The sequence below is a fragment of the Haliotis rubra genome, unplaced genomic scaffold, assembly GCF_003918875.1.
Source record: "Haliotis rubra isolate DU_JTF1 unplaced genomic scaffold, ASM391887v1 Scf1188, whole genome shotgun sequence".
Taxonomy (NCBI): domain Eukaryota; kingdom Metazoa; phylum Mollusca; class Gastropoda; order Lepetellida; family Haliotidae; genus Haliotis; species Haliotis rubra.
The window spans coordinates 22,533-91,157 of NW_025765101.1; the positions used below are offsets into that span (position 1 = coordinate 22,533).

A 68,625-nucleotide genomic window follows, 5' to 3' on the forward strand; every position below is an offset into this window, starting at 1 on the left:
TCCTGTATGAGGTAGTACTCAATTCCTACACGTTCATATTGTGTCAACAGTTATCTGTATGAGGTAGTACTAATTCCTACAGGTTCACATTGTGACACAGTGATGTGTATGAGGTGAGGTAGTACTAATTCCTACAGGTTCACATTGTGTCCACAGTGATCTGTAAGGAGGTAGGAATAATTCCTACAGGTACACATTGCACCCACTGTGATCTGTATGAGGTAGTACTAATTCCTACACGTTCATATTGTGTCCACAGTAATCTCGCAGCTTGAGGTCGTACTCATTCCTACATGTTCACATTGTGTCCACGGTAATCTACATGAGGTAGTACTAATTCCTACAGGTGCATATTGTGTCCACAGTGATCTGTATGAGGTTGTAATAATTTCTGCAAGTATATGTAAGTACGTACAGGTTTTCTACGTTTACATCTCTTAGTGAAAAATGCCCCAAACGTTCATTTTTTAAAAGAACGACATTTTCCAATAAACATCTTACCCACGTGTGTTGTCGTATAGTGTGATATATTAGGGATATATTTAATCATATGTGCTTGGAAGGACTTTGATAACGCCTTTTACCGAACTTAATCATACTCGGTGATTGACTCTGTTAATGAGAACACTAGTGAGTGTTTAAAGCCATGTTTACTTTACAGTGGTCAGGATAACCAAGAGCAACGCGCATCATGAGCTTTGTGGTGAAGCAAGTGTGTCCAGATTGTGGTGGGACTTTCAAGGACGTATCAAAACCAAAGGCCGGTGTGTCCTGATTGTGGTCGAGATTTTGTGAGCCTCGCAAATCACACAGTATGTCATGAAAGAGGGGGCCGGAAACAGGCAGACATCTTATTCACCGGAAGCAGTTCCTTTTGGCAACGTGTGCCGACACCGACCGACATTGACCATGTTCAGGGGAATGCTGATTCCACGCCCAGGCCACCTCGTGACACAGGACATGGTCAAACTGATCACCAGGATACACCACTCCCTACCCCACCTGTACAAAGTCTGACACCACCCCTACGCCCCTTCCACCAACATAGAGGCGAACACCTACCCAACAGTAAGTTTTATGTATAAACAAGCATCGCCTTCATGAGTTATTCTGGTCGGGTGTCGCAATAGCCTAAGACAAATAACCTGTCAGGGCTGCCTCCCTGATGGATTTCACCCAAATGGTAAAAAGATATGTTTTCAAACGGGACTCTGAAGATTTAATATCAAGAGGAAAACAGTTCCACTCATGTGCTGCTAGCAAAAGCAAAAGAGCGTTTATATGACGTTTATATGGGTTAACGACTTGGTTGTGTTGTAATATACGAAAACAGTTCTTGACAACCTTTTACATTTTTTTTTCTGACACATTCTAGCCAATACTTTAAAGTAAGCCAACCCAAAACTTGCAGAAATGAAATCGTATAAACACAACTTTCTAAATCTTCTGGTTAGCATGGATGTTCCAGTTGTCTACGGCGCCCCATTAGTTGTAAAGAGTTGCGTCCCTTTGGCACGCCAGGAACCAGTCATCTTGGCTTTGAATCGTGGGTCGCATCCATCATCTCAATACATTTGTCAGTGCTATACCCATGCTTGTGGTAAAATCGTGAAGCATGCATTACATTTAGCTTTTCTCCAACACTAAGCTTTAATACTGTTCAAGGCTGTGTAATACTCAATTCACTCACTTATTCAAGCTGTTACTTTTCGAACGATTTCAAAAGTTCTGTTTTTTAAGAATTATTGAAGAGTCTTTATAAAATTCAGTAATTCACAATAAGTGATGATGTCCTATATTTAATGACACCTCTTGGGGGAGGATGCTATTGAAAGTGATATTTGTGTTACGGAAGTTGGCGAGGTCGCAACAGTTAAACGGTAGTCTCAGTAATGAGGATGCTTTTGCTGTTGCTATTGCTGCAAATCTGAACCCAGAGGAGGCAGATCTTGGAAGGCCATTGAGGTCAGTGTATTCTCATCCACAGATACATTGTTTTGTTTGTTGTTTAACACCGCACTCAGCAATATTCCAGCTATAAATAATCGAGTCTGAACCAGACAATCCAGTGATCCACGGCATGGATCAGTTGGGATACGATGTGTCAACAAAGTCAGAGAGACAGACCACCCGATCCCTTTACTCACCCGTTAGTTGCTGAAGACCTTTTCTAACCCGGATCTTCACGAGGCAGAACATTGAACGACGTAGGGACCAGAACAGAATCCGTGCAAAGATAAAAGCGACTAATAATATAACTGGAGCTGACCTTTATTGAATTGCAACTTTAATAAGAGACACTTGCCTTCAAATATGAAACACTTGCCTTCAAATAGGAAACACTTGCCTTCAAATAGGAAACACTTGCCCTCAAATAGAAGACACTTGCCATCAAATGGGAGCCATTTGCTTTCCAATGAGAGACACGTGCCTTCAAATAGGGGACACTTACCTTCTAGAATAAGAGACACTTGCCTTCAAATAGGAGACACTTGAACTTCAAATAGGAGACACTTGCCAACTAATAAGATACACTTGCGATCAAATATGAGACACTTGCCTTCATCAAATATGAGACACTTGTCTTCAAATAGGAGACACTTGCCAACTAATAACAGACACTTGCCATCAAATATGAGACACTTGCCATCAAATAGGGGACACTTACCTTCAAAAAGGAGTCACTTGCCTTATCAATAAGAAACACCTGTTAATAAGCCATGTAAGCAGGACTATGAAGGGTGTCTGTATTTGTCCTGGTAGTTCTCTCTATTGACCTGTCCTTGAATATTATGTTGGGAGTTCCTTCAGCCATAACCACACCACACATGCCGGATCCAACACCCAAACTGGCATGAAGCCTCATTCTGACATGGGCTGGACGTTCATCTCGGCATCGTCAGATACGACGACGCCAACCTAGATAGTGCAGAGGGAATCGGAGAAACACGAAACCTGACCAACAATGGTGCCCCAGTTTCACCATATGTTGGCAATAACGATTTGTGGCACAACACGTGGCCTTCGAGCATGGAGATGAACTGTATGTAGACGATTTCAGATCGTCTGTCCGTAACTTGTACTCAAGTTGTGTAGTGTCACGTCAATATGTTTATATGGTGTAGCACATGATTACGGCTACCGAAGCTATCTATATAATCTATAAATAGTTGTCTCCTTTCTTTATAATTTTCAGTATTAGATGTGTAAACTGCAGGTGTCATTGTGCACAAAGTGCACGAGCCACGCTGCGACTTCCAATTTCATGTAAAGTCAGGGGCGTAGCTACCATTATAATAAACAGCCCAGGCTTGCACACGATGTTTGCTAAAGATCAGCATGAAATTTGTGCAAGCCCTCCGTACTATCAAAATATAAAGTTTGCAACCTATCGGGCCTACACGAAAAATTGGCTTGTTCGCGCCTGAAAGTGCTTGGCTACATGTTTATTTAGGGTCATTTTATAACTTTTCAAATAACTTATATTTAATGTAATTTTATGATGTACACAGTTACCTTTGTCCGTTTGTATAGTGGGCTCCTTTCTTGATAACAAGATATAAACCTTTTATTGCTAGAGATGAACCTACTGGTTCTACAACGCCTTGTCCGGGAGCATCTAAGTCGATGTATGGAGTTTCGAGTCAGTCGGTTCTGCGTCAACAGGAACAACATCTGGTCCAGCAGCATGGCCTTCTTCAAGGATGTTTGTGTATCAAACAGGGGCTAAAGAGTTAATGGTATGAACAGATCGATATTTTACATGTCCAAACGATGATTGTTGCAGTGAATGCTTTGAGAAATGATGCAGCAGAAAAAGGCTTCACAAATTTACCCATGAAAGGAATCGAACTCTGATGTTTGACATCATTTGAACAATCATGCTACCGTACAGACCCAGATATAACTGAAAACCCAATTCACAATTGTTTGTTCTTAAACGCTGCACCTAGTGATCAACGTCATGAGCATCAATCTACGCAACTGGAATAGGATGACATGTGACAACCAAGTCCGCGACCATGAACACCCTATCCCGTTAGTCTCCTTTTACGACAAGCATGGGTTGCTGAAGACCAATGCCAATCTTCACGGGCGACTTTGTCATTACTGTTGACGCTGTTGCTGGTGGAAATTAGGTGTAAAATAAACTCACTCACTCTGGTATTGACAACTTGTCTGTCTAAGTGAGTGTCCTCCAGTGACTCCGCAGTAATAAATAAAGAAATCACCTCACGCCGAAGACCTGGGTTTACAGAGTGTGAAGCTCATGTCTGCTGGTGTCCCCCGCCGTGATATTGCTGGAATATTTGGAATATACTCTCTGTCACTCTCTGTCTGTCTCTCTCTGACCCTGTCTGTCTCTGTCTCTCTCTCTCTCTCTCTCTCTCTCTCTCTCTCTCTCTCTCTCTCTCTCTCTCTCACACACACACACACACACACACACACACACACTTTAACCTGCAAAGTCACCCTTATTCTATTCCTCTAATGGTAGGTGACTTTCACTGATTCTGCTGGCAGACGTGAGGATGGCGTCGACACAGGGGGACCATGTTGAGAGTATCTACGTCTGCTGCTGGAGTCCATCGTCGCCGACAGCAGGCTGCTTCGCGGTCAGTACTCAGTATGATTTGGTTGGTTTGATGTTTAACGCAGCACTGAGCAGTATTTCAGCCATATTGCGGCGGCCTATAAACAATCCAACTATGGACCAGGCAATCGTCATAAGAAAGCCCGGATTCATCAGATGGGTATTACGTATGAAATACCTAAATCGTGACACTCGACGTCTAAATGCCGTCATATCAAAGAAAGCGGCGTAAAACTACTCTCACTCGTTCTCATATATTTTGTATATTCTAACAGGGGATGAAAACCAAGGATTTCTGATTCGACCCAACATATCTGCCTATTTAAAGAAGCACTTCCGGGTCATGGGGGTCATGCTGGCCACCATCATTGCTCAAGGTGGACAACCTCCCGCCATATTTGCTCCTCCTGTCGTTGATGCTATACTGGATAAAGATGAGATGCCGTCTGTGGATTATGTGCCCGACACACGGAAGAGAAAATCTTTAAAAAAGGTATATAATTACAGAAGTGTTACCATTGTCTTAGATTTCGATCGCTTTGACATTCACGCTGTCTATAAATACATCTATAGACATCGACAAAGAGAATTCAATAATTTGATGCCAATAAAAAAGAAATGATGGCAAATATAACACATAAAATGATTAGTATTTAGATCACCTAAGCCACATCCCATTACGGTTTCTTTAATAGAACAGGTCAACACTGACATGGAACAGGTCAACACTAACATAGAACAGGTCAACACTAGCATAAAACAAGTCAACACTAACATAGAACAGGTCAACACTAACATAGAACAGGTCAACACTGACATAGAACAAGTCAACACTAACATAGAACAAGTCAACACTAACATAGAACAAGTCAACACTAACACAGATCAGGTCAACACTAACACAGAACAGGTCAACACTAGCATAAAACAAGTCAACACTAACATAGAACAGGTCAACACTAACATAGAACAGGTCAACATTAACATAGAACAAGTCAACACTAACATGGAACAAGTCAAAACTAACATGGAACAAGTCAACACTAACATATAACAGGTCAACACTTACACAGAACAAGTCAACACTAACACAGAACAAGTCAACACTAACATGGAACAAGTCAACACTAACATAGAACAGGTCAACACTAACATAGAACAGGTCAACACTGACATAGAACAGGTCAACACTGACATAGAACCGGTCAACACTGACGTACAACAGGTCAACACTGACACAGAACAGGTCAAAACTGACATAGAACAGGTCAAAACTGACATAGAACAGGTCAACACTGACATGGAACAGGTCAACACTGACATGGAATAGGTCAACACTGACATAGTACAGGTCAACACTGACATGGAACAGGTCAACACTGACATAGAACAGGTCAAAACTGACATAGAACAGGTCAACACTGACATAGAACAGGTCAACACTGACACAGTACAGGTCAACACTAACATGGAACAGGTCAACACTAACATAGAACAGGTCAACACTGACATGGAACAGGTCAACACTGACATAGTACAGGTCAACACTGACATGGAACAGGTCAACACTGACATAGAACAGGTCAACACTGACATAGAACAGGTCAACACTGACACAGTACAGGTCAACACTAACATGGAACAGGTCAACCCTGACACAGTACAGGTCAACACTAACATAGAACAGGTCAACACTGACACAGTACAGGTCAACCCTAACATGGAACAGGTCAACACTGACACAGTACAGGTCAACACTAACATAGAACAGGTCAACACTGACACAGTACAGGTCAACACTAACATAGAACAGGTCAACACTGACACAGTACAGGTCAACACTAACATAGAACAGGTCAACACTGACACAATACAGGTCAACACTAACATGGAACAGGTCAACACTGACATAGAACAGGTCAACACTGACATAGAACAGGTCAAATCTAACATGGAACAGTTCAACACTAACATAGAACAAGTCAACACTAACATGGAACAGGTCAACACTAACATAGAACAGGTCAACACTGACATGGAACAGGTCAACACTGACATAGTACAGGTCAACACTGACATGGAACAGGTCAACACTGACATAGAACAGGTCAACACTGACATAGAACAGGTCAACACTGACACAGTACAGGTCAACACTAACATGGAACAGGTCAACCCTGACACAGTACAGGTCAACACTAACATAGAACAGGTCAACACTGACACAGTACAGGTCAACCCTAACATGGAACAGGTCAACACTGACACAGTACAGGTCAACACTAACATAGAACAGGTCAACACTGACACAGTACAGGTCAACACTAACATAGAACAGGTCAACACTGACACAGTACAGGTCAACACTAACATAGAACAGGTCAACACTGACACAATACAGGTCAACACTAACATGGAACAGGTCAACACTGACATAGAACAGGTCAACACTGACATAGAACAGGTCAAATCTAACATGGAACAGTTCAACACTAACATGGAACAGGTCAACACTGACATAGAACAGGTCAACACTGACATAGAACATGTTTTAAACCACCCATTGTTAAGGTCGTCCAGCATGTCCAGCCAACAACTTTAAAAATATTCGAGGCAGCTTATATTCATTTATTTTTTTCTGGAACAATTTGATTAACAAATTAATTCTTATACGCCTCAAGGACAAGTCCAGTAATAGTCCTACGAGTATTGCACTCTTGTGTTTGTCAGGGCGGTGGGGTAGCCTAGTGGTTAAAACGTTTACTCGTCACGCCGAAGACCTGGGTTCCATGCCCCACATGGGTACAATGTATGAAGCCCATTTATAATTTCCCCCGGCGTGATAACGCTAGATATAGCTAACAGCAGCGTTAAACTAAACTCATTCTTGTGTATGTCCCAGGTGTCGGAAGCTCGAGACGCGACCGAGCTACGGGAGGCTCTAGAGGAGTGTGACTGGAGATACGACCTGGACGGTATCCCCTCTTATGTTACCATGGCCAGTAGAGATGAGTTCCTCAAAGGATGTGTCCAGCATTTCGTCATACTGCAGAGCAAGCCAATGCTTGACCAGCTGATTGAAGGCTTGCGTCACTGCGGGGTGAGTATCTCTTTCTTCACAGGCATCAGAGTTTCAGAAAAGATTACATCACCCACAAGACAATATCCCACAACCACATGCTGCAGGTTAAGAGGCAGTAACTGGGTGGACCTCAGGTGATTGTAAGCAAACATGTGGTATTGTCATTCGTGACCAACTCGTGTTATTCCGGACAAGCCTTCTTGTTGGTCACGGGCAGAGGCAAGTAGTTACGAATTGTGGTATTGTCAATGGGACTATTTTCCCCGGAAGTTGTAATGTGGTGCGCGTAATTGCATGCGCAAAGTAGTGCAAAAGTCTCTCATCTTCTCAATGGGTCGTCAATGAGTTGTTTATGCCAGTTACCTCGAACAGCAGGGTTCGATTCCCATATTGGCACACCATTTATTCCAGAGCCTCAGACTGATATAGCTTGCTCTCGAAGTGCTCCCACTTAGGTGTCACTTGATCAAACATCATGGTAGATCTATATTTTACTTTCGGTTTCTAATATTGTCAGATTCTGGATCTCATCAGAAGTCACACGTTACGAGATTTGCTTGAGTATAAATCGGATGTTGAGGTCACGGCCGAAAGGGTTATGGATCTGCTGAGACCAGATGAGCCTTGCCATAGCGACGAACAACAGATCCTTGACAACCTAAGCAGATTCCTACAAGCAGCTGAAAGTAAGATTATAGAAGTCATAGACGGGTGCAAGAGAATCAATGCTTGGTTTACCTCTTGGCACAAACTGGTGAATCCTAAACTATTATGACAAATGAAATGGTGGTAGTTCACTAACTCTTCCTTGGTTAGGTGCGGGGCGGTGGGGTAGCCTGATAGTCAAGCGTCCTCTAGCCACCTGGGTCCGATTCCCCACATGGGTAAAATGTGTGAAACCCATTGTTGGAATATTGCCGTAAAACCATACTCACTCACTCGTTTGGTGCCTATTTCAGATGTCTTTTGCTTTAGATCAGCGATGTTATATGGATCACAATATTTAAGCAAGCAAACCATATCTCATTCGTACGAATATATATCTTGGATATCAGAAATCAAGACTATTCACGACTTCTGATATATATATATATATATATATATATATATATATATATATATATATATATATATATATATAATGGTTATAATAATTGTCTTCATCAGCCTCTTTGAAATGTGTGAATGCAAATTCTCAGACACTCCAGCAAGTCTGAAAATACACAAAGTTTATCTTCTTAATGTATAGATGTAACCATCATGAAGAACGTTAATGAAATCAGCATTCAAAGGGGCTTCTATTTAAATTGTTAACAAAATTACAGGATAATATCAACTGTCTGGAGGATTAACGACCAAGCTGATAAATTTGACAATTTCGTGAGTTCATACATTTCACAGCTACTGTTTCTTTTACGGGAAATATTAACTCACATCGCTTGTTTGATATTTAACGCCTCACTCAGCTATGTACCAGCTAGATGATGGCGGTCTGTAAATAATCAAGTCTGGACCGGACAATCCAGTGATAAACAGCATGAGCATAACAATCTACACAATCGGGATACCATGACATGTGTCACATCGTTTATCTTACCAAAGGCTAATTCTGAACGATTATTTCATACTGAAAACTAAAACTATGAGACAATGCAAACATAATGTCGTCAGCTTCTCAGAAAGGCGAATCATTTAAATAACAACGAAGACATACGAAAACTGTTATCGAGAGTTGCAGGGTTTGAGAAGTTCAAGGTACAGTGCTGAATTTCTTTATTGCGGTACAGTTCAGCAAAAATATCGCGGTAGATATGCGGAATTATGCTTGAATTTGCGGAAATAGTGGTAACTCTGCAGAATAATATAAGTTGTAAGTTATCGAAAATATTAAATGGGGTAAGTTTGAATTATGAATGTAATAAGTTTGTAGAATTATAAAAGTTGGAAGTTTGAGGAAATACCAATTGATAAGATAGAGGAATTAAAAAGCAGAAATATTGAATGGATAAGCTTGCTGAATTATACATGCGATAAGCGGAATTGTTAAAGTTGGAAGTTTGCAGAATTAGGAAATAGGTAAGTATCTTGAATTAGGAAATAGATAGGTGTGCGGAATTAGGAAATAGATACGTTTGTGGAATTAAGAAATAGGTAGGTGTGCAGAATTATGAATATGGTGAGTGCGGAATTAGGAAATTGGTAACTTTTAGTGTGATTCTGTCCATTACGAACATTGTGAAAATGCGGGTGTTGTCTAACTAACTGACATATTGTGTTCATCTTCCAGGTGGCAGCTTGTGTGGCGTGCTCAGGGAGAGCCAGCGTTTGACCCGAAGTCAGACCGAGTTTGCGCGGAGATTAACTCCAGGGAGACTGCTAGCGTTTGTTACCGGATGTAGTAGGGAACCAGCTGGCGGGTTCGTGCCCAAACCCAGCATTGTGTTTAACAGAGCCACCTGGCGGCTGCCATCGGCCTCTACATGCAGTAACCAGATCCTGATCACAGTGCACCAGAACTCGCTGGAGTTCCATAGCTTTTGTCAAGCGATGATGACGTCAATGATGAATGGCGAAAACTTTACAACCGCCTAGGTTTCTTGTTATCGTCTTTAGTTTTCTCATGTAAAACTGACTTAAAAGATTTGTTGTGGTAGATATTGCACAAATAGAGATTCCTACACGACTGACTCTCACATACGGTTTATCATTCGAGTTGTCTCAAAACGCGAACATCGTGTTGTAAGATAAATCATATCTTGAAGGCATGAAGTATTACGTTTCTCGTACACCCTTAACTCAAATGGACATATATGTTGTCTTTTCTTATTATTACAGTGGGACGTGTATACGTGGCACAACGTTCATTTCACTATCCTTCTTCTATGGTGGTTGTATGCCTCCGCGTGTTGTCGATAGGATCACTTTGTTGTATAAAAGTGGCTTGTCACTCGCCTCACTGTCACAGTTGTAGTAGCCAGTTTGGATACGGGCGTAATCCGTCGTAATTTGACCTTTGGTCATCACCATAGAGTAGCCAATCACAGACAGGCAACCCATCTCATACATATGCCTGATGCAAGTCATATTTCATAGGTTCTTCACTCACTCAGTTAGAGACCTTTCCCTACTTTGTATACTATTAGCCTCACTATCCCTTCTTTGTTCACCACTATCCCTTCTTTGTACTACACTGTCCCTTCTGTGTACACCACTATCCCTTCTTTGTACACTAGTTTTGGGATAAGCTATTTTTGAAGGAACTAAACTTTGACACAAAATTTGCTCCCAAGCTAACGTGTTTCTGTATGCTGATGAATATGTACCTTCCTTCACCTTCCTTAGGTGTCTGTGTTTGAAGCCATGTGTTCTTTCTACGAAGATTTCCATTCAAAAAGTGTTTTGTGGTTCTTGCTCAGATATCGGAAACGTTCAGTGGACTCTGCTTGTAACAGAAACGTCTCCCTGTGATAGAAACAGATTTATCGATTCTTAACATTTAAACTTCAATATTGTATATTGACATCTCATTATTTCTTGGACTGCAATCTCAACATGTGTTTGTTTTATTTGATAACGATACCAATTAATTCGTTTACATTTTTATCAAATTTTACCAGTAGCAATGCAACATTTACTCATCTTAGGGCTAATGGAGTTTTATGCACACGGCCTGTTGTACGGCGACCGCCGAAAACATTGTCACCAAAGAGTGAAACTTAACATAACTGTCCAACCAATTTCAGAGGTTCGATTCCTATTGTCTTAATATCCATTTCGATAAAAAGCTATTTAAGGACATTATTGAACCATTGCCTTTTTTATAATGTAATGAAATTGGGGATTCGTCTCGCTGAATCGTGCCATCGCCTTAGGCAGAGACTTATGATCAGGAATTGTTTGGTCTTTTTTATTACTTTGTTGAATGTTTATATCTTTGTTTTTAATATGTTTACCTTGTTTTGACAGTTATTCAATACTCAAACTGAATGTAGATACTGTATACATCTTATCGCCTGAAACTGCCAGAGAGAGGGAGCTGAAGTATATATCCTTGCTTCTCATTCTGATGATATATATTGTTCTGATGATTAGATTTTTGTCCCTTGAGACCGGCAACAACTTTTGTTATGCTATCCTTGATGTTATGATATTTTTCACTGCTAACTGTCCAAATGAGACACCGTGGCACTGTTGTTTTGTTAGTATACAAGTGTGATTAAAACCTTCATTGATCTTATTTGAATTTGTTCTGTGTGTGATTTTGGCATAATTTTTCTCTAAAAAAATTCAGAAATGATATATTTTCTCACATCTTTAAATATGGAAACTGAGTGAGTGAGTACGGTTGTACGCTGCTTTTAGCAATATTCCATAAATATGACGCCTGTAAAGAGACAATAATTGTCTTAAAAAGTCGACATTTTCAGTCGACCCAGACTTCAGTGGTTAAAGATGACATTAATAACACTGTCCTGTTTTTAACTTTCAATACTTATAAGTTTTCCATCTCAGTTACATTCCTTCACATCTGACAATCGAACAAAACCAATAACCATGATCCAAAACCAATAACCATGATCCAAAACCAATAACCATGATCCAAAACTAATAACCATGATCCAAATCCAATAACCATGATCCAAAACCAATAACCATGATCCATAACCAATAACCATGATCCAAAACCAATAACCATGATCAATAACCAATAACCATGATCCAAAACCAATAACCATGATCGAAAAACCAATAACCAAAACCAATAACCATGATCCAAAACCAATAACCATGACCCAAAATCAATAACCATGATCCAAAACAAATGACCATGATCCATAACCAATAAACATGATCCATAAGCAATAACCATGATCCAAAACCAATAACCATGATCCATAACCAATAACTATGATCCAAAACCAATAACCATGATCCAAAACCAATAACCAAAACCAATAACCATGATCCAAAACCAATAACCATGACATGATCCAAAACCAATAACCATGATCCAAAACCAATAACCATGATCCAAAACCAATAACCATGATTCAAAACCAATAACCATGATAAATAAAATGAAAATAGAAGATTGCAGAAATAATAATTGGTATATTTTCTTTCAAAAGTTATTTGAACAGTAGCAACAAAAAATTATGGAAAACTGATCCTTTACAAGGACTTATTCATCTTATCTTCATCTTTCAAGATTCCGGGATAGAAAGATTCCCAGAAATGATGCTGGACGTAAGATACGATGTAATGGGACGGTCAATCAAGGTTAATAATGGGTCTTCGTACTGAAGGGACGGTGATGTGAAATTGGGTTTAACGTCGTGCTTGAGAAAATTTCACTCATATGACGACGTGCAAGCGTGTGTATGTGTATGTGCGGCTGCTTGTACTAGCCCAGACTGAAGCTGGTTTTATAGTGCTAGCCCACTGAGATACCATGCCGCAGTGAAGCATGAATACCCTACTGAGACACATTATACTGACTCGAGCCGACCAGTCCTTGTTGTACCCATTAATGCCGAAAGTCAGGCAGGGATCAACAGGTACCATATTTTAACAGCTTTTGGTAAGACGCGGCCGGGGATCGAACCCGCGACCTTCCGCTCTCCGGGCGGACGCTCTAACCACTACACCACGGAGGCGGTTCGTACTGAAGGGACGGTAGGTATTCAGACGTCGCGGACTATCGTGACGGTTTGCATTGAATGTAATTTTGAAATGAGACAACTTAACCTACTCTATAACAACCAATAATGAGTAACTATTAATTAAATCAATATGTAGATGATACTGAAGTATTTCTTGGTGGGAGTGAACAAAGCTTAAAGGCTGCTATTGATGAAATAAACATTGCTTAAAATTAACGATAAGTCAAAAGCAATATGGATTGTCTCAAAGAGAAATGGTACTGATTTATCATGCAAAGACATTAAAATAGAATGGCAAAATACTGTGTTTGAAGCCTTGGGAATTAAATTCCACTTAGATCTTAACAATTTGTGAGGAATCAATACAAAAAAAGACTAGAGGAATTAAATAAACTGCTTGCACAATGGAGGAAAATACATTTGACTCTGATTGGTAAAATAACTGTAATGAAAACTTAGGCTCTGTAAAACCTGTTCATATATTCAATGCTATGCTTAATCCTCCAAAGGATTTCATTACTTTATAGCAAAATATCTTCTTCAAATTCTTAGGGAATTACAAACCTGATAAAATCAAAAGGAACAATTTGAAAAGGATATACAGAGATGGTGGATTAAGGATGGTTGACACTGCAACTTTTTGTGAAGCATTGAAACTTGCCAATCTGAGATCATATTGTAGAAAAACAACAATTAAAAATCCCTGTAATATTACTTTTGATGTCATTTTAAAATCTGGTATGATGTTGATCAAGTAATACATATTGATAACACTGATTGGAAGGATGCTTTGAAAGTATGGAACAAATATTGTAAAAAAGTCATGTGAATTCTGGAGATAATTATGAAATCCAAGCCCAACCACTATGGTTTAACCATAATTGGATCTATGTGACAAAACTGGTTTCTTATCCTTTGACAAGTTGAAGGCAATTTGTGGTACTAAAGGCATATATTTGGACTATTTGCATGTTTTGAATATACTACCTGATACTTGGAAATATACCATTAGACACTCTAGAAATATCCCAGTTTTTGTATTTACTCATAACTGAATGTCATTTGAATTTACTGGAATCATGCAAAGGCTCTCTGTTTTTTTAATATAATACCTTGATTAAGAGTTAGTGAAGTGTGTCTTAAATGGCAAGCATCTTTTGCTAATGATACTTTGGATTGGAATGGGATTTTTATGACTTACAGATACTTGATTACCAAAACAAGTCAGTACTTTGTATGAGCTACGTGAGAGTATTTGTCATGTTCATTGGGAATGTAGAGAAACACAAGCATTCTAGAATGAACTTGATGTTTGGATGAACAATCATATAGAAAACACAACTGAAATAACAAAATACATTGTTTTGTTTGGAACATAATACATTGATTTATTATTGGGTCATGTCGTCATATCTGCCCAAACTATAACCATTTGAATAGGATTAAACTTCAAAGGTTTTTGGTTGTTTTGAGAGAAATTTCCATTGTAGACAAAATCATTGCAATTAAAAATAATAGTCATCAGAATCATGACAATCTTTATTCCAAACTCAAGCAGAAACCTAGACTCACTTTTGGTATATATTCTTGAATTCTGTGTGCCACACTCCGACAATGCGAACTACCGTATATAACGTGTACTCTTTGGAACAATAAAACCTTTTTTTAAAAACACACAAAAAACATACAAGAAATAGAAAAAGAAACAAAACAAACAACTAGGCCTCAAGTCAGTTTATAAACAGCTGTCACCCATTTGTCAGATAAGCTGAGAGACGTGGGTGTGTCACCTTCTCTTCTCGCACTGATGCCCACAATGTGCATTAAAATTCATTTAAAATGAGTCTTTTCAAAAACACGTCAATACAACTTCTCGTACATATGAAGCGAAAGCTATTCTATACACTTCAATGTAATTTTCAGGTTCAGCGAAGACCACAACGCACGATCAGTATTTCTACGTTCTAAGAAAAGCCCTACTTTCGTTTTCTGTTCCTGGTACCCGCTTCATACAAACCTGACACTTATTGATTTACCGTGTGTTGCACCTGTAGACCTTAAACCTGCAGTCTGCGCGAGTTGACTAATGTTCATGAGTGGGCGGGGCTAATGTGATCACGTGACACCTGTTTCTGTGAAATATTGATGTTATATTCATGTAATATGTGATATGATTTCATATGATGTTGATGTTGCATTAAGTTGTATAACTGCATAATTTATATTCACTAAACGCCAAAAGAAACGCTACTCTCCTTCCTTAATGACGGAGGTACCTATCTTCAGCTGGCGTTGTGATGCGTGGACGTCCACTTCTTGGTCTGTCTACGGTGATTGACTGAATGAATGGTTTATTCTCATGAAGATCACACAACAGTGACATAGAGAAAAATACAAATGTACAGATTTGTTTCATTTGGAGCATACGTAGTCCGGTTTTCACATAGTTGATTATTTTGAACAATAGTGCTTTATGCGTACAAGACATGAGGGATATAAATTTATCTAATAGATAATTACAATAATAATTTGGTAGGAATGAATTTCTTACATTACTTAAACATGGACAATATGACATGAAGTGAAGTTCACCTCCTATTGTGATCTTGCTCAGTGTACATAATCTTTCTTCTTTAATAATATTATACCATCTACCTGTTTCTATTGAGAGTTTATTGTTACAAGTTCTAATATAGGTAAGCCAAATGCGTACATTTAATGGAAAGTGTAATAGATAACTTTCAAGGCATGGAGATATCTTAAACATATTATTATTGTGGTCTTTAGTAGATTTGATTTACATTCGTTCCAGTGCTGATAAAACTGGTTACATAATATAGACTCAAGGTTAATTTTAAGCCAAATCTTAATTGTACAGGTTTGAGATATCCATATATAGTTTAAGCCAGAAGATTCCAAAATTATTTAACAACATTGATAAGAGGTAAATTTATGTTTGGGTCATTCGTTTTCATTGTAAACATGATCCTATATAAAATGCTAGACAATGTGCCAGTTGATGAAATTAGCTTGCACCAATATGAGATGATTCTAACCTTTATAAGTATATCTGTTGGATATCTTTCCAATTCCCCATATATCATATAATCTGGTGTAGATTGCTTAACTTGACCCGTCTGTCGGACTCCCTGAATAAGTCTGATAACCGTGATACGATGGCATCCGAGGGCGTTGGCAAAAGCATTGTATGTCGACCCCATCTGCACCATCCCAATGGCTCTTTCTCGTTCTTCAGCTGTTAATCGTGGCATATTTCTCGTATTTATGTATCATATCACGCATTCTAGGCTCTCTTCATACCCTACAGAATCATTCTACATGTAAGATGGATGCAAATACTACTTGAATATTGCTGAGTTTGGGCGACTGATATTGCTATGTGTAAACAGAAAGTGGAAAAATGTTACTTTGCAAGCAAAAATGTCAACAAAGATAATTTTAAATGTTCCTTAACATTTGTTTCCCAATATCAAAGACACGTTTTACTTGTTTTCTCTAATGCAAATCGGCAGAAAATTTTTAAAAGACAGTTGTTTTTGTTTTAAATGTTGAAAAATGGTGACTTTAAATGGTTTATCTTTGTCTCAAACCTGTATTGTATTTCAACCTTTCTTTTGGACATCTAAATCAATGTTTTTGGTTTATTTCGGCATGGACGCAAATAGGACAATTTAACTCTTCTGAAAAAGATGCATTTCACCTAAATATGAATGCATTTGAGAATTTTGTTTCGTGATTTGCATAAAGCTGTGTTGTTAAACTTTCTTGTAAACTAATACCTTCCAACATATCTTTGATAGATTTAAGTAATTCATAAATGTAGGAGGGTAACGTTTCGTTTGGCGTTCAGAATAACTGGATAACTTGTATATTTTATCACATTGGGTCCCGGATACTGTTTCACAGGGAACAAAATAAAGGATTAATGGGGATTATCACGCCCCAGTGATTTCCTCTACTGAAACAAAAGGAGTTGGGTAAGTGGGAAGACCCTGTTTCTGTCGCACTGGAGGCCACGGAATGCGGAAGTGATCGCAGCATACAACTACGTATTGTACGTCACGCTACGTTGTTTAAACCTAATTGGCATTATCTACCCAGAGGGAGCTAACAAGGCTTGTGATCTATCTTCACAAAGAGAAACGGTGTATGGTTTGGTTTTTAGTTTTGTATATTTGCAGATATACGGCGGAGCAATATCAGTACAGGCGGGGATCGAGTTGAGGGTCCGGTCTTAGAACCTCTGACCCCGTCACACTCACTCATTGAGTCACTCACTCACTCACTCACTCACTCACTCACTCACTCACTCACTCACTCATTGAGTATCGACCATACAATCCGGTGCTTATTATCATGAGCCTCAATAATCACTCACTCACTCTGTTAATATGTTAATGTAAGAATCATGTATAGTATGAATGTGTGATTGAAAGGTTTCATTTTTTGAATGTGTAATAATGAAAACTCACAGGTCCATGTTATTTATTGTAATACTCACAGAAACATATTTTATCCATTTAACAAAGTTGTCCTAATGTCCATTTTAATCAATGCGTAACTTTATGTAAACCTACATACACTTACAATGTTATAGTAAACAGAAGCCTGAGGGTTTCTCTAATCAGACTTTTTTATGTTAAAAAGAAATATGGTAGAGTGCAAGGGTGAAGTTCGTATTTAGACCTCGAGGGGCATTTGATTCAAGTATCTGACCTACTCCTGAAGTGGCTTGCCTCCTCATGCAGAACACACGTCATTCCGCCCAGTCACTGAAACTACAACTGGACTCACAGGCGGATCCAAAGAGGGGAGTTGGGGTGGGTGGGTAGTACAGGGGTGCGCACCTCCCTTTGTCCTGAAAGTTTATTAAATGACCATTGAACCTCTCGTGAAAATGAAGTGTGCACCCCTATTTCTCAAGAGTGTTCACGCCCCCTTTCTCAACAAGCTGTTTCCGCCCCTGGACTGTCACGTATCACATTACAGAGCTGCATTGTGTGCACCACCAAGGCGTTTGTCCATTGTGTAATCCCCTGACATGAAAACCCTGAAAAGTTGCTAAATCATACTATCTCCATCTTCTCGGACCAATATTACATTGCATGTATATAGCCTCATGGTTAAAGCGTTCGCTCGTCACGCCGAAAGCTTAGGTTCGATTCCCAGATGAGTATAATGTGTAAAGCCTATATCTGGCGCCCGGACATGATATTGGTGGAAACTGAAAAACGGGTTTTTTCCCTTTTCACGTACTCGTTAATGTTTACTACTCCTCTAAACAGTTTACATCCACTTCGGAGATATCGAATCTATGTTTGAGACTGAAACTGAAAACTCATTTGGTTCACTTCCTTACTGAACAGGAGGCGGTGGGGTAGCCTAGTGGTTAAAGTGTTGGTTCGTCACGCCGAAGACCCGGGTTCGAATCCCCACATGGGTACAATGTGTGAAGCCCATTTCTGGTGTCCCCCGCCGTGATATTGCTGGAATATTGCTAAAAGCGGCGTTAAACCAAACTCAGTCAGTCAGCCTTACTGAACACATAATTTGTGTGAGATCATTAGGTCACTGCACATTATCTTATAATGTACCTAATGATTTAGCTGCTTATTCACTCACATTGTATTTCCCAAAGAGGAGCCTATTACCCATGCTGATGACGTCATTAATTTGCCCATCTGTATTGCAACAATTTATCAAAATAAGTGGGTTTAGCGGTATTCCAGTTATATCGCGGTGTGTCGGCCTAATGATCGAGAAAACCCATCAACATAATTAGGAGATAAACGTACTGTGTTGGGAAATTAGATGAATGTTAGGCAGAATTGATAGTCTCTAAATTTCATTTGGAACCGAACGCGTAGCGTGAGGTTTCAAATGTCGGATAACACACCTGAGATATTTACCAATTTGTTGAAACCCTCGAGCGCGGGTACGGCGCTGATAAACCCTGAAAAGTAATCGATAAATTTACAGTGTAAGTATTTTGCTTTCAGTGTACCGTAGTGAGTATCGACCAACATGAGTGAGATCTGTCCCCACTGTGGAATTGGGTTCAAGCGTCTAGCATCTCACGAGTGGAGGTGCAAGGAAAAGAAAACATCATCCAGCTTCAAGTCTGGTTCCTCATTCAGTTCCCGCACACCCTCATCATCAGTGGTTGGCAGTTCGGGAACTGGGCGACATAACACTCCACCAGCAGGTAACAGTTCAGGAACTGGGCAACATAACACACCATCAGCAGGTAACAGTTCGGGAACTGGGCGACATAACACACCATCAGCAGGTAACAGTTCAGGAGCTGGGCGACATAGCATTCCATCAGCAGGTAACATTACCGGTGCCTGGCGGCCTACCACACCATCGGCGGGTAAGAGTTCAGGCACCCGGGGACACCCCAAACCATCAGATACATTAGGGAAAAGTACAGCAGGGCGATCCAGTGTATCGGACAGTGGTAGAAGACACAGCGACCCCAAACCAGCTGAAATAGTGGTCAAGATATGTCCTGACTGTGGCGCCAACTACAGACACAAACATGAAGTCTGCCATTCTCGTGGGTCGGGGAAGCGGGAAGATAAAGCTGCCTATGACGTGAAGGAAGTGTGCCCTGACTGTGGCCGGTCGTATAAATACAGCCACACGGTGTGTCGAGGAAGACAGAAGTCAGATCCTGTCAGACATCACCGACTGATGATTCCAAATCGGCCAAGTGATCCAACCAATCAACAATCAACACGTCACAACTATACGTCAAGACTAGGACAGTAAGTAATTGTTTTGTGTTTGTTAATATACTTAAACCACAAGCAAGTATTGTGGTATGGCTGAATGTTTGAGACGTTTAACATATCCCAAACCTGAAAAATATATTCGTATGTACCCACGAGAAATGGCACTTCCTACATTTGGATGAAACAGTAAATATCGTACTAGTATTTATTACATCTTGGTAGATGTTCCTCATCTTTCTATATTCGATAATATTATTTCTGAATATAGAAAATAAGTAAATAATTTGGCAATTCAAAAAGGCAAATTACAGTTCATATAAACAATATCAATAGGATATTTTATTACAGCTTGCTTGGAAAGGAAATTGGAAATGTGCAAGACTCCATACACCATTTTACATAAATGCAAATTGAAAAGGTTTAACAAAGTTTAAATAATTGGAAATACTTTGACTTAATTGTTTAGTTTATACTCCGTTTGCCGTCTAGTTTAATGCGAAATGGATGTTATGTGTACAGCCAGGGAAAAGAGGCATATGGATATAAGGACTATCTGGATGAATCTGAAGGTCTTGCTGCTGCTTTTGAAACAAGTGTGAATGTGAAAGAGACACATGCAAGACGGTGAGTTTTATCCCCAAAACGCGCTTGTAAAAGTTATTCATTATGTATGTAATGATGTCAAAACGTGGCTTGTTGAAGCTATTCAGTATTTGAGTAATGATGTCAAAACGTGACTTGTTGAAGCTATTCAGTATTTGTGTAATGATGTCAAAACGTGGCTTGTTGAAGCTATTCAGTATTTGAGTAATGATGTCAAAACGTGACTTGTTGAAGCTATTCAGTATTTGAGTAATGATGTCAAAACGTGACTTGTTGAATCTATTCAGTATTTGTGTAATGCTGTCAAAACGTGGCTTGTTGAAGCTATTCAGTATTTGAGTAATGATGTCAAAACGTGACTTGTTGAATCTATTCAGTATTTGTGTAATGATGTTTAAACGTGACTTGTTGAAGCTATTGAGTATTTGAGTAATGATGTCTAAACGTGGCTCGTTGAAGCTATTGAGTATTTGTGTCATGCTGTCAAAACGTGGCTTGTTAAGAGCTACTAGATATTTGTGTATGATGTCACAGCTGACCTAAGCTTTACTTTGGTACATAGATAGCTATATTATCCAACACACAGTAGAAATGAACCAGAAACGTACGGTCTTTAAAAATATACAAGATCAGACACTTGTAAAATATGCAGGTATGTGATGGAAAATATTGTTTATGAAACCTTGATTTAACGTCCAAGATCACCTCCGTCCAACTCATAACTACCTAGGGAAAGAATGCATTTGTTCCCATTTAACAACGTTTTGTAGCCCAGCAGAGTGACGACTATTTCCCCATTTCTTGTTCAATTCCAGCCCCAGGAGGAACAATGCCTGCTACAATGGTGGTCTGAGTGATGGAGACGCCTTGGCTGCTGCCTTTAAAGCAAGTCTCAATCTGAAGGAGGAAGACCCGTGAGTACCACTGGTACTTCACTGCCTGGCATGTCGCCATGGCCTTCACAATTATATTCTGAAATATTAAGTTTCCCTCACAAAGTTATTAACATGAAGGTTGCCAAACAACAGTAGTATCGCAATACCCCGCATGTTTTCCGAGTATCAATGTGTTATCATTAACCATACCAAAGGGACTTATCCAAGCCTCAATTTAACTTACTATTTTGATAAACTGATCCACACAGAATAATTAAATGACAAATCTAAGAATGTAATACTGACGTCTATTCGTAGAAGAATCCATTTTGTTACGCTGAGAACTATTGATGTTAACAAGTGCGGTCATGTTCAATATTTTGGCGTACAATCCTCAGGAAATCACACATGTATCAATAACCGAATACCATGTCAATATCTGATGAAACATCCACCATCTGCAACAACAGCCCTGGCCCTTTACTCCCTGACTGTATCTGACTTTGAAGCACTGCTTTCCATTCTTGATTGAGGGCTTGTCCCAATACATCAAGATTTTGTACTGGTGTGTCTCTTTGACATCTTCTGGGGGTGGTGGAGTAGCCTGGTGGTTAAAGCGTTCGTTCGTAACGCCGAAGACTCGCGTTCGAATCTCCATATGGGTACAATGTGCCCATTTCTAGTGCCCCCTCCGTGATATTGCTGGAATATTGCTAAAAGCGGCGTAAAACTAAACTCACTCACTCTAGAGAGCTAGACTCAAGGCGGGCCAAGGTAGAATTGCTACCGCCTGTTGGTGTAGGAAGTCACCACAGGTCACCTAGCATTATCGTCTATGAAGACTGGCCTTGTGTTCAGAGGATGGTCATTGAAATGTGGTACAACAACAGTGTCTAGGATGTCAGTGATGTACCGTTGTCATCTGTGGCGCCAAACAATCATATTCAAACATAAATTACAGATCTAGTAGAGGATTCTAGTCATCTTCAAGTTTGCTTCGGATGGGTTGGTGACTAAAAATAAATATGATATTGGGTCGGTTTGGGGTCCTTCTAACAAATATTCATCTGAAACATGACAGTGGCATTGCCATTTATATAGTCAAAGTAATCCTTATGTTCGACGGATCGGCAAGACCAAATGTATTTACTTGTTGTAATTCTTAATTTTTGTGTTTTTAAGATGGTAGACTGACATGGGGCGATATCACCATGGAGGACCCGACATCAGGTCATATGAACTAAACTTTTACCGGAACTAGAATTGAAGATTGACATCCGTGTGCATCATGGTCAACACGGAGCTTGAACAACGACACCATTCTGCAACAGTAACAAGGACTTGCGGGAGCAAGAAATGTCTGATTCTTCATCCATTCTCTCCATGGGATTTCTCAGTACAACCACAGACACACAGACCTTCGCTAAAACCATGACTTTGTTGTTTAACAAACAAACAAAAAAAACAAACAACATTCCAGGCTATGGCGGCGGTCAGTAATTAACATCAGTGATCAACATCATGAGCATCGACCTACGCAACTGGGATACGATGACATTTCCTGCTAGAGGCATATGTTTATATTATTATTATTATAGGATATTTATATAGCGCTCATATCCACGCATTGCATGCTCAAGGCGCTGGTATTTTTCCCTCGATCATTGGATGTCAATCTCAACGGCACATCGGATTATCAATCTCAACTCCCTGGGGAGTATACAATTCTTGCTACCACTAGGCTCACCGAGTTATTGTGGCTTTCTCATCCTAACGAGGTACCCATTCACAGCTGGGTGGCCTGGGATACATAGTCACAGTACTTTGTCCATGTTCACTGCACGTTGCTGTACCCGCAACTAGGCGTTTGCACGTATTCATGTGGTCAAATACCAACGGATTCCTGGGTTCTTTTAAGTGCACAGGGTTGTGTACTGTACACTAGGGGTTGTGACAAAACTGAAAGAGTCTGCACACAAAGTTGACTCCATGGTCACAGGTGGGCTCGATCCCGACACCTCAACCCCGCTGGATCACTAGCCTTGCGCCTTAGCCAGCTCGCCCACCGCGCCCCGCACACCAAGCAACCACTGATGCAGTAGGCAACGTGTAACAGGACTATGTATATCAAACAAACAGCATGTGGGAATTTCCCCAAATTATACTGCTTTTACTACTTTAGTTTAGACCAAAAAAATCTTAAATGAAAATAAAAGTAAAGTTATTACAAACAACTTTCCTAAATTGTATGAGTCGTTACTACTTGAGAGATATTCAAACAGAAACGACAAATCTCTTTCCACATCTGTAAGAAATCTCTGCTAAAAGCAGAGTCGATTGTACAAATCTGACTATATTATCAGCATGTGTTCGAAATCAACAGTAAGAAAGGTATAATACTCTATGGATGGCAACTGCATTCAACGGTATTGCAGTATTAGCGTATTATGTGGTCTGTGAACAAATCGAGTCTGGGCCAGACAAACCAGTGACTGACACCATGAGATACGATGGCTGAGCATGTGTTTATGAGCACTGTCAAATACTGATGACACCAGGTGTTCGCGAAAAGGCGAGTGTATCCTGCCCCATCGGTGGCACACGTCATAAACACGTGCAAAGGCTAGTCAACGATCAACTGTTCAAGACACATGCTTACTAAGTCGGTATCGTACAAAACATTCTGCTTTTAGCAGAGGCTTTTGATAGTTATAGAAATTGTTTAATATGACATGAAGGATACCAAGAAATAACCCTGGCTGGTGCACGTAATAAGAGTGAGTGAGTGAGTTTAGTTTTACACCGCTTTTAGCAATATTCCAGGAATATCACGGTGGGGGACACCAGAAATGAGCTTCAAATGTTGTACCCAAGTGGGGAATCGAACCCTTTTTTCGGCATGACGAGCGAACGCTTTAACCACTAGGCTACCCCACCGCCCCTCACGATATCAGATGAAACTGGGACTGGTCAGCTCGGAGTCAACATTCTGTGTGTGAGTGGGGTATCAATGTAAAACTGTCAGAGTACAATAATGGACAATACCCCGGTTTACCCTAGCTGCCTGTAGGCCACAAGAAGGTTAACAGTCACGTGTCTTATCCATTCACTGCTGGGTGAACAGAGCAAGTTTGAACAAACTCACAGTTGCCTGAGGTGAGGCTACATGTGTCACGAGCGCATCGTTGTGGGGAAGGACTGAAGTCCTGGAAACTCTCAGGAGTCAAGGTCGTGACAAACACGGTTACAAACATACAAACATGGATGGATGGATGGATGTACAATGTCTTCCCGTACCAAGTTGACTGTCAACTGTTGACTGTTGCTGTCACAATATGTCCTCATTGAAGAGCAGTAAACAAAAGGTTCTCATCCACAAACTTGTATGTTTTCCTAAAGAAATGTGTTTGTTTAGTATCGCCGTATTCAGCAAAATTCCAGTTCGGTGACACAGCAAAAGAAGTGACGGCAAATATGTACAAAGCCCAAAATATCCTGACATACCCTTCCCGATCTATGACTTAATAAACTATGAAATGACGACAAATATGTTCATTACTCCAAGTCCCCTTTTTTATACCTGGGAGTGCATGACCCATGGCAGTTCATGGGCGGATCCAGGAATTCTCAAAGGGGGCATTCAGGTATTCGAACATTTTACTCTTCTTGCAGTCAGTGGAAGGCAAAGCCTTATTGTGATCAACACCAGGCGTAACATATCGCCACCCCACATATCTTTCCAGGAATTCTATTTTCTCTTTTGTTCATCTTTTCCTGGAACACGCTTCGGAACTGCCTCGTGGCTAAACTTAACCTATATCATATTGATCTCATGTCACTTTCTGTGGGCAGATTCTGTGTAACCGCCATTGTGTGATTTCACATTGGTCACACAATGGCGGATACTTGTGTCCAATTACTAGGTTATTAGAAACAGCATCTGTTATATGTTATACATATGTGTATGACAGCTTTATATGATAAATTACAATCTGAGTTAGAAAAGATAGAAATGATTCAGTCTGTCATCTTAGAATCTGGTAGAATTATTTAATGAGCATAGTGTTTAATTATCTAATTGAAATCTTGTTATATTATTATTTAACTGGTATTATTGAATTAACGTCTCAAGTTAGCAAATGTTTCAATATATAATCTGTAATATAATATTATATATATATATATATATATATATATATATATATATATATATGTCTGTGTTTGGTATTTCACGTTCATGTCTTTATGTTGGCGCAATGTTAAAATAAGCTTATTTGCAAATCTATTCCAGGTCGAAATGAATATATGTAAACTTACAACTGAATAGTGGTATGTGTTGTTTGGTTTTTTTGTTTATTGCCGCCCTCAGCAATATTCACGCTTCATATATGGCGAGGGTCTGTAAATAATCGAGTCTGGACCGGACAATCCAGTGATCAACAGCGTGAGCATCCATCTACGAAGTCAGATACGATGACATGTGTCAACCAAGACCACACGATGCCGTTAGTTGCCATGGGTTACTGAAAACCCATTCTATCCCGGACAATCACGGGTTCACGTGGTGTCATTTGAAATGAGCCATCAAAAGCATCGAAGACATGAAGCTTTGTGGCCTATCATCACACACTTACTGCAATTATCTAAATGTGAAAAATACCCAGTATTTTATCAGAAGTTAACTTAATGTTAGCTAAATGAGATGCAGTCGTGAGAACATGACGTTCTTCAAATATCTAGTGTATGTTATCTTCCTTTATTTATGGTTTTGTTTGGGAATCTCAAGGTGATTTAAAGATGGAATGATTCTAAGATGAATTCATAGGTTAAAGAGTGTTGTACTCAAACAAATTATTCTGAGGCGCCGAGTTACTCAAAACTAGAATTATATTGAATGTGAAATAGTTCGGTGGCATAAGAGCCACTCATGTTAAGGAGACATTGAAAAGAAATAGACGAATGCTTAGTTACTTGAGGATTGGTAAACGTATAGTTATGCTAAGAAGGGGAGAAGAACGACACAGTGACTGGCCGGGGAAGCCACATTTCAAGAATGACTATTGCCGGGAAGGCCACATTTCAGTTACATGGCTGTAGCCGGACAAGCCACATTTCCAATAGATTAATTAATTAATGGATTACCGTAACCGGTAAAAGAGTGTCCCCATGCAATTTTCAGATAGCAGTAAGTCTTTGTCGAGTGAAGGTGAATTTTTTAAAAATCTTATAATATTGTCCTTTAGATGAATTATTCATTTCACTGGTTGGTTGAATAGGTTGTCTTCCAAGTTCTCCATACACCATAAAGTTCAGGGTGTTATATCTAAGACCGGTAGCTAATTTAAAGAATTTAAGATGAACAGTTCAATGACATAGCAATACCGATAAAAGAGTGTCCCTAGATTAAAATTAATCTAACTGATTAATCTAACAATAACCTAAAGGATGGTACAATAAGGTACAGAGACTTGTCCAGAAGTGTCACCCTAACATTTACGAGATAGTAAAGCTATTTCAGCGTGGGCAGTCTCTCACAGAGGTTGCTGTCCTGAGACTACCTTAACGAAGAAAGAAATACAGAACCATTGACGCTCGTATTGCATCACTGAAGACCAAGCTTCTGAACCAACACCTGAGTGACATGGAGTATACGGATCATGTGGGCGACCTCCTTCATTTGCAGTAGGGTGTGTGAAATAGAATGTTCTGTGACCTTACGCCATTTTATCTGTTTTTACACATGGCAACAAACTAAACCATTATCATTGTTATTATGTTTTGCAGATAACGATTTATCATTATTTTGTGATATTATTATTATATGTAATATACCTATTAGTATATTATATTGTGCTAGTTATAGAACCAAACCTGTTGTTATCTGAATAAAATTATGAGGAAACATGTCTTGTTTTGTTAGATACGGTAACGTGTTTGAATCACTAAGCATGTTTTGACAGCATAGCCGGGAGAGCCACATTCCATGTTCACGCAACCGTAACTATTGCCGGGATAGCCACATCAATTTAGGCTATCTGTTTCGGAAATGTGGCTCTCCCGGCCTGTAACCATCGGCACGACGTTTTCTTCATTATGTAACGTAACCATATTAGTTCAGTTACATCACGGAATATATAAGGGTGGGTATGGCGATGACACACACAGAGACAACCAAGAGATTCATCATAGGCTCCTGGCGTGTCAACCACGGATCGATGATAATAAATCGACAAGAAGATGGAGGGCGCGGGCTATGCACAGGTAAATTTCTGGGAAATATAGATTGCTGTTCCTGGAATTCACTGAAAGCGGACGTACCGAGACGCAAGGTAAGGTCTTGCTGCTGTTCCTTCGTTCGTTCGTTCGTTAGTTCGTTCGTTAGTTAGTTCGTTCTTTCTATTCTCTTCGTTTGTTGGTTCGTTGGTGTGAATTATGTGAATTCCTACAGGTTCACATTGTGTCCACAGTGATCCCTCTCAGGTAGTACTAATTCCTACATGTTCACATTGTTTCCACAGCGATCTGTACGAATTAGTACTATTCCTACAGGTTCACACTGTTTCCACAGTGATCTCTATGAGGTAGTACTAATTCCTACAGGTTCACACTGTGTCCACAGTGATCTGTATAAGGTAGTGTTAATTCCTACAGGTTCACACTGTGTCCACAGTGATCTGTATGAGGTAGTGTTAATTCCTACAGGTACACACTGTGTCCACAGTGATCTGTATGAGGTAGTACTAATTCCTACAGGTTCACATTGTGTCCACAGTGATGTGTATGAGGTAGTACTAATTCCTACAGGTTCACATTGTGTCCACAGTGATGTGTATGAGGTAGTACTAATTCCTACATGTTCACATTGTGTCCACAGTGATGTGTATGAGGCAGTACTAATTCCTACAGGTTCACACTGTGTCCACAGTGATCTGTATGAGGTAGTACTAATTCCTACAGCTTCACACTGTGTCCACAGTGATCTGTATGAGGTAGTGTTAATTCCTACAGGTTCACATTGTGTCTACAGTGATCTGTGCGATGTAGAACTAATTCCTTCAGGTTCACATTGTGTCTACAGTGATCTGTATCAGGAAGTATTAATTCCTACATGTTCACACTGTGTCCATAGTGATCTGTGCGAGGTAGTACTAATTCCTACAGGTTCACATTGTGTCCACAGTGATGTGTATGAGGTAGTGTTAATTCCTACAGGTTCACACATTGTGTCTACAGTGATCAGTGCGATGTAGAACTAATTCCTTCAGGTTCACATTGTGTCTACAGTGATCTGTATCAGGAAGTATTAATTCCTACATGTTCACACTGTGTCCATAATGATCTGTGCGAGGTAGTACTAATTCCTACAGGTTCACATTGTGTCCACAGTGATGTGTATGAGGTAGTACTAATTCCTACAGGTTCACATTGTGTCCACAGTGATGTGTATGAGGTAGTACTAATTCCTACAGGTTCACATTGTGTCCACAGTGATGTGTATGAGGTAGTACTAATTTCTACAGGTTCACATTGTGTCCACAGTGATGTGTATGAGGTAGTACTAATTCCTACATGTTCACATTGTGTCCACAGTGATGTGTATGAGGCAGTACTAATTCCTACAGGTTCGCACTGTGTCCACAGTGATCTGTATGAGGTAGTACTAATTCTTACAGGTTCACATTGTGTCTACAGTGATCTGTGCGATATAGAACTAATTCCTTCAGGTTCACATTGTGTCTACAGTGATCTGTATCAGGAAGTATTAATTCCTACATGTTCACACTGTGTCCATAATGATCTGTGCGAGGTAGTACTAATTCCTACAGGTTCACATTGTGTCCACAGTGATGTGTATGAGGTAGTACTAATTCCCACAGGTTCACATTGTGTCCACAGTGATGTGTATGAGGCAGTACTAATTCCTACAGGTTCACATTGTGTCCACAGTGATCTGTATGAGGTAGTACTAATTCCTACATGTTCAAACTGTTTCCACAGTGATCTGTATGAGGTAGTGTTAATTCCTACAGGTTCACACATTGTGTCTACAGTGATCTGTGCGATGTAGAACTAATTCCTTCAGGTTCACATTGTGTCTACAGTGATCTGTATCAGGAAGTATTAATTCCTACATGTTCACATTGTGTCCATAATGATCTGTGCGAGGTAGCACTAATTCCTACAGGTTCACATTGTGTCCACAGTGATGGGTATGAGGTAGTACTAATTCCTACTTGTTCACTCTGTTTCCACAATGATCTGTGCGAGGTAGCACTAATTCCTACAGGTTCACATTGTGTCCACAGTGATGTGTATGAGGCAGTACTAATTCCTACAGGTTCACATTGTGTCCACAGTGATCTGTATGAGGTAGTACTAATTCCTACATGTTCAAACTGTTTCCACAGTGATCTGTATGAGGTAGTGTTAATTCCTACAGGTTCACACATTGTGTCTACAGTGATCTGTGCGATGTAGAACTAATTCCTTCAGGTTCACATTGTGTCTACAGTGATCTGTATCAGGAAGTATTAATTCCTACATGTTCACATTGTGTCCATAATGATCTGTGCGAGGTAGCACTAATTCCTACAGGTTCACATTGTGTCCACAGTGATGGATATGAGGTAGTACTAATTCCTACTTGTTCACTCTGTTTCCACAATGATCTGTGCGAGGTAGTACTAATTCCTACAGGTTCACATTGTGTCCACAGTGATCTGTGCGAGGTAGTACTAATTCATACAGGTTCACACTGTTTCCACAATGATCTATACGAGGTAGTACTAATTCTTATTAGCGACGAGGTCAACGTATAGGTAGTTGCATACTAATCTCATGACCACGTACGTCACACGAGTGTCGTATCGCGTTGACCTGTGTCGTAACGACTTGACCTGAGATTCTAGCGATTTGATTAGATAACCGATTAGGTCACGTTGTGACGGAACTACTTTTTCATTCATAACATTCACGTGAATACATTCATTCTACAACTTATATGCATTGTGGGAATGTAAACATTATATTCGTCGAAAAACATAAACGCAAAGTGTCCATCAGTGATGTTAGCCGAGTGAAGCAACTGCAAACTAAGAAACGGGGTGCTTCGGAGTAGTTTAATGTAGGAGGCTGTACGAGGCGATGACCACTGACATGCATTGTGACGTCGGTTACCAAGGGGGCAGACGAGCAAGGCGTAGTGACGTCATTACAGTGTGACGTCATGCAAAAAGTGTACTACAGAACAACATTCTTCCGCAACCTCCTTATGAAACCATAACAATAACAAAAATACGCTATTTTGTCAATTCAATGCATGTAAGACGTGGGTAATAAATAAATTACCACACTTGGTCTCATAACATACGAATTATACGAAACTCGTGACCTTCCTATGGTTTCTGACCTCGCTTTTTTTCTGTAAAAAGGGGGGTTTGAGACAACGTGTACGAGTAAGGAAAACGCGCCCTCCTCTACCTACAATAGTGCTTTCCAATGTCCGATCCTTGCGGCAACAACTACCGGAACTTGAAACAAGTGTCAAATATTTGTATGAATACCGAGAGTCATGTTTACTATGTTTCACTGAAACGTGGCTGAACAACACAATCCCCCAATGATGCGCTACGGATCCAGGGCTTCAACGATCCTATCAGATTGGATAGGGACAGCGGCATTACTGGTAAGAAAGTCGGAGGCGGAGTGTGCATATATAACAATGAAAGATGGTGCAGTAATTATGTTGTAAGAGATACTGCGTGCACGGAGGATATAGAACTCTTATCCATACCGATGAGACCCAAGCATTTGCCAAGAGAATTTGGTCAGATATTTATATCGACTGTCTATATCCATCCGAAGGCAAATTCAAACAATGCGGCGGACATACTGTCTGCTCACATCAGTAAGCTCGATGCCCTTTCACCTGATGCACCAAAACTGTTTATTGGGGACTTCAAAGGCTGTGTGTTAAATATAGTGCTTCCTCATTATCACCAATATGTCACTTGTGAGACGCGAAAAAATAAAACCTTAGATCTGTGCTACGGTAACATAAAAGAAGCCTATAAATCGTATGTGAAGCCGCCACTTGGTCAGTCAGATCATAACGTTGTTTATCTCGTTCCCCAGTATAAACAAACTCTCAAATCACAAAAACCAACAGTAAAATCGGTTAAAATCTGTACAAAAGAATCTATTAATCAACTGAAAGGTTGCTTTGACTGTACAGTGTGGGATAACTTCCGCGAATCATCGACTGATCTGGATGAGCTGAACGACGTTGTAACAGATTATATCAGGTTTTGTATCGATGATATTGATCTTTCAAAAACAATACAACTTTTCCCTAACAACAAACCTTGGATTAGCATTGAATTGAAAGGACTTCTCAATGACAAGAAGCGTGCTTTCTGCGCAGGAGACAGAACTCGAGTGAAAGAAATACAACGAGATATCAAACGTGTGACTAAAAAATGTAAACTTGATTACAAAAAGAAAATGGAAAAGGAATTTCAAAGTAATAACTTGAAAGCAGCGTGGAATGGAATTAAAACCATGATTGGCAACGACAGTAAATGTAAAGTCCTGAACACTCAAAACGATGTCTTATTTGCGAGAGATCTCAATCAGTTCTCTTTGATGTACATAACTTCTCTCAGACAAGAAATGCCTTCATTCAAAGCCAACCAGAAGATGATAATTTAGTAATCACCGACCTTGATGTTATACTAACGTTTAGGAAGATAATATTCGGAAATCAATCAGCCCCGACGGAATACCTGGCATTGCACTACGAGAACATTTGTGCGGGATATACAGAGTGATGTTTCAGATGTCTGTCGACGCCCATTATATACCAACAATATGGAACACCTCGCATATAATCCCCGTTCCCAAAAAGTCAAAATCTTCAATAATTAATGACTACCACCCAGTGGCTCTTACTCAAATAATCATGAAATGCTTTGAGCGAATTATCTTGAACTTAATTAAGCAAAATACTGGACACCAAATGGATCCTTTACAATTTGCTTACAGGACCAGGCGCGGGGTAGAAGATGCACCCATTTCACTGTTACATAAGATCTATACTCATCCAGAGAATTCAAAATCTTATGTAAGAATCCTCTTTGCGGACTTCTCTGCTTTCAACACAATCCAGCCACATTTGATGATAAGGAAATTATTCAACATGAAAGTAAATAGTCACATAATCAAGTGCGTAGAGGCCTTCTTAATTAACCGACCTCAACGTGTTCGGGTCAGTTCAACGCTTTCTGACGTTAATCTTGTGAGTACCGGTGCTCCTCAAGGCTGTGTCCTGTCCCTTGTCCTCTTCACACTCTATACAAATGACTGTATATCTCATTTATGCACCTGTTTGAATTTCAAATTTGCTGATGATGCCGCTTTGGTTGGGTTTATTCGTCAATCGGAGTTAGAGTATAGGAAACAAATTTATGTGTTTACTTCATGGTGCAAAGACAATTACCTCTCGCTGAACATAAAAAAAGAAGGAAATGATAATTGACTTCCGAAGCGGAAAAAACAAACTGAAACCTGTTTGTATTGATGGACAGGAAGTAGAAACAGTAGAAGAGCATAAATATCTGGGTACTATCATTGATAATAAACTTTCATGGAAATCAAATTCACATCGGGTACATAGGAAAGCACAACAGAGGCTTTTCTTTCTGCGAAAATTGCGATCATTTAATGTAGACACTAGTATCTTAAAATTATTCTACCAAACATGCATTAATAGTACTTTAACTTTCTGCTTTCATACCTGGTATGGCAATCTTCCTCTTACACAGAAAAACAAACTTGACAAATTGTAAACATATCAAGTCAAAAGTTAAGAAGAAAGCTCTGGCCATTCAATTGGATTCATCACACTTTTTAAATGTATGTTATAAACTTCTGCCTTCTGACCGCCGTTTCAAAATCATGTATTACAAAACTAATAGAACTTCAAAATCATGTGTCCCATACAGCAAAAAACTTCTAAACCTTCCTTCAAAATTGTAATAGTGAAATCTATGATGAGGCACGAGTGATTATTATATCCTGAACTTTGATTATGTCAATCAATCAATGCTTTATTGTTTTCAAGGCCATATGACCCATAATACATTGTTACATTTTTTGTTCATTAATTGCCAGCATGAGTTTCAAAGATCAAAGATATTCTCCTCTTATGCGAAACACATTATACAGATATTTTCCCAGCATAAACAAGTGGGTACAATCAGTAGAAATCAATAATGATTTTAAATTATCGATATTTTTGGTATGAGTGGATATACATGGAACATCATTACGAAATTCTTTGTACAGAGGACAATGATATATAATGTGACATTCATCTTCGGTAACTTTACAAAGAGAACACATAGAATCTTTATCTTGATAATCACTTAAGTCTTTTCTAATACACTGTATGCCTAATCGGTTGAAGCAACATCTAAATAAGAGAAGCGCTTTTCTATATTTGGTATCTTTAACATTGTATATGTACAATTCTGGAGAAAGTGAATGTTTTATAAAAGAGTAGAATTGTAATGACGTTCTATCAGATAGCTCAGAATGCCAATCTTGCCTGGCGCAGTCAATCACTCTTGCTTTAAAAATATTTAAAAACATATCAATATCCCTACCCCTGTTGAATCCATACATGGCCAAACCCATAAGTAAATAATAGATGCATTATATTAGTTGCCCAATTAGACCGTTTTCTATTACACAATTGTTTCATCATAAGATACGATTGGTGAGGATATCTATATGACGGCATGGTGATTAATTTCAGCCAATATCTTATACAATTCTTGTATGATTTCACATATAATGGATATCTCCCACACTCACCATACAAAGCAGCATTAGGAAATGACTTACTAACATTTAATAAATATCTGCAAAATGATCGGTGAACAATTTCTAGCTGCTTCATTTCCTTGAATCCCCATATTTCGCTACCATACATTAAAATCGGTACAATTTTCGCATCGAATATCTTAAAGGCATCTGTAATATCTATATTATATTTGCGAATAAGACATTTCAAAGGGAATAAGGCTTTGTTTGCTTGTTGCGATAAAACGGTACAGGCTCTTGTCCATACAAGCTTAGGGGTCATCATGATACCCAAATATTTATATGCATTAACTACTACTATTTGTTCATCATTATAAGTCCACTTTTCATATCGTGATAATGGTCCCCCGTTTCTGAAGACAATCACTTTTGTTTTGTCGAGATTGATCTCCATGCCCCATTTCAAACAATAATTATGTAGGAAATCTAGCTGTTTTGCAACTTCAGAGGGGTATCAGCCACTAATACTAGATCATCTGCAAATAGTAATGATAACACATTATACATTTCCTCTGATATAAATACACCATTGTCAAAGTTTGACTCATTGTTTCCGAGAGTTCCTTGATAAATATCGAAAACAACAGGGGCTAAGAGCACAACCTTGTCTAACTCCTGTAGAGCAAACAAAATAATCAGATAATTTATTTCCACCAATAACAACTGCAGACTTCACCTTATTGTACAAATCTTTGAGAATATTAAATATATTTCCATGTATACCATTATTTAAAGGAGAAATAAAAGCTTTTGTCTATTAACCATATCGAAAGCCTTTTTGAAATCAACGTATGCACAGTAAAACCTTCCTTGTTTTCTTGTTGTATACTTTTGGATAATAGATTGCAGGATAAAAATGTTATCTATTGTCGAATGGAGTTTTCTGACACCACCCTGATATTCTCCGATAAGGCAATTACTCTCAATGTAATCATCTATTCGCCTGTTAATTATATTTGTAAACAGCTTGCTCATAGTATTAAGCAAGGAAATGCCTCTATAGTTGTTAGGTTCGTTAGGATTACCCTTCTTATAAATAGGCATTATTATTGCAGTACTCCAAGCTTCAGGGAACTCCCCTTTATCTAGAATGCGATTAAAGAGAAGAACAAGATATGGGGAAATAAATTCCTTAATAATCTTGAAAAATTCTGATGGTATTCCATCATTACCCGGCGTTTTATTTGGTTTCGATCTATCTATTGCTGCCTCTACTTCACATATAGTTATAACATCTGATAGATCATTGTCACCACATTTGCTACAATTATGACAATCATGTTCATTAACAAAAGTTTCAATATAGTCATCAAACACACTGTCGCCATTCATGTTTAACATAGGGTTCAATAAATCTTTAAAATATGAATGCCACATTTCTGCAGATATATTACAGTTATTATTTGATTTAGATGAATATTTCTTAACAAGACTCCAAAAGCTTTATAATCATTACTCTTGGATGCTTCAGTTAACGTTTTGGAGACACTTTCACAAAATAACCTTTGTTTCCTTTTACACAGCTGTTTAAACCCTTTTCTGCTTTGATCATATACACTAAAAGTAGCTGTAGATGGATATTGTCTAAGATGATCTAAATATTTATATTTGGTTTTCTTAGCCAACTGACATTCTAAATCAAACCACTCTGGCTGTTTCTTTTATGATTCTTACTTCTTGTAAGCATAGACTTTCCACTGTAGTGTAGTATATCTACCAGACTACCTGCAGCTCTCTCAATGTCATCATTAGATACATATTCCATAAACTTACTGAGACTATTACATGAATAATCTGATTTAAAATTATCAGTAAATTCTTCTCTATATTCACCTTTCCATCTATAAAATAACCTGTCAGCATATTGTGGTACAGTAGACCACACCCTCACATCTCTCTCACTGAAAAGGTTAATGGTCAGTGTTAGAGGGAGATGGTCTGACTCGCTGCGTGATATAACGTTAAAATCAGTCACAGTTGGGTACAAGCAAGATGACACGCATATGTAGTCAGGAGTACTGAATCCATTTGGACCAATATAGGTAAAGTCACCAGACGCATTAGACCATCTTCCATTTAGTATATTGATATTAAATAGTCTGCATAAGTCTAAAAACTGCTTCCCATAATTATTGACAACATTGTCCTTGTTAACACGGGGTGGAGGGGGTGTTGAGGTAGCATCGTACATAAAATCTTCAAGAGGCAGGAAGTCGATACTGTCATCTTCGATATGATCCAGCTCGTTACCAGTTCTGGCGTTTAAATCACCACATAGCAAGATGTCACTGTCTGGATAGTCAGTCTTGAGGTCAGCCAGACGAGCTCCAAGAGTCTCTATTGATTATGTTATAATTCAACATTATATTCTGATAAGCTTGGCATTATAAATTATTTGTTGTTATATGCTTGTATTAGCTCTTTGAATGCAAAACAAATTTCCCTTGCGGGACAATAAAGTTTATCTTATCTTATCTTATAGGAAGCACACTCGTTTCGTATAATTCGCATGTAATGAGACCTCGTGTAGTAGTCTCTATCTACAGGTACACATTGTGCCCACAGTCATCTGTATGAGGTATTACTAATTACTACAGGTTCACACTGAGTTCACAGTGATATATACGAGGTAGTACTAATTCCTACAGGTGCATGTTGTGTCAACAGTGATCTGTATGAGGTAGTACTAATTTCTAGAGGTTCACATTGTGTCCACAGTGATCGGTATGAGGCAGTACTAATTCCTAAAGGTGCATATTGTGTCCATAGTGATCTGTATGAGGTAGCACTAATTCCTACAGGTTCACCTTGTGTCCACAGTGATCTGTATGAGGTAGTACTAATTCCTACAGGTTCACATTGTGTCAACAGTGATCTGTATGAGGCAGTACTAATTCCTAAAGGTGCATATTGTGTCCTGTGATCTGTACGAGGTAGTACTATTTACTACAGGTTCACATTGAGTCCACTGTGATATATGCGAAGTAATATTAATTCCTACAGGTTCACATTGTGTCCACAGTAATCTGTACGAGGTAGTATTAATTCCTACAGGTTCACACTGTGTCCACAGTGATTTGTATGAGGTAGTATTAATTCCTACAGGTTCACACTGTTTCCACAGTGATCTGTGCGAGGTAGTACTAATTCCTACAGGTTCACACTGTTTCCACAGTGATCTGTACGAGGTAGTATTAATTCATACAGGTTCACATTGTGTCCTGTGATCTGTACGAGGTAGTACTATTTACCACAGGTTCACATTGAGTCCACTGTGATATATGCGAAGTAGTATTAATTCCTACAGGTTCACAGTGTGTCAACAGTGATCTGTACGGAGCAGTACTAATTCCTACAGGTGCACATTGTGTCCACAGTGATCTGTATGAGGTAGTATCAATTTCTACATGTTCACACTGTGTCCACAGTGATCTGTATGAAGTAGTATTAATTCCTACAGGTTCACATTGTGTCCACAGTGATCTGTATGAGGTAGTATTAATTCCTACAGGTTCACATTGTGTCCACAGTGATCGGTACGCGGTAGTACTAATTCCTACATGTTCACATTGTGTCCACAGTGATCTGTGCGAGGTAGTACTAATTCCTACAGGTTCACACTGTGTCCACAGTGATCTGTACGAGGTAGTATTAATTCCTACATGTTCACACTGTGTCCACAGTGATCTGTATGAGGTAGTACTAATTCCTACAGGTTCACACTGTGTCCACAGTGATCTGTATGAGGTAGTACTAATTCCTACATGTTCACACTGTGTCCACAGTGATCTGTATGAAGTAGTATTAATTCCTACATGTTCACATTGTGTCCACAGTGATCTGTATGAAGTAGTACTAATTCCTACATGTTCACACTGTGTCCACAGTGATCTGTACGAGGTAGTACTAATTCCTACATGTTCACACTGTGTCCACAGTGATCTGTATGAGGTAGTATTAATTGCTACAGGTTCACACTGTGTCCACAGTGATCTGTATGAGGTAGTACTAATTCCTACAGGTTCATTTCATGTGTCCACAGTGATCTGTATGAGGTAGTACTAATTCCTACAGGTTCACATTGTGTCCACAGTGATCTCTATGAGGTAGTATTGATTCCTTCAGGTTCACACTGTGTCCACAGTGATCTGTACGAGGTAGTACTAATTCCTACATGTGCACACTGTTTCCACAATAATATGTATGATGTAGTACTAATTCCTACATGTTCACATTGTGTCCACAGCGATCTGTATGAGGAGTTATTAATTCTTACAGTTGCACATTGTGTCCACAGTGATCTGTATGAGGTAGTATTAATTCCTACAGGTTCACATTGTGTCCACAGTGATCGGTACGCGGTAGTACTAATTCCTACATGTTCACACTGTGTCCACAGTGATCTGTGCGAGGTAGTACTAATTCCTACAGGTTCACACTGTGTCCACAGTGATCTGTACGAGGTAGTATTAATTCCTACATGTTCACACTGTGTCCACAGTGATCTGTATGAGGTAGTACTAATTCCTACAGGTTCACACTGTGTCCACAGTGATCTGTATGAGGTAGTACTAATTCCTACATGTTCACACTGTGTCCACAGTGATCTGTATGAAGTAGTATTAATTCCTACATGTTCACATTGTGTCCACAGTGATCTGTATGAAGTAGTACTAATTCCTACATGTTCACACTGTGTCCACAGTGATCTGTACGAGGTAGTACTAATTCCTACATGTTCACACTGTGTCCACAGTGATCTGTATGAGGTAGTATTAATTGCTACAGGTTCACACTGTGTCCACAGTGATCTGTATGAGGTAGTACTAATTCCTACAGGTTCATTTCGTGTCCACAGTGATCTGTATGAGGTAGTACTAATTCCTACAGGTTCACATTGTGTCCACAGTGATCTCTATGAGGTAGTATTGATTCCTTCAGGTTCACACTGTGTCCACAGTGATCTGTACGAGGTAGTACTAATTCCTACATGTGCACACTGTTTCCACAATAATATGTATGATGTAGTACTAATTCCTACATGTTCACATTGTGTCCACAGCGATCTGTATGAGGAGTTATTAATTCTTACAGTTGCACATTGTGTCCACAGTGATCTGTATGAGGTAGTATTAATTCCTACAGGTTCACATTGTGTCCACAGTGATCGGTACGCGGTAGTACTAATTCCTACATGTTCACACTGTGTCCACAGTGATCTGTATGAGGTAGTATTGATTCCTTCAGGTTCACACTGTGTCCACAGTGATCTGTACGAGGTAGTATTAATTCCTACATGTTCACACTGTGTCCACAGTGATCTGTATGAGGTAGTACTAATTCCTACAGGTTCACATTGTGTCCACAGTGATCTCTATGAGGTAGTATTGATTCCTTCAGGTTCACACTGTGTCCACAGTGATCTGTACGAGGTAGTACTAATTCCTACATGTGCACACTGTTTCCACAATAATGTGTATGATGTAGTACTAATTCCTACATGTTCACATTGTGTCCACAGTGATCTGTATGAGGAGTTATTAATTCTTACAGTTGCACATTGTGTCCACAGTGATCTGTATGAGGTAGTATTAATTCCTACAGGCTCACATTGTGTCCACAGTGATCGGTACGCGGTAGTACTAATTCCTACATGTTCACACTGTGTCCACAGTGATCTGTGCGAGGTAGAACTAATTCCTACAGGTTCACACTGTGTCCACAGTGATCTGTACGAGGTAGTATTAATTCCTACAGGTTCACATTGTGTCCACAGTGATCTCTATGAGGTAGTATTGATTCCTTCAGGTTCACACTGTGTCCACAGTGATCTGTACGAGGTAGTATTAATTCCTACATGTTCACACTGTGTCCACAGTGATCTGTATGAGGTAGTACTAATTCCTACAGGTTCACATTGTGTCCACAGTGATCTCTATGAGGTAGTATTGATTCCTTCAGGTTCACACTGTGTCCACAGTGATCTGTACGAGGTAGTACTAATTCCTACATGTGCACACTGTTTCCACAATAATATGTATGATGTAGTACTAATTCCTACATGTTCACATTGTGTCCACAGCGATCTGTATGAGGAGTTATTAATTCTTACAGTTGCACATTGTGTCCACAGTGATCTGTATGAGGTAGTATTAATTCCTACAGGTTCACATTGTGTCCACAGTGATCGGTACGCGGTAGTACTAATTCCTACATGTTCACACTGTGTCCACAGTGATCTGTGCGAGGTAGTACTAATTCCTACAGTCCACAGTTCACACTGTGTCCACAGTGATCTGTACGAGGTAGTATTAATTCCTACATGTTCACACTGTGTCCACAGTGATCTGAGGTAGTACTAATTCCTACAGGTTCACACTGTGTCCACAGTGATCAGTAGTACTAATTCCTACATGTTCACACTGTGTCCACAGTGATCTGTATGAAGTAGTATTAATTCCTACATGTTCACATTGTGTCCACAGTGATCTGTATGAGGTAGTACTAATTCCTACATGTTCACACTGTGTCCACAGTGATCTGTACGAGGTAGTACTAATTCCTACATGTTCACACTGTGTCCACAGTGATCTGTATGAGGTAGTATTAATTGCTACAGGTTCACACTGTGTCCACAGTGATCTGTATGAGGTAGTACTAATTCCTACAGGTTCATTTCGTGTCCACAGTGATCTGTATGAGGTAGTACTAATTCCTACAGGTTCACATTGTGTCCACAGTGATCTCTATGAGGTAGTATTGATTCCTTCAGGTTCACACTGTGTCCACAGTGATCTGTACGAGGTAGTACTAATTCCTACATGTTCACACTGTTTCCACAATAATAAGTATGATGTAGTACTAATTCCTACATGTTCACATTGTGTCCACAGCGATCTGTATGAGGAGTTATTAATTCTTACAGTTGCACATTGTGTCCACGGTGATCTATACGAGGTAGTACTAATTCCTACATGTTCACATTGTGTCCACAGCGATCTGTATGAGGAGTTATTAACTCTTACAGTTGCACATTGTGTCCACAGTGATCTATACGAGGTAGTACTAATTCCTACATGTGCACATTGTGTCCACAGTGATTTGTATGAAGTAGTACTAATTCCTACAGGTTCACATTGCATCCAGTGATCTGTATGAGGTAGTATTAATTCCTACAAGTATAAGCAAGTATGTACAGGTTTTCTACGTTTACACCTCTTAGTGAAAAATGTCCCAAACGTACATTTTTAAAAGAACGACATTTCCAATAAACATCTTACCCACGTGTGTTGTCGTATAGTTTGACATATTATGGATATATATAATCATATGTGCTTAGCAGGACTTTGAGAACGTCTTTTTTACCGAACTGAATCATACTCGGTGATTGACTCTGTTAATGAGAACTCAGTGAGTGTATAAAGCCATGTTTACTTTACAGTGGTCAGGATAACCGAGAGCAACGCGCATCATGAGCTTTGTGGTGATGCAACGGTGTCCAGATTGTGCTGGGACTTTCAAGGACGTATCAAACCACAGAATCTGCCATAGCCGAGGTTCAGGGAAACATGCACATAAACCTTCTGTGGTCCTAAAGCAAGTCTGTCTTGATTGTCGTCGAGCTTTTGTGAACCTCGAAAATCACAACAGATGTCGTGGAAGAGGGGCAGGAAACAGGCGGACATCTTATCCACCGGTAGCCGTTCCTAGGTTTGCTGATTCCACGCCCAGGCCACCTAGTGATTCAGGACATGGTCAAACTCACCACCAGGATACACCACCCCCTACTACCCCACCTGTACAAAGTTTGACACCACCCCCTACGCCCCCTTCCTCGAACACAGAGAGACGAACACCTGCCCAACAGTAAGTTTTATGTATAAACAAGCATCGCCTTCACGAGTTATTCTGGTCGGGTGTCGCAATAACCTGTCAGAGTTGCCTCCCTGATGGATTTCACCCAAATGGTAAAAGATATGTTTTCAAACGGGCCTTAAAAAATGTCTGAAGATTTAATATCAAGAGCAAAACAGTTCCACTCATGTGCTGCTAGCAAAAGCAAAAGAGCGTTTATATGACGAGAATGTACTGATCTCCTAGGACAATTAGCATGGGTTAACGACTTGGTTGTGTTGTAATATACGAAAACAGTTCTTGACAACCTTTTACATCGGTTTTTTTTTTTCTGACACATTCTAGCCAATACTTTAAAGTTAGCCAACCAAAAACTTGCAGAAATTAAGTCGTATAAACACAACTTTCTAAATCATCTGGTTAGCATGGATGTTCCAGTTGTCTACGGGCGCCCCAACTAGTTGTAAAGAGTTGCGTCCCTTTGGCACGCCAGGAACCAGTCATCTTGGTTTTGAATCGTGGGTCGCATCCATCATCTCTATACATTTGTCAGTGCTATACCCATGCTTGTGGTTTTCCCTTAAGCGGTAAACACGTGAAGCATGCATTTCATTTAGCTTTTCTCCAACACTAAGCTTTAATACTGTTCAAGGTTGTGTAATACTCAATTCATTCACTTATTCAAGCTGTTACTTTTCGAACGATTTCAAAAGTTCTGTTTTTTTTTAACAATTCTTGAAGAGTCTTTATAAAATTCAATAATTCACAATATTCCAGCTATAAATAATCGAGTCTGAACCAGACAATCCAGTGATCCACGGCATCGATCAGTTGGGATACGATGACATGTGTCAACAAAGTCAGCGAGTCTGACCTCCCAATCCCGTTACTCACCCGTTAGTTGCTGAAGACCTTTTCTAACCCGGATCTTCACGAGGCAGAACATTGAACGACGTAGGGACCAGAACAGAATCCGTGCAAAGATAAAAGCGACTAATATATGACTGGAGCTGACCTTTATTGAATTGCAACTTTAATAAGAGACACTTGCCTTCAAATAAGAAACAATTGCCTTCAAATAGGAAACACTTGCCCTCAAATAGGAGACACTTGCCATCAAACAGGAGCCATTTGCTTTCCAATGAGAGACACGTGCCTTCAAATAGGAGACACTTGAACTTCAAATAGGAGACACTTGTCAACTAATAAGAGACACTTGCGATCAAATATGAGACACTTGCCTTCATCAAATAGGAGAGACTTGTCTTCAAATAGGAGACACTTGAACTTCAAATAGGAGACACTTGTGAACTAATAAGAGACACTTGCGATCAAATATGAGACACTTGCCTTCATCAAATAGGAGAGACTTGTCTTCAAATAGGAGACACTTGCCAACTAATAACAGACACTTGCCATCAAATATGAGGCACTTGCCATCAAATAGGAGACACTTATCTTCAAAAAGGAGACACTTGCCTTGTCAATAAGAAACACCTTTTAATAAGCCATGTAAGCAGGACTATGAAGGGTGTCTGTATTTGTCCTGGTAGTTCTCTCTATTGACCTGTCCTTGAATATTATGTTGGGAGTTCCTTCAGCCATAACCACACCACACATGCCGGATCCGACACCCAACCTGGCATGAAGCCTCATTCTGACATTGGCTGGACGTTCATCTCGGCATCGTCAGATACGACGACGCAAACTTAGATAGTGCAGAGAGAATCGGAGAAACACGAAACCTGACCAACAATGATTGCCCCAGTTTCACCATATGTTGGCAATAACGATTTGTGGCACAACACGTGGCCTTAGAGCATGGAGATGAACTGCATGTAGACGATTTAAGATCGTCTGTCCCGTAACTTATCCCGTTGTGTAGTGTCACGTCAATATGTTTATATGGTGTAGCACATGATTACGGCTACCGAAGCTATCTATATAATCTATAAATAGTTGTCTCCTTTCTTTATAATTTTCAGTATTAGATGTGTAAACTGCTGGTGTCATTGTGCACAAAGAGCACGAGCCACGCGCGACTTCCAATTTCATGCAAAGTCAGGGGCGTAGCTACCATTATAATAAACAGGCCAGGCTTGCACATGATGTTTGCTAAAGATAAGCATGAAAGTTGGGCAAGCCCTCCATACTATCAAAATATAAAGTTTTGCAACCTATCGGGCTTACACGAAAAAAATGGCTTGCTACGCGCCTGAAAGTGCTTTGCTACATCCTTATTTAGGGTCATTTTTATAACTTTTCAAATGACTTATATTTAATGCAATTTTATGATATACACAGTTACCTTTTTCCGTTAGTATAGTGGGCTCCTTTCTTGATAACAAGATATAAATATTTTATTGCTAGAGATGAACCGGATATCAATGCGGTACCTACTGGTTCACAACGCCTTGTCAGGGAGCATCTAAGTCGATGTATGGAGTCTGGAGCCAGCGGGATCTCCGTCAACCGGGCCAACATCTTGTCCAGCAGCATGGCCTTCTTCAAGGATGTTCGTATATCAAACAGGGCTAAGCAGTTAATGGTATGAACAGATCGATATTTTACATGTCCAAATGATGATTGTTCCAGTGAATGCTTTGGCAAATGATGCAGTAGAAAAAGGCTTCACAATTTTACCCATGAAAGGAATCGAACTCTGATCTTTGACATCATTTGAACAATTATGCTACCGTACAGACCCAGATATAACTGAAACACTTAAAGGTGGCTTTAAACCCAACTCACAACTGTTTGTTCTTAAACGCTGCACCTAGTGATCAACGTCATGAGCATCAATCTACGCAACTGGCATACGATGACATGTGACAACCAAGTCAGCGACCCTGAGTACCCTATCCCGTTAGTCTCCTTTTGCGACAAGCATGCATGGGTTGCTGAAGACCAATTCCAATCTTCACGGGCGACTTTTGTCACTACTGTTGAAGCTGTTGCTGGTGGAAATTAGGTGTAAAAATAAACTCACTCAATCTGGTATTGACAACTTTTTGTCTTAGTAAGTGTCCTCCAGTGACTCCGCAGTAATAAATAAAGAAATCACCTCACGCCGAAGACCCAGGTTCACAGTGTGTGAACCTCATGTCTGCTGGTGTCCCCCGCCGTGATATTGCTGGAATATGAATCTCTCTCTCTCTCCTCTCTCTCTCCCTCTCTCTCTCTCTCTCTCTCTCTCTCTCTCTCTCTCTCTCTCTCTCTCTCTCTCTCTCTCTCTCTCTCTCTCTCTCTCTCTCTCTCTCTCTCTCTCTCTCTCTCTCTCTCTCTCTCTCTCTCTCTCTCTCTCTCTCTCTCTCTCTCACACACACACTGTAACCTGCAAAGTCAACCTTATTGCATTCCTCTAATGGTAGGTGACTTTCACTGATGCCAATGGCAGACTTGAGCTAGGCGTCGACACAGGGGGGCCACGTCGAGAGTATCTACGTCTGCTGCTGGAGTCCATCGTCGCCGACAGCAAGATGCTTCGCGGTCAGTACTCAGTATGATTTGGTTGGTTTGTTGTTTAACGCAGCACTGAGCAGTATTACAGCTATATTGCGGCGGCCTATAAACAATCCAGCTATGGACCAGACAATCCGGTGATCACCATAGATCTACGCAATTCGGATACGATGACATGGTCCGCGAGTCTGACCTTGTTTGTCGCCTCTTACAAGGATGGGTTTCTGAAGACCAAGTCTAACTCGCATCTTTACAGGTGTCCTAGGTATGAATGACTTGCAGGTGGCCTTTGGTTGGAAGGTTTTGTCGTCATACGAAAGCCCGGATTCATCGCATGGGTATAACGTATGAAATACCTGTCTCGTGACACTCAGCGTGTAAATGCCGTGATATCAAAGAAAGCGGCGTAAAACTACTCTCACTCGTTCTCATATATTTTGTATATTCTAACAGGGGATGAAAACCTAGGATTTCTGATTCGGCCCAACATATCTGCCTATTTAAAGAGGCACTTCCGGGTCATGGGGGTCATGCTGGCCACTATAATTGCTCAAGGTGGACAACCTCCCGCCATATTTGCTCCTCCTGTCGTTGATGCTATACTAGATAAAGATAAGATGCCGTCTGTGGATTATGTGCCCGACACACGGAAGAGAGAATCTTTAAAAAAGGTATATAATTACAGAAGTGTTACCATTGTCTAATATTTCGATCGCTTTGACATTCACGATGTCTATAAATACATCAATAGTCATCTACAAATACGACAAAATAAACGTAATAATTTGATGCCAATAATAAAGACATGATGGCAAATGTAGCACATAAAATGACTAGTATTTAGATCACCTAAGCCACCTAAGCCACATCTTATTACGGTTTCTTTAATAGAACACTAACACAGAACAGGTCAACACTAACATAGAACAGGTCAACACTAACATAGAACAGGTCAACACTAACATAGAACAGGTCAACACTAACATAGAACACGTCAACACTAACACAGAACAGGTCAACATTAACATAGAACAGGTCAACACTAACATAGAACAGGTCAACATTAACATAGAACACGTCAACATTAATATAGAACAGGTCAACACTAACATAGAACACGTCAACATTAATATAGAACAGGTCAACACTAACATAGAACAGGTCAACATTAATATAGAACAGGTCAACACTAACATAGAACAGGTCAACACTGACATAGAACAGGTCAACACTGACATAGAACAGGTCAACACTAACATAGAACAGGTCAAAACTAACATAGAACAGGTCAACATTAATATAGAACATGTCAACACTAACATAGAACAGGTCAACACTGACATAGAACAGGTCAACACTAACATAGAACAGGTCAACATTAACATAGAACAGGTCAACATTAATATAGAACATGTCAACACTAACATAGAACTGGTCAACACTGACATAGAACAGGTCAACACTAACATAGAACTGGTCTACACTAACATAGAACAGGTCTACACTAACATAGAATAAGTCAACACTGTCATAGAACAGGTCAACATTAACATAGAACATGTCAACACTAACACCGAATAGGTCAACACTGACACAGAACAAATCAACACTGACATAGAACAGGTCAACACTAACATGGAACAGGCCAACATTAACATAGAACAGGTCAACACTGACATAGAACAGGTCAACAGTAACAACACAGAACAGGTCAACATAGAGTATATTAGATATACATATTTATATACATAGACATATTTTGTAACAGCTGTATACATATTTTCAGCTGCTGTTTCTAGGCCTGTTTATCTGTGAATGGAAGAAGCAAGCATGTTTTTAACCACCCATTGTTCAGGTCATCCAGCATGTCCAGCCAACAACTTTAAATATAATCGAGGCAGCTTTTATTCATTTAATTTTTTTCTGGAACAATTTGATTAACAAATTAATTCTTATACGCCTCAAGGACAAGTCCAGTAATAGTCCTACGAGTATTGTATTGTTGTGTTTGTCGGGGCGGTGGGGTAGCCTAGTGGTTAAAGCGTTTGCTCGTCACGCCGAAGACCCGGGTTCAATGCCCCACATGGGTACAATGTATGAAGCCCATTTATGATGTCCCCCGCCGTGATAATGCTGAAATATTGCTAAAAGCAGCGTAAAACTAAACTCACTCTTGTGTATGTCCCAGGTGTCGGAAGCTCGCGACAAGGCTGAGCTACAGGAGGCTCTAGATGAGTGTGACTGGAGATTCGACCTGGACGGTATCCCCTCTTATGTTAGCATGGACAGTAGAGATGAGTTCCTCAGAGAATGTGTCCAGTATTTCGTCATACTGCAGAGCAAGCCAATGCTTGACCAGCTGATTCAAGGCCTGCGTCACTGCGGGGTGAGTATGTCTTACTTCAGAGGCATCAGAGTTTCAGAAAAGATTACATCACCCACAAGACAATATCCCACGACTACATGCTGTAGGTTAAGAGGCAGTAACTGGGTGGACCTCAGGTGATTGTAAGCAAACATGTGGTATTGTCATTCTTGGCATCTCATGTTATTCCGTACAAGCCTTCTTGTAGATCATGGGCCGAGGCGAGTAGTTACGAATGGTGGTATTGTCAAGGGGACTATTTTCCCCGGAAGTTGTAATGCGGTGCGCGTAATTCCATGCGCAAAGTAGTGCAAAAATGTTAAATCTTCTGAATGGGTCGTCATTGGGTAAACGGGGTTGTTTATGCCAGTTACTCAGAACAGCAGGGTTCGATACCCACATTGGCACACCATTTGTTCCAGTGCCTTAGAGTGATAAAGCTTGCTCCCACTCGAAGTGATCAAACATCATGGTAGATCTAGATTTTATTTTCTGTTTCTAATATTGTCAGATTCTGGATCTCATCAGAAGACACACGTTACGAGATTTGCTTGAGTATAAATCGGACGTTGAGGTCACAGCTGAAAGGGTTATGGATCTGTTGAAACCAAATAAACGTTGCCATAGCGACGAACAACAGATCCTTGTCAACCTAAGCGGATTCCTGCAGGCAGCTGAAGGTAAGATTATAGAAGTCATAGACGGGTGCCAGAGAACCAATGCTTGGTTTACCTCTTGGCACAATCTGGTGAATCCTATACTATTATAACAAATGAAATGGTGGTAATTCACTAACTAATTAGGTGCGGGGCGGTGGAGTAGCCTGATGGTCAAGCGTCCTCTGGTCACCTGGGTCCGATTCCCCACATGGGTAAAATGTGTGAAACCCATTGTTGGAATATTGCCGTAAAACCATACTCACTCACTCGTTTGGTGCCTATTTCAAATGTCCTTTGCTTTAGATCAGCGATGTTATATGGATCAAAATATTTAAACAAGCAAACCATATCTCATTCGTACGAATATATCTTGGATATCAGAAACCAAGACCATTCACGAATTCTGATATATATAATGGTTATAATAATTGTATTCATCAGCTTCTTTGAAATGTGTGAATGCAAATTCTCAGACACTCCAGCAAGTCTGAAAATACACAAAGTTTACCTCCTTAATGTATAGATGTAACCATCATGAAGAACATTAATGAAATCAGCTTTCAAAGGGGCTTCTATTTAAATTGTTAACAAAATACAGGATAACATCAACTCTCTGGAGGATTAATGACCGAGCTGATAAATTTGGACAATTTCGTGAGTTCATACATTTCACAGCTACTGTTTCTTTTACGGGAAATATTAACTCACATCGCTTGTGATATTTAACGCCTCACTCAGCTATATACCAGCTATATGATGGCGGTCTGTAAATAATCAAGTCTGGACCCGACAATCCAGTGATCAACACCATGAGCATAAAATATACACAATCGGGATACCATGACATGTGTCACATCGTTCATCTTCCAAAGGCTAATTCTAAACGATTATCTCATACTGAAAACGAAAACTATGAGACAATGCAAACATAATGTCGTCAGCTTCTCAGAAAGGTGAATCATTTAAATAACGAAATACGGAATATTTTATCGAGAGTCCCAGTGTTTGAGAAGTTCAAGGTACAGTGCTGCATCTCTTTATTGCGGTACATTTCAGCAAAAATATCTCGGTAGTTATGCGGAATTATGCTTGAATTTGCGGAAATATTTAAGTGGTAACTCTGCGGAATAATATAAGTTGTAAGTTATCGAAAATATTAAATGGGGTAAGTTTAAATTATGAATGTAAAAGGTTTGTAGAATTATAAAAGCTGAAAGTTTGCGGAAATATCAATTGATAAGATAGAGGAATTAAAAAAAGCAGAAATATTGAATGGATAAGTTTGCTGAATTGTAAATGCAATAAGCGGAATTGTTAAAGTTACGTATGCGGAATTAGAAAATAGGTAGGTGTGTGGAATGAGGAAATAGATAAGTTTGCAGAATTAAGAAATAGGTAGGTGTGCGGAATTAGAAATATGGTGAGTGCGGAATTAGGAAATTGGTAACTTTTAGTGTGATTCTGTCCAATCCGAACATTGTGACAATGCAGGTGTTGTCGAATTAACTGACGAAATGTACATATTGTGTTCATCTTCCAGGTGGCAGCTTGTGTGGCGTGCTCAGGGAGAGCCAGCGTTTGACCCGAAGTCAGACCAAGTTTGCGCGGAGATTAACTCCAGGGAGACTGCTAGCGTTTGTTACTGGATGTAGTAGGGAACCAGCTGGCGGGTTCGTGCCCAAACCCAGCATTGTCTTTAACAGAGCCGCCTGGCGGCTGCCATCGGCCGCTACATGCAGTAACCAGATCCTGATCACGGTGCACCAGAACTCGCTGGAGTTCCATCGCTTTTGTCAAGCAATGATGACGTCAATGATGAACGGTGAAAACTTTACAACCGCCTAGGTTTCTTGTTATCGTCTTTAGTTTTCTCATGGAAAACTGATTTAAAAGATTTGTTGTGATAGATATTGCACAAATAGAGATTCCTATACAACTGACTCTCACATACGGTTTACCACCGCCTAGGTTTCTTGTTATCGTCTTTAGTTTTCTCATGGAAAACTGATTTAAAAGATTTGTTGTGGTAGATATTGCACAAATAGAGATTCATATACAACTGACTCTCACATACAGTTTACCACCCACTAGGGGTTTCTTGTTATCGTCTTTAGTTTTCTCATGGAAAACTGATTTAAAAGATTTGTTGTGGTAGATATTGCACAAATAGAGATTCCTATACAACTGACTCTCACATACGGTTTACCACCGCCTAGGTTTCTTGGTATCGTCTTTAGTTTTCTCATGGAAAACTGATTTAAAAGATTTGTTGTGGTAGATATTGCACAAATAGAGATTCCTATACAACCGACTCTCACATACGGTTTATCATTCGAGTTGTTTCAAAACGCGAACAGCGTGTTGTGAGATAAATCGTATCTTGAAGGCATGAAATATTACGTTTCTCGTACACCCTTAACTCAAATGGACATATATGTTGTCTTTTCTTATTACTGGGACGTGTATACGTGGCACAACGTTCATTTCACTATCCTGCTTCTATGGTTGTATGCCTCCGCGTGTTGTCGATAGGATCATTTTGTTGTATAAAAGTGGCTTGTCACTCGCCTCACTGTCACAGTTGTAGTAGCCAGTTTGGATACGGGCGTAATCCGTCGTAATTTGACCTTTGGTCTTCACCATAGAGTAGCCAATCACAGACGGGGATCCCATCTCATACATATGTCTGATGCAAGTCATATTTCATAGGTTCTTCTCTCACACAGTTAGAGAGCTTTTTCTACTTTGTATACTATTACCCTCACTGTGTACATCACTATCCCTACATTGTACACGACTATCCCTTCTTTGTACACCACTATCCTTTCTTTGTACACCACTATCCCTTCCTTGTACTCGACTATCCCTTCTAGGTACACCACTATCCCTTCTTGGTACACCCTTTCCCTACATTGTACACCACTTTTCCGTCTTTGTTCACCACTATCCCTTCTTTGTACACCACCATCCCTTCTTGGTACACCACTATCCCTTCTTGGTACACCACTATCCCTTCTTTGTACACTAGTTTTGGGATAAGCTATTTTTGAAGGAACTAAACTTTGACACAAAATTTGCTCCCAAGCTAACGTGTTTCTGTATGCTGATGAATATGTACCTTCCTTCACCTTCCTTAGGTGTCTGTGTTTGAAGCCATGTGTTCTTTCTACGAAGATTTCCATTCAAAAAGTGTTTTGTGGTTCTTGCTCAGATATCGGAAACGTTCAGTCGACTCTGCTTTTAACAGAAACGTCTCCCTGTGATAGAAACAGATTGATCGATTCTTAACATTTAAACTTCAATATTGTATATTGACATCTCATTATTTCTTGGACTGCAATCTCAACATGTTTTTGTTTATTTGATAACGATAGCCATTAATTCGTTTACATTTTTATCAAATTTTACCAGTAGCAATGCAACATTTACTCATCTTAGGGCTAATGAAGTTTTATGCACACGGCCTGTTGTACGGCGACCGCCGAAAACATTGTCACCAAAGAGTGAAACTTAACATAACTGTCCAACCAATTTCAGAGGTTCGATTCCTATTGTCTAAATACCCATTTTGATAAAAAGCTATTTAAGGCCATTATTGAAACATTGCCTTTTTTATAACGTAATGAAATAGGGTATTCGTCTCGCTGAATCGTGCCATCGCCTTAGGCAGAGACTTATGATCAGGAATTGTTTGGTCTTTTTTATGACTTTGTTGAATGTTTATATCTTTGTTTTGAATATTTTTACCTTGTTTTGACAGTTATTCAATACTCAAACTGAATGTAGATACTGTATACATCTTATCGCCTGAAACTGCCAGAGAGAGGGAGCTGAAGTATATATCCTTGCTTCTCATTCCGATGATATATTTGTTCTGATGATTAGATTTTTGTCCGACCGGCAACAACTTTTGTTATGCTATCCTTGATGTTATGATATTTTTCACTGCTAACTGTCCAAATTAGACACCGTGGCACTGTTGTTTTGTTGGTATACAAGTGTGATTAAAACCTTTATTGATCTTATTTGAATTTGTTCTGTGTGTGATTTTGGCATAATTTTTCTCTAAAAAAAATCAAAAATGATATATTTTCTCACATCTTTAAATATGGAAAATGAGTGAGTGAGTACGGTTGTACGCAGCTTTTAGCAATATTCCATAAATATGACGCCTGTAAAGAGAAAATAATTGTCTTAAAAAGTCGACATTTTCAGTCGACCTAGACATCAGTGGTTAAAAGATGACATTAAATACACTGTCCTGTTTTTAACTTTCAATACTTATAATTTTTTCATGTCAGTTACATTCCTTCACATTTGACTATCGAACAAAACCAATAACCATGATCCAAAACCAATAACCATGATCCAAAACCAATAACCATGATCCAAAACCAATAACCATGATCCATAACCAATAACCATGATCCATAACCAATAACCATGATCCTAAACCAATAACCATGATCCAAAACCAATAACCAAAACCAATAACCATGATCCAAAACCAAAATCAATAACCATGACCCAAAACCAATAACCAAAACCGATAACCATGATCCAAAACCAATAACCATGACATGATCCCAAACCAATAACCGTGACCCAAAACCAATAACCATGATCCAAAACCAATAACCATGATTCAAAACCAATAACCACGATAAATAAAATGAAAATAGAAGATTGCAGAAATAATAATTGGTATAATTTCTTTCAAAAGTTATTTGAACAGTAGCAGCAAAAAATTATGGAAAACTGATCCTTTACAAGGACTTATTCATCTTATCTTCATCTTTCAAGATTCCGGGTTAGAAAGATTCCCAGAAATGATGCTGGACGTAAGATACGATGTAATGGGACGGTCAATCAAGGTTAATAATGGGTCTTCGTACTGAAGGGACGGTGATGTGAAATTGGGTTTAACGTCGTGCTTGAGAAAATTTCACTCATATGACGACGTGCAAGCGTGTGTATGTGTATGTGCCGCTGCTTGTACTAGCCCAGACTGAAGCTGGTTTTATAGTGCTAGCCCACTGAGATACCATGCCGCAGTGAAGCATGAATACCCTACTGAGACACACTATACTGACTCCGAGCCGACCAGTCCTTGTTGTACCCATTAATGCGGCGTCAGGCAGGGACCAACAATTACCATATTTTAGCGTCTTTTGGTAGGACGCGGCCTGGGATCGAACCCGCGACCTTCCGCTCTCCGGGAAGACGCTCTAACCACTACACCGCGGAGGCGGTTCGTACTGTAGGGACGGTGGGTATTCAGACATCGCGGACTATCGAGACGGTTTACATTGAATGTGAGTTTGAAATGAGACAACTTAACCTACTCTATAACAACCAATAATGAGTAACTATTAATTAAATCAATATGTAGATGATACTGAAGTATTTCTTGGTGGGAGTAAGCAAAGTTTAAAGGCTGCTTTTGATGAAATAAATACTTTTTATAAAATGTCAGGGCTTAAAATAAACATTGATAAGTCAAAAGCAATATGGATTGTCTCAAAGAGAAATAGTACTGATTTATCATGCAACGACATTTAAAATCGAATGGCAAAATACTGTGTTTGAAGCCTTGGGAATTAAATTCCACACAGATCTTAACAATTTGTGAGGAATCAATACAAAAAAAGACTAGAGGAATTAAACAGACTGCTTGCACAATGGAGGAAAATACATTTGACTCTGATTGGTAAAATAACTGTAATGAAAACTTAGGCTCTGTCAAAACCTGTTCATAAATTCAATGCTATGCTTAATCCTCCAAAGGATTTCATTACTTTATAGCAAAATATCTTCTTCAAATTCATATGGAATGACAAACGTGATTAAATCAAAAGGAACAATTTGAAAAGGATATACAGAGATGGTGGATTAAGGATTGTTGACACTGCAACTTTTTGTGAAGCATTGAAACTTGCCAATCTGAGATCATATTGTAGAAAAACAACAATTAAAAATATCTGTAATATTACTTTTGATGTCATTTTAAAATCTGGTACAGATGTTGATCAAGTGATACATATTGATAACACTGATTGGAAGGATGTTTTGAAAGTATGGAACAAATATTGTAAAAAAAGTCATGTGAATTCTGGAGATAATTATGAATCCAAGCCCAACCACTATGGTTTAACCATAATTGGATCTATGTGACACAACTGGTTTCTTATCCTTTGACAAGTTGAAGGCAATTTGAGGTACTAAAAGCACATATTTGGACTATTTGCATGTTTTGAATATACTACCTGATACTTGGAAATATACCATTAGACACTCCAGAAATATCCCAGTTTTTTTTTTTTTTTTTTTTTTTTTATTTACTCATAACTGAATGTCATTTGAATTTACTGGAATCATCCAAAGGCTCTAGATTTTTTTTATAATACCTTGATTTCAAGTGAAGAGCTAGCTAAAGTGTGTCTTAAATGGCAAGCATCTTTTGCTAATGATACTTTGGATTGGAATGGGATTTTTATGACTTACAGATACTTGATTTCCAAAACAAGTCAGTACTTTGTATGAGCTACGTGAGAGTATTTGTCATGTTCATTGGGAATGTAGAGAAACACAAGCATTCTAGAATGAACTTGATGTTTGAATGAACAATCAAATAGAAAACACAACTGAAATAACAAAATACATTGTTTTGTTTGGAACATAATACATTGATTTATTATTGGGTCATGTCGTCATATCTGCCAAGACTATATCCATTTGAATAGGATTAAACAACATGCTCCAAAACTTCAAAGGTTTTTGGTTGTTTTGAGAGAAATTTCCAATGTAGACAAAACCATTGCAATTAAAACTAATAGTCTTCAGAATCATGACAATCTTTATTCCAAACTCAAGCAGAAACCTAAACTCACTTTTGGTATATATTCTTGAATTCTGTGTGCCACGCTCCGAAAATGCGAACTACCGTCTATGACGTGTACTCTTGGGAACAATAAAACCTTTTTTAAAAAACAAACAAAAAACATACAAGAAATAGAAAAAGAAACAAAACAAACAACTAGGCCTCAAGTCAGTTTATAAACAGCTGTCACCCATTTGTCAGATAAGCTGTGAGACGTGGGCGTGTCACCTTCTCGTCTCGCACTGATGCCCACAATGTGCATTAAAATTCATTTAAAATGAGTCTTTTCAAAAACACGTCAATACAACTTCTCGTACATATGAAGCGAAAGCTATTCCATACACTTCAATGTAATTTTCCCGTTCAGCGAAGACCGCAACGCACGATCAGTATTTCTAAGTTATAAGAAAAGCCCTACTTTCGTTTTCTGTTCCTGGTACCCACTTCATACAAACCTAACACTTATTGATTTACCGTATGTTGGACCTGTAGACCTTAAACCTGCAGTCTGCGCGAGTTGACTAATGTTCATAAGTGGGCGGGGCTAATGTGATCACGTGACACCTGTTTCTGTGAAATATTGATGTTATATTCATGTAATATGTGATATGATTTCATATGATGTTGATGTTGCATTAAGTTGTATAACTGCATAATTTATATTCACTAAACGCCAAAAGAAACGCTACTCTCCTTCCTTAATGACGGAGGTACCTATCTTCAGCTGGCGTTGTGATGCGTGGACGTCCACTTCTTGGTCTGTCTACGGTGACTGACTGAATGAATGGTTTATTCTCATGAAGATCACACAACAGTGACATAGAGAAAAATACAAATGTACAGATTTGTTTCATGGGAGCATACGTAGTCCGGTTTTCACATAGTTGCTTATTTTTAACAATAGTGCTTTATGCGTACAAGACATGAGGGATATAAATTTATCTAATGGATAATTACAATAATAATTTGGTAGGAATGAATTTCTTACATTACTTAAACATGGACAATCTGACATGAAGTGAAGTTCACCTCCTATTGTGTTCTTACACAGTGTACATAATCTTTCTTCTTTAATAATATTATACCATCTACCTGTTTCTATTGAGAGTTTATGGTTACAAGTTCTAATATAGGTAAGCCAAATGCGTACATTTAATGGAAGGTGTAATAGATAACTTTCAAGGTATGGAGATGTCTTAAACATATTATAATAGTGGCCTTTAGTAGATTTTGATTTACATTCGTTCCAGTGCTGATAAAACTGGTTACATAATACATACTTTAGGTTACTTTTAAGCCAAATCTTACTTGTACAGGTTTATGATATCCATATATAGTTTAAGCCAGAAGATTCCAAAATTGTTTTAACAACATTGATAAGAGGTAAATTTATGGTTGGGTCATTCGTTTTCATTGTATACATGATCCTATATAAAATGCTAGACAATGTGCCAGTTGATGAAATTAGTTTGCACCAATATGAGATGATTCTAACCTTTATAAGTATATCTGTTGGATATCTTTCCAATTCACCATATATCATATAATCTTATGTAGATTGCTTCACTTGACCCCAGTCTGTCTGACTCCCTGAATAAATCTGATAACCGTGACACGGTGGCATCCGAGGGCGTTGGCAAGATCATTGTATGTCGACCCCATCTGCACCTTCCCAATGGCTCTTTCTCGTTCTTCAGCTGTTAATCGTGGCATATTTCTCGTATTTATGTATCATATCATGCATTCTAGGCTCTCTTCATACCCTACAGAATCATTCTACATGTAAGATGGATGCAAATACTGCTTGAATATTGCTGCGTTTTGGCGACTGATATTGCTATGTGTAAACAGAAAGTGGAAAAATGTTACTTTGCAAGCAAAAATGTCAACAAAGATAATTTTAAATGTTCCTTAACATTTGTTTGACAATATCAAAGACACGTTTTACTTGTTTTCTCTGATGCAAATCGGCAGAAAATGTTTTAAAAGACAGTTGTTTTTGTTTTAAATGTTGAAAAATGGTGACTTTAAATGGTTTATCTTTGTCTCAAACCTGTATTGTATTTCAACCTTTCTTTTGGACATCTAAATAAATGTTTTTGGTTTATTTCGGCATGGACGCAAATAGGACAATTTAACTCTTCTGAAAAAGATGCATTTCACCTAAATATGAATGCATTTGAGAATTTTGTTTCGTGATTTGCATACAGCTGTGTTGTTAAGCTTTCTTGTAAACTAATACCTTCCAACATATCTTTGATAGATTTAAGTGATTCATAAATGTAGGAGGGTAACGTTTCTTTTGGCGTTCAGTGTAACAGGATAACTTGTATATTTTATCACATTGGGCCCCGGATACTGTTTCACAGGGAACAAAATAAAGGATTAATGGGGATTATCACGCCCCAGTGATTTCCTCTACTGAAACAAAAGGAGTAGGGTAAGTGGGAAGACCCTGCTTCTGTCGCACTGGAGGCCACGGAATGCGGACGTGATCGCAGCATACAACTACGTATTGTACGTCACGCTACGTTGTTTACTTCAAACCTCATTGGCATTATCTACCCAGAGGGAGCTAACATGGTTTGTGATCTACCTTCACAAAGAGAAACGGTGTAGGGTATGGTTTTTAGTTTTGTTTATTTGCAGATATACGGCGGAGCAATATCAGTACAGGCGGGTATCGAGTTGAGGGTCCGGTCTTAGAACCTCAGACCCCGTCACACTCACTCATTGAGTCACTCACTCACTCGAGTCTCGACCATACAATCCGGTGCTTATTATCATGAGCCCCAATAATCACTCACTCACTCTGTCAATATGGTAATTTACGATTCATGTATAGTATGAATGTGTGATTGAAAGGTTTCATTTTTTGAATATGTAATAATGAAAACTCACAGGTCCATGTTATTTATTGTAATACTCACAGAAACATACTTTATCCATTTAACTAAGTTGTCCTCAAGTCCATTTTTTAATCAATGTGTAACTTTATGTAAACCTACAGATACTTACAACTTTATAGTAAACAGAAGCCTAAGGGTTTCTCTGAAACAGACTTTTTTATGTTAAAAAGAACTATGATAGAGTTAAAGGGTGAAGTTCGTACTTTGACCTCGAGGGGCATTTGATTCAAGTATCTGACCTACTCCTGAAGTGACTTGCCTCCTCATCCAGAACATACGTCATTCCGGCCAGTCACTGAAACTACAACTGGACTCATAGGCGGATCCAAAGAGGGGGTTGGGGTGGGTGGGTAATTGCAGGGGTGCGCACCTCCCTTTTGTCCTGAAAGTTTATTAAATAACAATTGAACCTCTCGTGAAAATGAAGTATGCACCCCTATTTCTCAAGTGTGTGCACCCCTATTTCTCAAGAGTGTGCACCCCTATTTCCCAAGAGTGTGCACGCCCCCTTTCTCAGCAAGCTGTTTCCTCCCCTGGACTGTCACGTATCACATTACAGAGCTGCATTGTGTGCACCACCAAGGCGTTCGTCCATTGTGTAATCCCTCTGACATGAACAGCCTGAAAAGTTGCTGAATCATACTATCTCCTTCTCGGACCAACATGACATTGCATGCATATAACCTTGTGGTTAAAACGTTCGCTCGTCACGCCTAAAACTTAGGTTCGATTCCCAGGTGAGTATAATGTGTAAATCCATATCTGGCGCCCGGACATGATATTGATGGAAACTGAAATAAACGGCTTTGAACTCACTCACTCACTCACTCGTTAATGTTCACTACTCCTCGAATATCGAATATCGAATCTTTTGAATCTGTTTGAGACTTGTAAACAGAAAACTCATTTGGTTCACTTCCTTACTGACTTCTTAAGTCGCCAATTCGCTCACATTGTATTTCCCAAAGAGGATCTCACTTGATTATTCCATTACCCCTGGTGATGAAGTCATAGATCATAGCTTTTGCCTATCTGTATTGCAACAAATTATCAAAATAAATGAGTGTGTTTTGTGTTACGCCGCTTTTAGCAATATTATCAATATCACGGCGGGGGACACCAGAAATGTGCTTCACACATTGTATCCATGTGGGGAATCGAACCGGGTCTTCGTCGTGATGAGCTAACACTAAAACGAATAGGCGTGCGTGTAACGGTATTCCAGTTATATCATGGCGTGTCAACCTAATGATCGACCAAAGCCATCAACATAATGTTGGATAACAGACCCGAGATGTTTACCGCTACGGTGAAACCCTCCAGCACGGGTATTGTGCAGATGAACCTTGAAATGTAATCACGGTAGAATATTGTGTAGTGAAGGTACACTGTCTGGCAACCATATGTAACAATTGTCTCAATACATTTACGAGTGTAAGTATTTTTTTTTTTTCAGTGAAGCGTAAGGAGTACCGACCAACATGGGTGAGATTTGTCCCCACTGTGGAATCGGGTTCAAGCGTCTGGCATCCCACGAGTGCAGGTGCAAGGATAAGAAAACATCCTCCAGCTCATCATCCAGCCTCAAGTCTGGTTTCTCTGTCAGTTCCAGCACACCCTCATCTTCAGTGGGTGGCAGTTCAGGAACTTGGCGACATATAACGCCATCAGCAGGTAACATTGCGGGTGCCTGGCGACATAAAACACCATCAGCAGGTAACAGTTCAGGAGCTGGGCGACATAACACTCCATCAGCAGGTAACATTACCGGTGCTTGGCGACCTATCACACCATTAGCGGGTGACATTTCGGGCACCCGTGGACACCCCCCAAACCACCAGATACAATAGGAAACAGTTCATCAGGGCGATCCAGTGCATCGGACAGTGCTAGAAGACGCAATGACCAAAACCATCTGAAATAGTGGTGAAGATATGTCCTGACTGTGGCGCCAACTACAGACACAAACATGAAGTCTGCCATTCTCGTGGGTCGGGAGCGGGAAGATAAAGCAGCCTGTGACATGAAGGAAGTGTGCCCTTACTGTGGCCGGTCGTATAAATATAGTCACACGGTGTGTCGAGGAAGACAGAAGTCAAATATATTCGTATTTCCTCAAAGTTGGGCACTTTACACATTTGGATGAATCAACAAATATCGTAATAGTATTTATGACATCTTGATATTTCTCATCTTTCGTCCGTATATAGAAAATAAGTACATCATTTGACATTTCAAATTGGTAAATTACAGTTCACATATACAATATTAATGCTATATCAATTTCGCTTGCAAATTTGAAATATGTAAGACACCATGCACCATATTACATAAATGCAAATTCAAAGTGTAAATAAATAGAAATACAATGACTTTATGGTTTAGCATATACTCCAGTAAATCAGTGTTAGCCTTGGGAACATGAAGTTAGAAACCGTTTGGGGATTCGAATCCCGAATCTGAATGTTAAGAAAACTCTGATTTGAGGTTAAAATATCGAAAACTGTAGCTCGGTTGTTTATGTTCTTAAGTTACCCAGGTAAACTGCGAGCACCTAGTATTTTAGAAGGGGGATGAAATAATGTATTTTGACATTGTTCGTCTTTCTTCGATCGTCAGTGAAGAGTTTCAGGACCGTTGACTATCTCCGAGGGTGCCAATCTGAAAAAAAACCGACAGTGAAAAACAATTAAGATTCGGGAATCGAATCCCCAATCCCCAATCCCCAATCCCCAATCCCCAATCCCCAATCCTTTTCTAACTAATGTTGCTGTTCGCCGTCAAGTTTAATGTAAAACGGACATTATGTGTGCAGTCAGGGAAGAGAGTCATATGAATATACGGACGATCTGGGTGAATCTGAAGGTCTTGCTACTGCTTTTCAAACAAGTTTGAATGTGAAAGAGACATATGCACGCCGGTGTGTTTTATCTTCAAAACGTGGCTTGTTGAAGCTATTCGGTATTTGTGTAATGATTTCAAAACGTGGCTTGTTGAAGCCATTCGGTATTTGTGTAATGATGTCAAAACGTGGCCTGTTGAAGCTATTAAGTATGTGTGTAATGATGTTAAAACGTGGCTTATTAAGAACTACGTGCTTTTTGTGTATGATGTCACAACTGACCCAGGCTTTACTTTGGTAGCTACATTATCCAGCACACAGTAGAAATGGTGTACGACAAGCAGATTGCCTTTTAAAATATATAAGAGCAGAAACTTGTAAAATATGCACTTATGTGCTGGAAAATATTGTTTATTAAACTTTGTATCCCAGCAGAGTGACGACTGTTTCCCTATTTCTTGTTCAATTGGTGGCCTGAGTGAGGGAGAAGCAAGTCTCAATCTGAAGGAGGAAGACCCGTGAGTACCACTAGTACATCAGCTGCCTGGCATGTCGCCATGGTTACCATCACAATGCTATTCTGAAATATCAACACTCTAGTCTATTCGTTGAAGCTTACATGGCAAAGAGCCCATTTTGTTATTGCTGACAATCATTGATGTTACCAAGTGCGGTCATTTTCAATATTTTGGCATTCAATTCTCAAGAAATCACATAAGTATCATTAACCAAATACCATGTCAATATCCATGGAAACCACAAACATTAAAATTCACACACTGGTGTTACCCCCAAAAGGCACATCCATGGATCATGGTGAATATGTGTACCAAGTTTGATAAAGCTAGCTTGTATAGTTTGGAAGATCTGCTTCGGACAATAAGACATCCTCATAGTCACAGCTTAAGTCATGTTTCCATGAAACAGTAAAACATAAAATTCATATCTGGGTCTAACACATGGTTTCAAAAGGCACATCTAGGGATCATGGTTGACATATGTACCAAGTCTGGTTGAGCTATCACGAATAGTTTAGGAGATGTGCTTCGGATAAGATGATATTCTCCTAGTGTGACGGACGCACGGACGGACGGAACTCCGTGACCAACTTCATTGTTGCGAGGGATAATTGAAGATCTAGTAGAGGATTTTAGTCATCTTCAAGTTTGCTTCGGATGGGTTGGTGACAAAGATAAATATAATCATGGGTCGGTTTGGGTCCTTCTAACAAATATTCATCTGAAATATGATAGTGGCATTGCCATTTATATAGTCAAAGTAATCCTTATGTTCGACGGATCGGCAAGACAAAATGTATTGATTTGTTGTAACTCTTAATTGTTTTTGTTTTGTGTTTTAAAGATGGTTGACTGTCATGGGGCAATATCACCATGGAGGACGCGCGGCCTGTGACATAAGATCATCTGAACTAAACTTTTACCGGAACTAAAATTGAAGATTGACATCTGCCTGCATCATGGTCAACACGGAGCTTGAACGACGACACCATTCTGCAACAGTAACAAGGACCTGCGGTGGAGGAAATGCCTGATTCTTCGTCCTTTCTCTCCATGGGAATCACTGTCAAATAGTGATGACATCAGGTGTTTGCGAAAAGGTGAGGGTATCCTGTCATAAATACGTGCAAAGGCTAGTCAACGATCAACTGTTGACGAGACATGCTTATGACTAAATTGGAATCGTACAAAGCATTCTGCTTTTGGCAGATTTGTTTAATGGTTGTGGAAATTGTTTACTATGACATGAGGGACACCAAGAAATAACTCTGCCTGGTGCACGATATACGAGTGAGTGAGATTAGTTTTACACGGCTTTTAGCAATATTCCAGCAATATCAAGATAGGAGACACCAGAAATGGGCTTCACACATTGTCCCTAAGTGGGGAATCGAACCCGGGTCGTCGGCGTGACGAGCGAACGCTTTAACCACTAGGCTACCCTCACTCACTCACTATGAAACAGGGACTGGTCAGCTCGGAGTCAACATTCTGTGTGTGAGTGGGGTATCAATGTAAAACTGTCAGAGTACAATAATAGACATGTATGTAGCACCTCTATCCACGCACTTGTACATGCTCAAGGCGTCAATACCCATTTAACCCTAGCTGCCTGTAAGAGGGTTAACAGTCACATGTCTTATCCATTCAGTGCTGGGTGAACAGAGGCAATTTTGAACAAACTCACACCTGCCTGAGGTGAGGCTACATGTGCCACGTGTGCATCGGTGTGGGGCACGACTGAATCCTGGAATCGTGTCACGCGTTAAGCTGCCAAACGCGGTCTCTCATTCAAGAACTTTCCGTGACAAACGTTGCTTAACTGACATATGATCTAGACTCTATGCAGCAATACACATACCACCACACACCAACACACACCACCACAAATAGCAAGTTTTTGATGGTAAGATTTGAAATGCGCCTCAAAAAACACAGAACATATACAGCTTTGTGGCTTACCACAGTGCTATTGCCATCATCTAAATGAGAAAAACACCCACAATTCTATAAAAAAAACACACAACGAATGGAAAGTATAAAGTTCGTATAGAGGACGTATAAAGTTCGCAGAGAGTATTTCAAGTAAACGAACAATTCTGAACGAAACAATATACTAATTGAAGTGACTGAATGTTGTTTAACGCCGTAATCGATCAAGTTTATATCTGTGAGACACTAGCCATAGCGCGTGAGTTTACTTTTAGGGATATTCAGCAACAATAACAATTTGGACCAGAGCCGGCCTTCACATATTGTAACTATGTAACACAGTACACAGGCTAAGCCCCCCCCCCCCCCACACACACACACACATACACATACACACACACACACACACACTTTTTTCAAGACCATATCTACCATATCTACCTTACCATAACTACAACAAAAAAATTCACAAAATTAGTCCCCCCCACTCTGAAAACCGTTCCTACGCCCCTGGTACAACCCGGTTTTCGGTGTGACGAGCAAACACTTTAACCACTAGGCTACCCCACTGGTATTCTACATGATTGAATTAGACCCGAAAGGCAAATATACTTCTCATCAGAAGTTTAGACTCACTTAAAACACTCACTATATGTTATGTATATTTATATGGTTACATCGAAGATTGATTTCTCCTCTAACATCCGGGAACCAACTGCAAACCTTATGCAGATAAATTGATCGAGGATCATGTATCAAATTGCTAAAGAGCATGTGCAAATATCGTGCACGTGAACAGCTGCGTTTTGGTGTAACATTTTGTTAAGAATTCGCAAATTTTCCCTGATTTGTATCATTTAATGAACTCATGACAATATCTTTTCAACGATACGAATTTGTTTTACAATACATCAGTTCATGTGTAAACAGAACCTTTAAACAGTATGGAATAGTTTGCAACATTTAGTTTAGAACGCTTAATTGAAATACGTGGCAACATTTACACTAGTGATTCTAAACTTTTGAAGGGAAGTATATGATGAAAGGATCCACGAAATCCGGTCATGTGGTGTTCTCTTAAAGGCAAAGTCCAGTCAAACCGATAGCACCCGCAACTCGCAAACATTACACAGAATATAAATAAATAAAATATCTGATTTTGAGGTAGTTTTTGATAAAGTCAGTTATTTTATTTTTACTCGGAGATTCTGGGTAAACGGTCTAGACTTGAAGATTTGTAAGGTTGTTTTAGAAATTGGTTCAAAGGCTACAGTGTTAGATGAGCTTTAGCATAAATGTTGATACTCTCGACAGGTCTATGAAAAACTAGTTTATACTCCATAGTATGTCTCAAAATAGATATTTCCGACGGCGTTACGATATTCCTTAAACCACAGGCAAACTTTAGCGCAAAGAGGGTTGAGCAACAGAGAGAAATGACCAGTTTTCTTATATGCGGGCGAAGCGAGCAAAGGTGGGCAACATACTTCCCTCGCATCGATTCGAAACATACAAAATAAAATATCGCCACCATCAAAGGTAGACACCCACTTCCTCAAAGGGTTGTGCTCTCAGATTTCTAACCTCATATGCAATAATTAATCACGTAAAATATATTTAATTCAACATTTTAAGCGCCACTCGTGCCATATCAGATCGTTCTTCGCCTCCATTAACCCACCCAGATCCGGTGACCACCGTCAAAGTGGGAGAGAAACAATCACGGATGAGTGATTATATATCGATAAGAAGATCTATTTATACTTCTCTTGAACAGTCAAAAGAAACGATCGATAAGTTGTGGTTATGTATATGTCCTGAGTGTCGGCTATGAACAGAAGAATTTCTCAGATTGATGTTCCTGGAATTCATTGAAGGCGGACGTACCTGGACATGCAAGTTAAGGTCTTGGCGCTGTTCGTTTGTTTGTTTGGTTGTTGTGTATCAATCAGCAATATCGGTTGAATTTTGAATCCCTTTCTTTGACGTTTTATCGAATCCTTTTTTCACTTATAATTGTTTTGGGTTTTATCACCCAATCTATTGAGTCTCCTCATACCTTAACCACAGTAGCTTAACCATTAATGGAAGTTCGATGTACTTGTATGATTGAATGTCAGGTATTACTCTTTCATAACAGATAACGTCAGGTGACGTGGCCAGATATGGAAAAGATATGTACATTGTTATAGACAAACCCATAAGTAGGGCAGTGGATGTAGATTTATCAAGTGCTTGAGTTGAAACCCGTGTGCATAGTTAAACTATAAGTAACAAAGCCAAGTGTAATGTGTAAGTGTAGTACTTTGGTGTATCCTTTCAAAGCTCAATTCAGGCTTCTCGTGTGATAGGTAAACTTATATCAATGCAAGTAAGGTGTTTAATTTGCATTCAAACTTACTGTACACATTTAGCTAAATGCAGCTTCTCTGTGTGGTTTCTGTAGCTAGTTTGTATGATAGCTACCTGAGATACACAGGTCCTCTGTGTGGTTTCTGTAGCTAATTTGTATGATAGCTACCTGAGATACGCAGGTCCTCTGTGTGGTTTCTGTAGCTAGTTTGTATGACAGCTACCTGAGATACACAGCTCCTCTGTGTGGTTTCTGTAACTAATATGTATGATAGCTACCTGAGATACACAGTCTTCTGTGTGGTTTCTGTAACTAATATGTATGATAGCTACCTGAGATACACAGCTCCTCTGTGTGGTTTCTGTAACTAATATGTATGATAGCTACCTGAGATACGCAGGTCCTCTGTGTGGTTTCTGTAGCTAGTTTGTATGATAGCTACCTGAGATACACAGGTCCTCTGTGTGGTTTCTGTAGCTAGTTTGTATGATTGCCAACTGAGATACCATGCAACAGTTCTATTAGGACATCCGGCCCAGACACGTTAGACTGACTCAAAGCCGACCTTATTTTATAACTTTGATGTCGATACCTAGACAGTGATATATGCCAACAGTATACAATCAGTGCCCTTCGTACAGGTTTGTGTTTTATCTACAATGATATATGCCTACAGTGTACCATCAGTGCCCTTCCTACAGGTATGTGTTGTATCTACAGTGATATATGCCTACAGTGTACCATCAGTACCGTTTATACAGGTATGTGATGTATCTACAATGATATACATGTATGTCTACAGTGTACGATCAGTACCGTTTATACAGGTGTGTGTTGTATCCACAGTGATATATGCCTACAGTGTACCATCAGTACCGTTTATACAGGTGTGTGTTGTATCTAAAGTGATATATGCCTACAGTGTACCATCAGTACTGTTTATACAGGTATGTGTTGTATCTACAGTTATATATGCCTACAGTGTACCATCAGTGCCCTTCCTACAGGTATGTGTTGTATCTACAGTGATATATGCCTACAGTGTACCATCAGTACCGTTTATACAGGTGTGTGTTGTATCTACAGTGATATATGGCTACAGTGTACCATCAGTGCCCTTCGTAAAGGTATGTGTTGTATCTTCAGTGATATATGCCTACAGTGTTACATCAGTACCGTTTATACAGGTGTATGTTGTATCTACAGTGATATATGGCTACAGTGTACCATCAGTGCCCTTCGTAAAGGTATGTGTTGTATCTACAGTGATATATGCCTACAATGAACCATCAGTACCGTTTATACAGGTATGTGTTGTACCTACAGTGATATATGCCTACAGTGTACTATCAGTGCCCTTCCTACAGGTATGTGTTGTGTCTACAGTGATATATGCCTACAGTGTACCGTCACTACCCTTCCTATAGGTATGTGTTGTACCTACAGTGATATATGCCAACAGCATACCATCAGTACCCTTCCTACAAGTATGTGTTGTGTCTACAGTGATATATGCCTATATGTACCATCAGTACCCTTCCTACAGGTATGTGTTGTATCTACAGTGATATATGGTTCAACACTGTCAAGCAAGTTACTCCTCTATATTTCATACATTTAGTGTATATCACATGACACCGCATTGTTGGGGCGTTTTTTATCCTATCATGTTGCTTGCCAATCATGATCTGCTCCGTTAACAATATTAATAGCATATGCTACTGACATACTGACGGAATGCATATCAATACATTACCCCACCACAAGGTCTTCTGCGCTTTCTACTGAGGCGGGGGAAGGGACGTGCAGTGTCTTGGAACTTACAAAGGCTAAGGTCAGGTTTTACTTTGTCTATACGTTCGCAGGATGTCAATTTTCCACCGACTTCGGACAACATTGGAGTAGATGTAACACAGACATAGTGGTTTGTGTACGTTTGTGTCTCCGCTGCTGTGGAGATTGACATAATTTTTTAAGAGTAATTACTCCCATGTGTTGCTGTGAATAGCAACGATCTGGTATAGGGTTTTATAAAGGACAATGAAGGAAAGACGTTTTTAACGGATATTTTTCAAGTTACAAATTCCCTTTTTTAAGGGACAGTTTGCATCGCCCGTCTTCTTTTACGTCCGTGGATAATAGACTTTCCTCGACTTTCTACCTCATGACGTGTTTTGTCGGACTCGTTGTAAGCCATGCGAAACCTTTCAGCCCCAGCATCATCAGGGGACAAAACAAAGGAATCATGGCGCAGATCCCGAAGACCTCAAGCACCACGATGGTCAAAATGAAGGGTTACCTTAAACCACACTTTTCTGACCAAACTAAGGGCAGAGTGATTTGAGAGTGTACCACTTCAAAACATTCGCCCCGTGAAGATCCGGGGTAGAA

The 68,625-nt window shown here is 39.5% G+C and overlaps 3 protein-coding genes across 9 annotated transcripts; all 3 read left to right on the plus strand.

Annotated features, from left to right (window-relative positions):
• Positions 1-1,872: 1,872 nt before the first annotated feature.
• LOC124260308 (G2/M phase-specific E3 ubiquitin-protein ligase-like) lies at positions 1,873-11,913 on the plus strand. Its single transcript, XM_046694590.1, has 7 exons — positions 1,873-1,965; positions 3,579-3,740; positions 4,499-4,616; positions 4,870-5,087; positions 7,497-7,694; positions 8,194-8,362; positions 9,964-11,913. The coding sequence occupies exons 4-7, from the start codon at positions 4,938-4,940 to the stop codon at positions 10,266-10,268; spliced, it is 822 nt and encodes a 273-aa protein (XP_046550546.1). The 5' UTR covers positions 1,873-1,965; positions 3,579-3,740; positions 4,499-4,616; positions 4,870-4,937; the 3' UTR covers positions 10,269-11,913.
• A 7,456-nt stretch (positions 11,914-19,369) lies between these two features.
• LOC124260226 (replication initiator 1-like) lies at positions 19,370-23,059 on the plus strand. Of its 7 annotated transcripts, XM_046694526.1 has the most exons (6): positions 19,370-19,565; positions 19,608-19,649; positions 19,692-20,130; positions 20,587-20,721; positions 21,516-21,614; positions 22,758-23,057. In XM_046694526.1, exons 1-6 carry the CDS (start codon positions 19,385-19,387, stop codon positions 22,762-22,764), a joined length of 903 nt encoding a protein of 300 aa, XP_046550482.1. In that variant the 5' UTR covers positions 19,370-19,384; the 3' UTR covers positions 22,765-23,057. The 7 variants fall into 7 exon arrangements, with proteins under 7 accessions (XP_046550482.1, XP_046550464.1, XP_046550474.1 ...); XM_046694508.1 differs by having other exon boundaries at positions 19,370-19,649; XM_046694518.1 differs by lacking the exon at positions 19,608-19,649 and having other exon boundaries at positions 19,370-19,607.
• A 4,572-nt stretch (positions 23,060-27,631) lies between these two features.
• On the plus strand, positions 27,632-51,112 carry LOC124260215 (G2/M phase-specific E3 ubiquitin-protein ligase-like). The gene is made up of 8 exons (XM_046694478.1): positions 27,632-27,904; positions 41,902-42,326; positions 44,685-44,862; positions 45,686-45,803; positions 46,230-46,447; positions 47,965-48,162; positions 48,653-48,821; positions 50,341-51,112. The coding sequence occupies exons 2-8, from the start codon at positions 41,932-41,934 to the stop codon at positions 50,643-50,645; spliced, it is 1,581 nt and encodes a 526-aa protein (XP_046550434.1). The 5' UTR covers positions 27,632-27,904; positions 41,902-41,931; the 3' UTR covers positions 50,646-51,112.
• The last annotated feature ends 17,513 nt before the right edge of the window (positions 51,113-68,625 follow it).

Excerpts from the sequence above, each read along its gene's own strand:
- LOC124260308 (XM_046694590.1), top strand. The coding sequence starts at position 4,938 with ATGGGGGTCATGCTGGCCACCATCATTGCTCAAGGTGGACAACCTCCC. Across the intron at positions 5,088-7,496 it reads AGAGAAAATCTTTAAAAAAG|GTGTCGGAAGCTCGAGACGC; the intron begins GTATATAATTAC and ends TGTATGTCCCAG. Across the intron at positions 7,695-8,193 it reads AAGGCTTGCGTCACTGCGGG|ATTCTGGATCTCATCAGAAG; the intron begins GTGAGTATCTCT and ends TAATATTGTCAG.
- LOC124260226 (XM_046694487.1), top strand. The coding sequence starts at position 19,385 with ATGAGTGAGATCTGTCCCCACTGTGGAATTGGGTTCAAGCGTCTAGCA. Across the intron at positions 20,131-20,586 it reads TATACGTCAAGACTAGGACA|TTTAATGCGAAATGGATGTT; the intron begins GTAAGTAATTGT and ends TTTGCCGTCTAG. Across the intron at positions 20,722-21,515 it reads AAAGAGACACATGCAAGACG|CCCCAGGAGGAACAATGCCT; the intron begins GTGAGTTTTATC and ends GTTCAATTCCAG.
- LOC124260215 (XM_046694478.1), top strand. The coding sequence starts at position 41,932 with ATGAGCTTTGTGGTGATGCAACGGTGTCCAGATTGTGCTGGGACTTTC. Across the intron at positions 44,863-45,685 it reads ACAGGGCTAAGCAGTTAATG|GTGACTTTCACTGATGCCAA; the intron begins GTATGAACAGAT and ends CTCTAATGGTAG. Across the intron at positions 46,448-47,964 it reads AGAGAGAATCTTTAAAAAAG|GTGTCGGAAGCTCGCGACAA; the intron begins GTATATAATTAC and ends TGTATGTCCCAG.